Here is a 72089-nt window from a genome sequence, read left to right on the forward strand (position 1 = left end):
GAGCGAATCCCACATGCACTGCGAGAATACTGGGAACTTAATGCGGGGTCATCCTCTCCTCCCACAGTTTGGGATGCCTTTAAGGCATACATTAGAGGGCAATATATGTCAGAAATTAAGGCGGTCCAGGTAACTCAGCAGGTCACAAAAACCCAGTTGGAGGGAGAGATTGAGGAGGCAGCTGCTGCCTATGGGTCTGACCCCTCGGTCTCCAATTTCGATTGGCTTCATTCCACAAAACGGTGTCTCCACCTCCACCTCTCTGAGATTACCCGGTTGGAGGTTTTTCATTCTAAACAAAAGTTTTTTGAGCAGGGTGATAGGAATGGTAGGCTACTGGCAATGATGTCTCACCATGATACCCCTATGACCCTGGTTCCCGAATTGGTTTCTCCTACCGGGGACTCTCTTACATCCCGGGAGGACATCCTAAGGGAGTTTCGGGCCTTCTATCAGACATTATACACTTCCACGCTCCCTCCTGTTGTGGATCCGGGTGGGATGGCGCCTCTCCTAGACCCCCTGGCCTTGGGGTGGCTCTCAGATGAGGAGAGGTCCCATCTGGTCCGACCTATTACTGCGGAGGAAGTGCATGCTGTTATTAACTCGCTCGCAGCCGGGAGGTCCCCGGGCCCGGACGGTCTGCCCGTCGAGTTCTACCGATCCCACGCGGATCTCCTGGCCCCTCTACTGGCTGACCTGTATACCCAGTGTCTGGAGGGGGGAGCGCTCCCACCCTCCATGGCGGATGCCCATGTCACTTTAATTCTCAAACCCAATAAAGATCCCAAACAATGCGCCTCCTATAGACCCATTGCTCTTCTTAACACTGACTTTAAAATTTTATCTAAATTAATCACGGTTAGACTTAACCCCCTTCTGCCCTCCGTTATAGACCCTGACCAGACAGGGTTCATGGCCCAGAAATCGACGGACATCAACCTCCGCAGACTTTTCACCAATCTCCATGCCAAACATGATAATGTGGGCACTAGAACGGTTGCCTCCTTTGATATTGAGAAGGCATTCGATTCGATTGAGTGGCCTTATCTCTGGGAGGTTCTGCGGAGGATGGGGTTTCCGTTGGTTTTTATTGGGTGGCTGCAGACTATGTACAGATCCCCAAAGGCAGCCATTAGGCTGGCGGGGGATGTTTCTGCTCCCTTCCCGTTGTCCAGGGGTACCAGGCAGGGCTGCCCTCTCTCTCCAGCACTTTTCGCCATCGCTATGGAACCGGTGGCGGAAGCATTGCGGGTCTCGCCCCATATAAAGGGACTGAAAATGGCCTGGCTGGAGGAGAGGGTGGCACTGTATGCTGACGACCTCCTGCTTTTTCTGAATGACGCAGGCCCTTCTCTTAGGGGAGCGCTGCGAGTACTGACTGACTTTTCTAGGATAACTGGACTGCGGGTGAACTGGACGAAGTCCCAGTTACTGGCTATTGACCCTGAGGCAAAACGACTAGCCCCGCCAAATATCCAACTGCAATGGGTAGATGACATGGTGTATCTGGGAGTGAGGGTTTCGAGAGACGTATCCAGCTTTATCCCCCTCAATCTAGATCCGGTGGTTCAAAATGTCAAGGCTAGGTTGAAAGCCTGGGAAAACCTTCCCCTATCCCTCTTAGGCCGCGTTAACCTCATCAAAATGAAGATAATCCCTAAATTTACCTATCTATTCCGTAACTCCCCACAATGGATTCCTTCCTCATTTTTTACGAAATTGAATCGTTTGTTCTCTTCCTTCCTCTGGGGCTCCGGCCCCCATAGGTTTAAACTATCCACGCTGATGCGTCCGGTGCTGCGGGGGGGGTTGGCGTTTCCTGACTGCCAGAAATATTTTCTGGCAGCACAGTTGGTCACGGTAGTCTGGTGGATGACACCAGACCTGTCCAACACTGCGGTGGTTCTGGAGGCTGCGGTGGTCCGATCCGTGGAGGCCCTGACACACTTACCCCTGCGGGGTCCCAGGGCCCCCTGTGACCTGACACCCTCTATGCACACAACTCTAAGGGCCTGGCGGGCGGGACTGGGACTGGAGGGGTTTCCGGGGAATGCAATCTCCCCGCACACCCCTTTATGGAATAATCCTGCCTTACCCCACCTCTATTCACTACCAGACCCCAAAATTTGGGCCAGATGTGGCATAAAACTCTTATCTGACCTCACGACCGGTACGACTATACACCCCTTTAATCACCTGGTATCTCGCAATAATGTACCCCCCTCGCATCTATTCCGCTATATGCAGCTATCCCATGCTTTCAAGGCTCAAGTGGTACCCAATACCACGCAAATTGTGCAATCCGCCCTGGAAAAGATTACAAGATCTGAATGTACTAGGAAACCGACTTCGGTCCTGTATGCGCACCTTATTAGGGTCTCTTTTCCAGATCTGTCAAAGCTCCGGCAGAGATGGACTCAAGACATATCGGATCTGGATTCCGAGGACTGGGAGGACATGTGGGACTTTCCCTTCACCATCCTGGTATCCCTTCGTGACCGCCTCATACAATACAAAATTCTACACCGGGCATATATTACCCCGTATAGATTACATAAAATGAGAACCTCCCTGTCCTCGGAATGCTGGAGATGCACTGGGGATCCGGGTGACTTTATACACATCTTCTGGTCCTGCCCGGTAATTCAGCGTTACTGGTCACAGGTACTATCCATAATTCATGAAGTGGTGGGAATAGATGTAGCCCAGACCCCACGGATATGCCTTCTGGGATTGGTGGAAGGGGTGGCCCCCAGGATAGCAGACAGAACCCTGATAGGACTTCTACTCTTTTATGCCAGGAAAATGATCACCTTATGCTGGAAAAAGCAGGCCCCGCCGTCATTACAACTGTGGAAATCCCATGTTAATAAAGTCTTACCACATTACAAAGAAACGTATCATAACAGGGGTTGCCCCAAAAAATACATGAAAGTGTGGTCTAAGTGGCTGGATGATGCCTCCACAGTGACTACAGATTAACAGGTCCGGGATGTCATCCAGAGGGAAGATGGGAGTGTGGATGGGGAGGGCCCCCTGGCATTGCTCCACTTCAATGTCTTGGTTTTTTAGTGTTACCAATCCTATATGCCTAGTTCAATTATTCTGGGGCCACGTGCGGCCCGACTACAGAAATTGGTCCTAAGTTGTTATATGGAGCGGGAGCCAACCTAGCACTAAGTTAGTGATTGTTGTTGTGGATGTGCTACAGGTGTCGATTATTCTGTTAGAATCACTTGACGACCCCTGCGTGGGTCTAACCATAACAATGTGGCATGTCACTGTTTTTTTTTTTTTTTTTTGTTGAATGTTCGTTTGTCTGTCTAAAACTCAATAAAAAACATTTTCAAAAAAAAAAAAAAAAAGATTGGTGCAGATGTGTTTCTGAGAAACGCTGGATCCAAATACTGCAAAATCTCTTGACCCCCATTTCTTGTTGGTTGTACACTCAACCTGCTTGCTTGTGATAAACAAAACCTACATCATAATTCTGCACCCTCCAGTTGCAGTGAACCCACTGGGACTTCAATTCAATTCAACACTTACTACCCATAAGGGCTAAAAGGCCATCCAAGAAATTCAAGACATGACAATACCCCTTTACATATATAGTATCTCCAAAAAGTGAGTACACCCCTCACATTTCTGTAAAAAAAAATTATATCTTTTCATGTGACAACGCTGAAGAAATTACACGTTGCTACAATGTAAAGTAGTGAGTGTACAGCTTGTATAACAATTTTGCGTAAATTTGCTGTCCCCCTCAAAATAACTCAACACACAGCCATTAATGTCTGAACCGCTGGCAAGTGAAAATGTCCAATAGCCATTTTCCCTCCCCAGTGTCATGTGACTCATTAGTGTTACATGTTCTCAGGTGTGAATGGGGAGCAGGTGTGTTAAATTTGGTGTTATCACTCTCATACTCTCTCTTATTGGTCACTAGAAGTTCAAAATGGCCCCTGATGGCAAAGAACTCTCTGAGGATCTGAAAAAAAGAATTGTTGCTCTACATAAAGATGGTCTAGGCTATAAGAAGATTGCCAAGACCCTGAAACTGAGCTGCAGCATGGTGGCCAAGACCCATCAGCGGTTTAACAGGACAGGTTCCACTCAGAACAGGCCTCACCATGGTCAACCAAAGAAGTTGAGTGCACGTGCTCAGCGTCATATCCAGAGGTTGTCTTTGGCAAATAGGCGTATGAGTACTGTCAGCATTGCTGCAGAGGTTGAAGGCGTGGGGGGGGGGTCAGCCTGTCAGTGCTCAGACCATACACCGCACACTGCATCAAATGGGTCTGCATGGTTGTCGTTCCAGAAAGCCTCTTCGTAAAGATGATGCACAAGAACTGCAAACAGTTTGCTATAGACAAGCAGACTAAGTTCATGGATTACTGGAACCATGGCCTGTGGTCTGATGAGACCAAGATAAACTTATTTGATTCAGGTGTCCAAGCGTGTGTAGCTCAACCAGGTGCGGCGTACAAAGACAAGTGTGTCTTGTCTACAGTCAAGCATGGTGATGGGAGTGTCATGGTCTGGGGCTGCATGAGTGCTGCCGACACTGGGGAGCTACAGTTCATTGAGGGAACCATGAATGCCAACATGTACTGTGACATACTGAAGCAAAGCATGATCCCCTCCCTTAGGAGACTGGGCTGCAGGGCAGTATTCCAACATAATGACCCCAAACACACCTCCAAGATGACAACTGCCTTGCTAAGGAAGTTAAGGGGAAAGGTGATGGACTGGCCAAGCATGTCTCCAGACCTAAACCCTGTGCGGCATCCTCAAACTGAAGGTGGAGGAGGGCAAGGTCTCTAACATCCACCAGCTCTGTGATGTAATCATGGAGGAGTGGAAGAGGACTCCAGTGGCAACCTTTGAAGCTCTGGTGAGGGTTAGGGCAGTGCTGGCAAATAATGGTGGCCACACAAAATATTGACACTTTGGGCCCAATTTGGACATTTTCACTTAGGGGTGTACTCACTTTTGTTGCCAGCGGTTTAGACATTAATGGCTGTGTTGAGTTATTTTGAGGGGACAGCAAATTTACACCGTTATACAAACTGTACACTCACTACTTTACATTGTAGCAAAGTGTCATTTCTTCAGTGTTGTCACATGAAAAGATATAATAAAATATTTACAAAAAAAATGTGAGGGGTGTACTCACTTTTGTGAGATACTGTATGAGGAGCACTCCAGATTCATCATTTCCTTATCCAGAACTTCAAAAGGGTACCCTGCCCCCATTTCCCAACCATATTTTAGGAGCTGTGCTTGGAATTGATTGCCTTGAGGCACGGCTCATTCAAAATCTTATGCCGCGTACACACGACCAGACTTTTTGACAGCAAAGGTTGGACGGAACGAATCCTTCGGACAATTCTGTGGGCTCCATTGGGCCTTTGCCGTCTAAAAATCTGACGGTCTTTAGAAATAGAACATGTTTACAATTTTTTGCCGGAACTCCTCCGTACCTAGTTTCTATTGAGAAATCTGCTGGAGTGTATGCTAGTCTGACGGACAAAAACCAGCGCTAGGGCAGCTATTGGCTACTGGCTATGAACTTCCTTATTCTAGTCCGGTCGTACGTCATCATGTTCACATCCATCAGACTTTGGTGTGATTGTGTGCGGCCAAGTCCGTTTGTTCGGAAAGTCTGTCGGAACTCAGCTGAAAGTCCGTTGTGAAGACCGTTGGACCTAGTCCATCGAAAAGCCTGGTCGTGTGTACGCGGCATTACCGTATCACAACCAACTGACCAATACACACCTCCTTACCTGGCTGATGGGGGGGGGGGGAGAACCAAGGCATCAAACTTACTGATAAAAAAAAGGAACACATCCTTCTCTTTGCCCATAGAGCATCTTTCTCCTTCTAGTAAATCCAGGAAACAAGTTTCAAAACTGTATTATGCTGGCACTGTGCTCCAACGGCTTGTACACAATGAGTGCACCACCATTATGGAATTGCCCTACATGGAAGGACTTCTGGGACAAGGTGAAATACTGTATATTACTCCCAAACTTGCAAAGGTTCTACTGGACCAATTGTACTTTCTATCTGGAATTCTACACCCCTCTGCAAACCCAAAAGGGTAATCTACTCTTCCAAATCCAGCTAACTTTGAAATGGCCACTTTCTGATTGCCTCCGTTCTATGTTATTTAAAGACTTTGAGGAAAGACCTCTCCCCACCCTATCCTATTCTATTTTCTTTCCTTCCCCCTCCACCTGCTTAAGCTGGCCATACATGTAAACATTTCCTCCATTTAGCGTAATCACATGGATGAATCTCCCACTGCGGGCTGTCGGAATACCTGAACAGTGCCCACAATTTTCTAAATGGCTCCTTTGACAAAAGGCGATTGAAAAATGTACTTTTGTTGATCTGGGTGTTGCCAACAGGGCCACCCGTTGAGAAAATTTTGGTTGATTCATGATGAGTTTGATGTGTGTATGGCCAACTTTAGTTGTATCCTACTATTCCTTCCCCCCCTTCCTCATACCTACTTAATCTTATTACTATACATGTTCTCTCCTATCACTCTCAAGTAGAAATCTCTGAATGGAGGAGGTAGACCTTTCAATGATCTGCCTGGCCTTCATTCATAGATTGCTTTTCATTCATGGAAGCTCTTGTACAGTGCCAATGAATGGAGGAGGTGGTCAGAAAGTGCAGGCAGAGTTGGCACTCTTGATGAGTGCCCTCTGGCAGGTTCAGTGATGGTATTAACCCCTGGATCACCAGAAGTTTATCCAGCTTCTGAGGTATGAGAGGGGGTAGCAGACTTTGGATTTTCAGTATTAGCCCTTGTACACACGGTCGGACATTCCGACGGAAAATGTCTGATTGGACCGTGTTGTTGGATAATCCGACTGTGTGTGGGCTCCATCGGACTGTTTCCGTCTGAATATCCGACGGACAAAGTTTTAGAGCTGGGCTATAAAACTTTCCGACAACATGATCCGATCAGACTTTGTCTGATCATGTGTAGAGAATTCCGATCAGACAAAGTGCCACGCATGCTCAGATCAAATTCCTAGACCAAAGCTATTGGCTACTAGCCTGAACGTAGTCCCGTCGTAACGAAATAACGTCATCACGTTCCGAACGATCGGATTTTCCAACAACTTTGTCCAACCGTGTGTATGCAACACACGTTTCGGACAAAATCCGTCGGACAAAATCTGATGGATTTTGTTGTCGGAATGTCCGACCGTGTGTACAAGGGCTTACAGTCGGCACCAGCATAATGGACACTTTGGATTAAAGGTAAAGAACGTCCCTTGTGCTTATTTTTTTAAACCCTGTTTTTCCCCAAACTTAAGCTAGACTTTTGTGTCCGACTACTGCATGCACGGGAGCACACATGCATTTTTGTGCATTCATTTCAATGGAAATGAAGTTCCTGACCCTTTTCCAAAATTGCAGTGCACTGATACACGTGCACATGGGCGTCCGCAGAACTTTTTTCAGGGAGGGGCATCCTTTTAAGGTCACCCATGCTCTGACCCTTTTCGACAATGTCATTATCACATTAGCACGGTTATAGACTGCAGACATAGTACAGGTGATGGTCAGAGACTGCAGACATGGCCCAGGAGACTGTCAGAAACTGCATACATGGCTCAAGAGACTGTAAGAGGCTGCGGACATTGCACAAGAGATGACCAGAGACTGCATACATAGCCCAAGAGACTGTCAGAAACTGCATACATGTGGGGGGTGACAGAGAGAGAGGGGGGGGGGGGTGACAGAAAGAGACAGAGGTGTGACAGAAAGAGACAGAGGTGTGACAGAAAGAGACAGAGGTGTGACAGAGAGAGACAGAGGTGTGACAGAGAGAGACAGAGGTGTGACAGAGAGAGAGGGGGTGAAAAAGACAAAGGGGTGAGAGAGAGATAGAGGGGGTGACAGAGAGGGGTGATGAGGGTCATCACTCCTGATCCAATCCCTGATTCCAGGGGGGGGGGGGGCACTTGCCCCTACCTGCGGACGCCCATGCACGTGCATTAGCAGATACCTGGGGGTCCCATCAAGAATTAATGGCATCACTGCACGTCTGCTGAAAGGCAGCACATCGCACGTGCACATTGGGAGAGCGCCCGATTTTATGTGCGTTCCCTACCTGCATGAGTGTTAATCTAGCCTCAAGGTGACGACACAGCATGGTGAGTGAGGCCACCCTAGAGCTGGAAGTGTTGGGCCCCATTCACACTTTATGTAATGGGAATGCGTGTTCCCACTCATGATTTTCTTTTTTTTGGTGGCAAATTACACGCGTTACCGCACATCGCACATAGGTCAGTCCAATCATTTGTATGGGCCACTCTATGCACTTTTGTCAAGCATAATAGAAGCTCCTGTACCTTCTTGGGCGACAAGCATTACGCAATTTCTGCATGCGTGTTTTGCCACGATTTTTGTGCATGTGTGTTGTGCAGCAAAATCACACTGTGTTTGGGGTGCCTTTTTAAAGTGTAAACCTACAATTGTTTTTTTTAAATGACAAACTTATCATACTTGCCTGTTCTGCTCAGTCGTTTTGTACACCACAGCCCTGATCCTCCTTTTCTCAGGTACACCGCCGCTGCTCCTCCCCCCTGCCAAGTGCCCCATTAGAAAGCTGCTTTCTATGTGGTCATTTGTGCGGATTCGCTCTTGAGCCATGCTGTGTGTGTCTACTGACACACGCTGCGCAACTCTGCCCCACCCCCTGCTCTCTCCTTACGGGCTTTGACAGCAGAAGCCAAGGGCTCCTATTGCTATCTCTGAGGCTATGTGGAGGGAGAGAGGTTTAGATACACTTAACCACTTAAGCCCCGGACCAATCTGCAGCCAAAGGACCAAGCTGCTTTTTGGGATTCGGCACTGCGTGGGTTTAACTGACAATTACACGATGGTCGTGCGACGTGGCTCCCAAACAAAATTGGCGTCTTTTTTCCTCACAAATAGAGCTTTCTTTTGGTGGTATTTGATCACCTCTGTGGTTTTTATTTTTTGCGCTATAAACAAAAATAGAGCGACAGTTTTTAAAAAAAAATTATATTTTTTTACTTTTCGCTATAATAAATATCCCCAAAAAATCTATACAATTTTTTTTCCCCTCAGTTTAGGCCGATATGTATTCTTCTACATATTTTTGGTAAAAAAAAATCGCAATCAGCGATGATTGGTTTGCGCAAAAGTTATAGCGTTTACAAAATAGGGGATAGTTTTTATAGCATTTTTATTAATATTTATTTTTATTTTTACTAGTAATGGTGGTAATCAGCGATTTTTATTGTAACTGCGACATTACGGCGGACACATCGGACATTTTTGACACATTTTTGGGACCATTGTCATTTATACAGCAATCAGTGCTATTTAAATGCACTGATTCCTGTGTAAATGACACTGGCAGTGAAGGAGTTAACCACTAGGGGGCAGTGTAGGGTTATGTGTGACGTTATGTTTTTTTTATTGTAGGGGCGTGGCTTGGCATGTGATGTCACTGATTGTCTTTCCCTATAACAGGGAACAGACGATCGGTGACAGCCACAGTAGGAAGCATGGGGAGAGGTTTGTTTACACAGACCTCTCCTCGTTCTTCAGCTCTGTGACCCGATCGCGGGACACCAGCAGCGATCGGGTCCCGCGGCCACGGTCATGGAGCTCAGGACCAGGTTGGGAGGTTGCCGCCGGCGGTGCGCTCCCGACCCACGCACATGAACTTTAATGGCATGCCAGTCTTAGTCTGTAGGGTTCAATATTGAGTTGGCCCACCCTTTGCCGCTATAACAGCTTCAACTCTTCTGGGAAGGTTTAGAAGCATGTCTATGGGAATGTTTGACCATTCTTCCAGAAGCGCATTTGTGTGGTCAGGCATTGATGTGGATGAGAAGGCCTGGCTCGCAGTCTCCGCTCTAATTCATCCCAAAGGTGTTCTATCAGGTTGCAGTCAGGACTGTTCAGGCCAGTCAAGTTCCTCCACCCCAAACTTGCTCATCCATGTTTTTATGGACCTTCCTTTGTGCACTGGTTCAAATCATTTGGTGGAGGGGGGATTATGGTGTGGGGTTGTTTTTCATGGGTTGGGCTTGGCCCCCTAGTTCCAGTGAAGGGAAATCTGAAGGTGTCAGCATAACAAGACATTTTGGACAATTTCCTGCTCCCAACTTTGTGGGAACAGTTTGGGGATGGCCCCTTCTTGTTCCACCATGACTGCACACCAGTGCACAAAGCAAGGTCCATAAAAACATGGATGAGTGAGTTTGGGGTGGAGGAATTTGACTGGCCTGCACAGAGTCCTGACTTCAACCACATGAAGACCTTTGGGATGAATTCCAGTGGAGACTACCAGCCAGACCTTCTCATCCAAATCAGTGCCCAACCTCACAAATGCTCTTCTGGAAGAATGGTCAAACATTCCCATAGACACACTCCTAAACCTTGTGGACAGCCTTCCCAGAAGAGTTGAAGCTGTTATAGCTGCAAAGGGTGGGCCAACTCAATATTGAGCCCTACTGACCAAGACCGGGAGTTATTAAAGTTCATGTGTGTGTAAAGGCAGGCGTCCCAATACTTTCAGTCATATAGTGTATCTCGGTCAGTGGAATCTCCACTACAAGTTCTGCATCTGCCTCTTTCTAAACCTGTGTGCACTGGTCAGTTAGTTGCAGAGTATTCCCCTACATTTTGGAACAATGGTACAGCCTGTGTTGTAATCTCCCATCTGATATTTTTCTGTGAAAACTGAACTCTGGAAATATTGAAATCCTCCTAGTGTGTAACCTTCCAACCCGGACAGATCCGGGTGTCCTGAGTAGATTTGCCAAAAGCACAAATCCCAATACTTTCTGTTGTGGATTTGTATGTGATCAGTATTACACAGTGTTACATATGTGTATGTTGTGGCTTTGTATGTGATCAGTAGTATACAGTGTTACATAGGTGTCTGTTGTGGATTTGTGTGTGATCAGTAGTGCACAGTGTTACATATGTGTCTGTTGTGGATTTGTATGTGATCAGTAGTGCACAGTGTTGCATATGTGTCTGTTGTGGATTTGTGTGTGATAAGTAGTGTACAGTGTTACATATGTGTTTGTTGTGGATTTGTGTGTGATCAGTAGTGTACAGTACTACATATGTGTCTGTTGTGGATTTGTATGTGATCAGTAGTGTACAGTGTTACATATGTGTCTGTTGTAGATTTGTATGTGATCAGTAGTGTACAGTGTTACATATGTGTCTGTTGTAGATTTGTATGTGATCAGTAGTGCACAGTGTTACATATGTGTCTCTTGTGGATTTGTATGTGATCAGTAGTGTACAGTGTTACATATGTGTCTCTTGTGGATTTGTATGTGATCAGTAGTGTACAGTGTTACATATGTGTCTGTTGTGGATTTGTATGTGATCAGTAGTGTACAGTGTTACATATGTGTCTGTTGTAGATTTGTATGTGATCATTTAGTAGCAGGTTTAGGAGGTTGTCACATTGGATGACAGTGTGCTGTCTCAGTGCAGGGAGGAGGGTGTGTAGAGTACACAGTGACAGCAGTACACACCCAGACACACACACAGGGCTACCTCTGGTCTCCATGGAAACAGTAGGATGGCCCTTACACCCCGCCCATTGGTGACAACCCGGAAGTAGGACAGCCCTGTTGTTCCCTATGTGACATGTACAGGGAGGTGACTGGAGAACTCTGGGATCGGTAGACGGGAAGAAAAGGGACTGCTCCAGACAGATGGACTCAGGGACTGACAGCACACAGGGACTGAGCAGGAATAACAAGGGACTGGTAGTGGAAGCTGCAGAGGGACTAGGAGAGGAATCCATGTACTGACAGTGACCAGAGCCATTCTCTGTGCAGGTAATAGTCTGCTCCTTCCTTCTGTGTGCACGTCTATTATTACACAACTTATTATTATTATTACACAAATTATTATTATTACACAACTAATGGCTTATTATTATTATTAGATAAGTACTGGGCTCTTCTATCTCATAAACACTGCATACACTTTGTCTTCATGTCATATTTCTTCCTGCCTTGTTCTCATTTCTTAATAAGCTTTTTATGGTCTCAGCATTTTTGTTAGTTTTGTGTTACAATATCGATATTCCATGTTTGTGATTGTGTTGTGTTTATGTTGTGTATGGAGCCTGATCTTCTGCTCCACATCGGATCAACGATTCCCCACCTGCCCTGCCCTCGGGGCAAATGTCTTCTTTGTCTTGTCATTACCACTTCAGCCCCGGAAGATTTTACCCCCTTCCTGACCAGAGCACTCTGCGATTCAGCACTGCGTCGCTTTAATTGACAATTGCGCGGTCGTGCGAGGTTGCACCCAAACAAAATTGACATATTTTTCCCCCCACAAATAGAGCTTTCTTTTGGTGGTGTTTGATCATCTTTGCGGTTTTTATTTTTTGTACTAGAAAACAAAAAAGAGCGACAATTTTTTTACATTTTGCTATAATAAATATCCCCCCAAAAAAAAAAAAAAAAAAATATATATATATATATATATATATATATATATATATATATATATATATAAAAAATGTCCCCCTCAGTTTAGGCCGATACGTATTCTTCTACATATTTTTGGTTAAAAAAACATTTTTTTTATTTGATTTTATTGCATGAAATATCATTTTGAGAGCCTTATTGAGAATTTCTCTGTTCCGTATAAATGTATTGAGAATTTTTCACTATTGTTTTTTTCACATATTCTTTATTTACCACTGCTTCCTTTTTTTATATATTTTTTATATATAATAAATATCCCCCAAAAATATATATAAAAAAACTTATTTTTCCCTCAGTTTAGGCCGATCCGTATTCTTCTACATATTTTTGGTAGAAAAAAAATCGCAATAAGCATTTATTGATTGGTTTGCACAAAATTTATAGCATCTACAAAATAGGGGATAGTCTTATGGTATTTTTATTATTATTTTTTTTTTATTAGTAATGTCAGTGATCTGCAATATTTATTTTTTATTTTTATCGTGACTGTGACATTATAGCGGACACATTGGATACTTTTGACACTATTTTGGCACCATTGTCATTTTATACAGTGATCAGTGCTATAAAAATGCACTGATTACTGTGTAAATGACACTGGCAGGGAAGGGGTTAAACACTAGGGGGGAGATGAAGGGGTTTAAGTGTGTCCTAGGGAGTGATTCTAACTGTGGGGGGATGGGCTTCAAGACATATGACAGTGATCACTGTTCCCAATGACATGCTCGGTCATGACACTAGGCAGAACAGGCAAATGCCTTGTTTACAAAGGCTTCTCCCTGTTAATCCTCTCCATGACACGATCGCGGGCACCCGGCGGACATTGAGTCCACGGGATCCGCGGTCATGGGGAACGCAATGCACATGTGCCTGCAGCACCACTTCTTAAAGGGGGGCGTACCTGTACGCCCCTTTGCCCACCCATGCCATTCTGCCAACGTATATCGTTGTGCTGCGGTCGGGAAGTGGTTAAATAAAACCTTCAGTGTGTAAATCAAATATTTTACTTTCCCTGGTGCTTTGTACGCATGACTTTTTGTTTATTAATCTCACATGTTCAGCTCTTTTCCATATTCGGAGTCCGTATGATCGTACGGCATGGTCTTATGTGCCTACTTTGGAGCATGTGTACTCCTATGCTCAGTAGAGGGGTCAGTATTGTTCATGTTGGCCACAGAATGCAGTGAGTGGGATTTACTAAAACTGGTGCAACTGTGCATAGTAACTAAGGATGAGCTCAGGCATGTTCGCAAGTCCATGCGCCCGCAAGGAAGCTGGCACTCCCCAGCGGTAATCACGGGCAGTGAGACATTTCCCCTTAGCGCTGCAGAGTTTCAGCCTCCGGGCGGGCATGTGGACTTTCGAACCTTTATATATACCTGATCCTTTATATTAACCAATCAGATTTCAGGTTTTATTGTCAAAGCTTAATTGAACAAGCCTAAGTTAAAAGCTGATTGGCTACTAGGGATGAGCTCAGGCGTGTTCGCATGGTCCACGTGCAGAGCCCGCCAGGAAGTCGGGTAGCGCTGTGCTAATCACAGGCAGTGAGACGTTCCCCCGGCGCGTGGCTGCAGAGATCGGGCAATGTCTCACTGCCTGTGGTTAGCGCAGCGCTGCGCCGACTTCCTGGCGGGCTCTGCACGTGGTGTGTGCGAACACGCCTGAGCTCATCACTATTGGCTACCATGTATAGCTGCACCAGATTTTGTGCACTCCAGTTTTAGTATTGTCCTGATTTTCTTATTCCCTTCCACAGACAGGACTTTAGAAGCCAGTATGGAGTGTGACTGTTCTGTCTTGCTAAGATTTTTTTTTTTTGTTTTTTTTTTTAAAAAAGACTGTGAAGCATATTTGGTCGTTCTGTGCCCATACATGTATAGACTAGCTTCCAAGATTGTTTTGCGGAGGATGGTTGTGATAGTAGATACAGTTGTTGTGTAATTACTTCTTGGATCTTGGTAACTGCATCAGATCCCTCAGTCACCATAGTATTTCAGCTGTTTCAGGAGATGGGTGGTGAGGAGATGCCCAGACTGCTCTGCCAAACTGACCCATTTCTGTGTCTTTTGAAACAAATTGATGGTTAGGTCACCCTTCACAGAGAACACAACTAGTGTGCAGGCCATCAATGGATATCATCTAGCATTGTATGGATCACCTCTAAACTGCTTGGAGTGATCAGCACTTTCCAATAATTGTCAGTTACAAAGTGGGGGCCAGATATAAGTTAGGGGCTCTTGGAGTTTATGGTTTAGATCAGGGGTCTCCAGACTTTCTAAACAAAGGGCCATTTGACTGTCCTTCAGACTTTAGGGGTGTCAGACTGTGGCTGTTGGGAGTAGAAAAGGTCACAACTTCAGTGAAAAAAAAATTACCCATCATTGGTGTCATTGGGATGAATTGTGCCCCGTCATTGGGATGAATTGTGCCCCGTCATTGGGATGAATTGTGCCCCGTCATTGGGATGAATTGTGCCCCGTCATTGGGATGAATTGTGCCCCGTCATTGGGATGAATTGTGCCCCATCATTGGTGTCATTGGGATGAATTGTGTCCCATCTTTGGTGTCATTGGGATGAATTGTGCCCCATCATTGGTGTCATTGGGATGAATTGTGTCCCGTCATTGGTGTCATTGGGATGAATTGTGCCCCATCATTGGTGTCATTGGGATGAATTGTGTCCCGTCATTGGTGTCATTGGGATGAATTGTGCCCCGTCATTAGTGTCATTGGGATGAATTGTGTCCCGTCATTGGTGTCATTGGGATGAATTGTGCCCCGTCATTAGTGTCATTGGGATGAATTGTGCCCCATCATTAGTGTCATTGGGATGAATTGTGCCCCATCGTTGGTGTCATTGGGGTGAATTGTGCCCCATCGTTGGTGTCATTGGGGTGAATTGTGCCTCATCGTTGGTGTCATTGGGGTGAATTGTTCTCCATCGTTGGTGTCATTGGGATGAATTGTGCCCCATCGTTGGTGTCATTGGGATGAATTGTGCCCCATCGTTGGTGTCATTGGGATGAATTGTGCCCCATCATTGGTGTCATTGGAAAGGATTGCGCCCAATTGTCGGTGTCATTGGGAGGGATTGTGCCCCATCATTGATGTTATTGGAATCAATTTGCCCCATCGTTGGTGTCCTTGGGATGAATTTGCCCCATCGTTGGTGTCATTGGGAGGAATTGTGCCCCACTGTTGTATCAGTGGATGAAATCGTGCCCCGAGGGCTGGATAAAAGCAAGCAAGTTTGGAGACTCCTGGTTTAGATGATAGACTTTTAAAAAAAATTAAATTCCCCTAAGACAAACTTTTGTCTCAGTTGGAGCAAAGTGTATGGGACTTGCTGTCCCTCTGAAAAGCAATCCATGGTGGCCCGCTTTTAACCCTAAAAATGCTGACCCATTTCACTGTAGCCGTGTACATTTTACAGCAGCCCCATACACTTAGATGGGTCACATTCAGCAGGGGGTACCATCTGCTGATCGTGCCATGTGGTTTTATTTTTGCTGCGACCGTGGCATGTGTACAGCCTTGAGGGGCTGCATGTTCATATTTAGGTGGGAAGTAAAGCCATGGCTCAATCGCCTGCTTTTACCTCCCCCTGACCTTGTTTGAATAAGACCTTCCATTTTCATTTTCTAAGCTGTTTGGAAAAAAATAAAGCTAATTGGTTGCTATGTGCAATGGCAAAACATGACTCAGACACCTTTAATTCCCCTAATATGTTTTGCCAGCTGGGTATCTTCAGGTACCTACATGAAGCTGGCATATGTTTTAGCAGGAGTTGGTTTCTCTCCCCGTGATTTATGAAGTGCGGTGCATTTGAAGCACATGAGGTTGAACTGCTCCAGTGCACAACCCAGAAGCAGTACTCGGAGCTCCATGCCCATTGTTGTGGCTGACTCTATCACAAATATATATAATGCTTTAGGGAACGGGAGTCGTCTTTAATTGTCCTCTGAAGCAATGCCACCGCTGCCATACACCGTGATTTATCAGGACTCAGGAGTGCAATACAAACAGTCTATAAAAGTGTAGGATAGTTTCACATGAAATAAGACACAACCACTCCTTCTAAACTCTGACACCAAACCAACTCTGGGAAGTGGCACCCATGGAAGAAAGAGAGATGGGGGCACCATGATGGTAAGGAGGACAGGGGGGGCTATAAATAGATCCTGGCACGATCATTTGAAAGGGCAAGGTTACATTCTCTTTAAAGGTTTATATTCAGGGTTAAGTGCTGTAGTTAGGATCTAGTTAAAGGGTAACTCCACCTTCGTGGGGAAAAAATGGCCAATAAAAAATATAGTATATACAATCTTGACACAAGTTATATAGTAATTGAATGTTATTTAACCACTTCAAGATACTCCCAAAGTGAATGCTCATTTAACTACTTGCTGCCTGCCCACAGTAGGCGAGCGGCACAGGCAGGTACCTGTACATCGCCCCCTGTCTTCCGGGTTCAGGGCGCAAGCATGCTTGGATACAGCACGCGTTTGGCTGAAATCAGCTGATCGTTTGTGTCCAATAACAGACAGAGTTCATGGTTTACAAAATCGCATAACTCTGTGTGCATAGGAACAGCAATCTGGCAGTTTCTTCTCCTTGTAAAGCTAGGAGAAAAAATACGCTAGATCAGAAAGTAAAAGCAGCACATGTTACACGCATTACATGTTGTTAGCACACAGTTAAACCCTTGATTGCCCCTAGATGTTAACTCCTTCCCAGCCAGTGCCATTAGTACAGTGTACATGTACAGTATTGTCACTGATCACTGTATTGGTGTTACTACCGATGTCCGTGTCTGTTGGCACCAGATTTCCCGTCACACTATAAGTCGCTGATCACTACCATTACAGTATAGCGTCTAAAGAGCTGTAAATTCCAGTCTGTACACTTTAACTTTCACATAAACCAATTAATATACACTGGATGGGGATAGTGGTATTGTAGGATGCCCACTTGACAGGAACACCTAACTATATACACTCCTCTTCCTCCAGCACATCACTTGCTTGCAGAAACTCAGGTTCAGCTGGAACACTGTTAGGGGGATCTGACGTGGCACTCATCCAGATTCAGTAAAAGCTCCTTACAGGCAGGGACCGCGGGCCCATTGGCTGTGCAGAAAAGTCCGTGTCTAGGTACCTTCCTGTAGCTACTGATCCCAGCACAACCTCTTCAGACACTGCCAGTCTACCTGGCGGCAACTGCTCTTTTCACCAACCCTTCTGGCTAATCTTCCACAGTCTTCCCAGTCCGACTCTACAGCCATCCCAGATTGCCACTCCTCAGTCCACTCAAAGCTGTCTGTCAGTCCTCCCCAACTGTCTAACTTGCTGTCTTCTCCTTGGAGAGCTCCTGGACATGCTCTCTGGCTCCTGCTGTCCTCACACCTGCTCCTGTGCCACTGGACAGGACTCCTCCATGTCTTGCGAGAGGATCCCTCCTACACTCAGGCCCCAGCTCACCCCCTAGACTAGGGGGCTACCCTCAAGCGCTTCACACAGCCTCCTCAGCACTCCATCTCCAATCTTCCACCCAAACTCCACTGCCCCTGCTGGCCTCACCCAGAGTATTTAAGATGTTCCTCCCCCTGCCAGCCTATTTGGCCAGGGATTGGTTGGGGCCCTCATCAATACTCCAGGCAGCTCCTCTTAACCTCCCTCTCATTCTTCTGGAAGTTTCTCGTAAGTTCCAGTAAGTAGGCGGAGGCAACAGAGGTGCTGTCTGAGTCGTCCAGCCTCCCTGAGTCACTTACCCTGACCCAGATTCAAAACACACAGCCAAGCCTAAATTTACCTACACTACAAAAACTCTATTTACATTACCTAGCACTCTACACTAGAGGGTGCTACACAATGTACACAGATCATCCAGAGGGGAATGTTTTTTTTTCTCAACAAAAGTAGAGTTACTCTTTAAGCGTTAGGTATTAGGTGTCAGTGATATAGTCAGCACTTTAATATTTTCATGCTTTGGCACAGAACGCTCCACTCCCAAGAACAGTGGCGTTAAATTTGCTATCATCCCATAAATGAACTGTAGCGCAGCTAATGAAATTACTGCACAATTTCTTAGTACTGGGGACACGGCACACCTGCAGCAAGTGTACAATCACATTTAATAGATTTATACAATTTACATAAAGAGCTCTGGCTGGGCCTGTTCAATGTTTGCTTTTTTTTTGCTGCCCTGAGGTGCTGCCAGCTTCCATCTGCCCTGCTTGTTAATAAATGGGAATGCAATATAGGGGGAGATGTAATTCGTTTATTCCAGACATGTGGTCGGTGTTCTCAGCTGACAAACACATTGTCCTCCTGGCTCTTCTACCTGCGTCATCCCTCTGCACTTTCCCATTTAACCTCATCAGTGACGGAGACGCTGTGTTCAGCAGGGCCCTAATAAGATCATCAGATATACATCACACAGGAAAAGGCTACCCTTGTCTTTGCAAAGGAAAATCTCCGGCTTGCATTACCTTCTGTCTGTATGGCAGTTGCTGCAAACCAAAAAGCCAGTGTTGTTTGATGGGTAAATATTTACACCAGAATTTACCTCCACAGTAAAGAGCGTGATCGACTTCAATGCTAAACCGGCTTAAACAAAGTCTAATTTAATTTAAAAAGCAGTTCATCTGATAATCAACCAAAATCTTTTGCTGCTAAGGCACATTGAGGAGTGGGTATTTGACTTTTCTATAATAACCTAACAGCATTAAATATTTATTTTTGCCGGGTGCTCCTAATGGTCTGATTTACATGCTGAATAACGAGCTTAGATTTATTTTAATTGCAATTCTCCGATTTTTACAAAGGCCAGGAATGGTCTCCTCAATATGAGAATAGGATTGATGGCTCACTGAGGTTTTACTTTGCTCTATTAGAATAAGAGTTACATGATTTCCTATGGTTGTTTGTCAACCTTATTAAATGCACACAGACATAGGTGTGAGCAGCTCAAAGCTCAAATACACATGGGCGTGGTGTGTGTATGTATATATAGATATATATCTATCTAGATATAGATCTATCTCTCTCTCTCTAGATCTAGAGATATATATATTATATATATATATTTATTATTATTTTATATACATATATATATATATTATTATTATTTTTTATATATATACTGGGAGCATCCTCCCACTAGTCCCCAAATGCTCCGACACCGTTTTCCCATCTGGATATCACCACTTCGGTGCTATCAGGAAGGGACTTATTGAGTAACATGGAGTAGCTGCATGAGAGAAACTCCTTAGGCCGCGTACACACGGGCGGATTGTCTGCCCAACTTAGTCCGCTGAACCGTGTTTCAGCGGACAATCCGCTCGTGTGTGGGCTTCAGCTGACTTTTTCAGCGGACAGTCTGACGGACTTTGTCTTTTGGAATTTCCGTAATTTTGTCCGCTGAAACTTGGTTTTGTCCGTCCAAACTTGGTTTCAGCGGACAGTCCGCTCGTGTGTAGGCAAGTTGGACGGACTAAGTATGGCGCATGCTCAGAAAGGATTTACACGGCCGAAGGTTGCATTGCAGTGTATTGGACGTCGTTTTTCTAGTCCCGTCGTACGTGCTGTACACGTCATCGTGCAAGTTTTCAGCGGACTGTCTGTTCATCGTGTGTGGTCAAGTCCGTTCATTCAAAATTTGGACGGACTGTCTGTCGGATTGTCTGACGAACTTAGTTGGGCAGACAATCCGCCCGTGTGTACACGGCCTTATAAGAGGTCACCTCATGCATTTAACTGAATTGGTGTGGGACTCTTGAGGCATATGAGTAATCCCATATTGTTTCCATTTTGCGCTACATTGTAGTTTCTCCCACTCCACGCCGCATATTCCCCCAAATTGGGCTGAACCTGGTGTATCCCTCAACTCGTTGTACTGCCCTGACCTTATTCCATACTTTCTGCATCAAATTGTAAGTGGGGTACAGCTTATTTGATTTAGCAAACTGCAATGCAGGCCCTCTGCAACCTCCCCCCAGTGACTATACGGAGAAGCTGCGCAGTTGAGTCTGCCAAGTTCAATACCGATTCTTTATCTGGGCCTAGAACTCTGGCTATGTGTTGTAATTGCAAGGCCAGATAGTAAAGCCATGGATTTGGAAGAGGAAACGCACCTGCCTCCATGGGTCGCTGCAACTGTTCCAGTTTCACTCTGGCAGTCGAATTGTGCCAGATGAGAGACCGGAAAATTGAATTAATGATGCAAAATTGCGTCAGTGGAACAACCATCGGAGAATTGTGATGTATGTATAGGATCTGTGGCATTAGGATCATTTTGATCAAGTTTATCCTACCTACTGAGGGGTTTTCAATCGAGACCACACCTTGACCCAGTCCTGGCAATGGTTTAGCAATGGGGACAGGTTCAAGGCAATATATTCCAAAGGGTGGGGTGTGACCTGTACACCTAAATATCTGAACTCCGGAATATCCATTATGGATACTGATTGTGGGTCCAGTTTCTTATCTAACATCATAAGGGGACGACTTAGTCCAGTTAATCACTAAACCAGAGTAGTGGCCAAACCTTTGAATGACCCCCATGGCTTCCCCCAGGGAAGATGACGTGTCTCCCAGTAGGAGCATGGTGTCATCTGCATACAGCATCAGTTTTTCATGAAGCTCTCCATACCGAAAACCCCTGTATTCCTGAATTGTAGCGAATACAGGCTGCCAATGGCTCTACAGCAAGAGCAAACAAAAGAGGGGATAGAGGGCATCCCTGCCTTGTGCCTCTAAATAGGCTAAAGTATGGACTGGATGGACTTGTGTCTTTTTTCAACCTGACTAACTATGTAACTATGTATGAAGATACTCTCCCTGACTCTCTGATTGCTGCCTTCGGGGAGCTATAGAATAATTGAAGCCATTTGATACATTCCTTCCCCAGCCCAAATTTGTAGCCCATAGATATGACCATTCAATACTATCGAAGGCCTTGTGGGCGTCAAGAGAGAGCAAAGCTCTGTCCCCCATGTTATCGGACTTGGACTATATATTGATAAACAGCCTGTGTAGATTTATAGTTGTGGATTTCTGAGGCATAAATCCTGCTTGATCAGAATTAATTATGGAGGATATTACACCTTGCATATTACCTGTGCCTTGCAGTGGCTGCCTGTCCACTATCGCACCTTATTTAAGGTAGGATGTATTATGTTTAAGATTATGAGAGGCCTGGCCCCAAGCTACCTCTGCTCTCGTTTTCAGAAACTAGCTCTTGTCAGATCACTCAGATCTACCGGCAGAGATCTCCTCTACATCTCGGTGCCCAAGAAGATCCGGCGTGGTGGTCGGGCTTTCTCCCACCAGGGTGCCGTACTATGGAATAACCTCCCTGTCGAGCTCCAGGAGGCCCCCACTATTCCGGTCTTCCGCAGGTTACTAAAGACTTGGCTTTTTAAGCAGGCTTTTTATGCGTAGTCTCTCTTTTCTACCCCTCTGCCGCTCTTTGCTGTTTCCGGTCCCATGTGCTCATTAGGGTGTGTCTAGGCACATCTGGCACACCCCATGCACATGCTTGTGCACACAGATATACTTATACCCCCAACTATGCAAGCTATGCAGTCTCCAACTTACAAGCCGACCTCAATGCACTGCCCTGTTTCATTGGGTGGCTAAGTGGCAGATAAGGTTTAATGTTGATAAATGTAAAATTATGCACTTAGGGGCTAAGAATATGCATGCATCATACATACTAGGGGGGAGTACAACTGGGGGATCCATAGCGGAGAAGGATCTGGGGGTTTTGGTAGATCGTAAGCTCAATAATGACCTGCAATGCCAAGCTGCATTTTTCAAAGCGAGCAAAGTCCTTTATTGTATTGAGAGGTATGGACTCCAGAGAGAGATCATCATATGCAGTTCAGTTTTAGGCACTGGTTCTCAAAAAGGATATCGGAGAACTGGAGAAAGTGCAGAGAAGGGCAACCAAACTGATAAGAGGTATGGAGGAGCTCAGCTATGAGAAAAGATTAGAGGAACTGAATTTTTATTCTCTCTTGAGAAGAGGAAATTTTAAGGGGGGATATGATCAACATTTATGAATCCATAAGTGGTCCATATAGTGAACTTGGTGTTATGCACTTTAAGGTCATCATAGAGGACAAGGGGGCACTCTTTGTCTGGAGGGAAAGAGATTTCATCTCCAAATGCAGAAAGGTTTCTTCACAGTAAGAGCTGTGAAAATGTGGAAAAGACTCCCTCCAGAGGTGGTTCTGGCCAGCTCAGTAGATTGCTTTAAAAAAAAAAAAAGGCCCGAATTGTGTTTTTTAAAATGTACAAAATATAACGGGATACTGACATTTTATAGGTAAAGTTGATCCAGGGAATATCCGAATGCCTCTCGGGGGATCAAGAAGGATTTTTTTCTTTTCCCTTGCTGTGCAAATTAGGATCATGCTTTGTTGGTTTTTTTTTTTGCCATCCTCTGGATCAACTGTGATGAAGGATTGTGTATATGGGATTGTATGTTTTTTTAATTGGTTGAACTATATGGACTTGTGTCTTTTTTTCAACCTATGTAACTTTCTGGGATGAGAAAGAGAGACATTTAGCAGAAAGTACATACCGTAATGCAAAGGACAAACCCCTGCTGTGCCCCTTTTACATGGGCCGTGAAGAGTTATTGGTTGGATAAAAGCACAAGTTATTTTTTTTCTCCACTGCTTTTTCATAGTACTTTAATATGGTATCCAATGGGAAATGCTTTTGTTTTGGGGAAGGTGAAATGTTGGTGTAAGGATGCTTGCTTTGTATATATGATAGTACAGATCAGCATGCATTGGGTACAAGACTGTTTTCATAATGTTGTCACATTGCTTTAACAGGTAAGGCCTCTCTTCTTACTTTTCAATGGAGGACTCTCTTTCTCGTCAGAACACGGGCTTTATGCCATACCTGGTGGCTACATCTCAGATCTTGGGGGTGGCAGTATTAGCCATCACAGGGACATGGCTGTCCCGTTACAGAGGAGGCTTCTCATGGGACGGACCAGAGCAGTTCAACGTCCATCCACTTTGCATGGTGCTAGGAATGGTATTCCTATGTGGCGATGGTAAGTACACATGTTATTTAACCTATTTGAATTAATACAAATAATACTCATATGAATGTACATAGGTGTTCAGGGTGTGGTGTCATTCTCTGTTACTAGAGTTGCTTTAAAAAAAAAGAAAACAAGTAGTACAGATTACTTAGCCAGATGGTTTGTTGTAGTGGTCTTGCTTCATGATTCATCAATACATATTGATTGTACTGAACATGGGAACAGATTTTTCTAATAAATTTCAACTTTGTCCAAAATGGATCTTTCAGTTTTGGTTGGGAGCCTCTAAAGTGCACTTGTGTCCAGACTATGGGCATTTAAACTATTTACATATTTTTAACAAACCATAAAGGAGCTTTAGGACAAGCTGTCCACAATCTCTCTAGTTGCTTAAGCAAAGTACAGTGCATCTAGAAACAAGTATTTACAATGCTTCACTTTTTCCATATTTTGTTATGTTACAGCCTTCATTATTCATTATTTTCCTTAAACTTCTATTTGACAACATGAAAGAAGTTGGAAATCTTTGCAAATGTATTAAAAAATAAAAAATGAAATAAAATCACTTCAGTATTTACAGCCTTTGCTCAATACTTTGAAGCACCTTTGGCACCAATTACAGCCTCAAGTCTTTTTGAGTATGATGCTACAAGGTTGGCACACCGATTTTTGGGCAGTTACTCCCATTCTTCTTTGCAGGACCTCTCAAGCTCCATCAGGTTGGATGGGCAGCGTTGATGCAAAGCCATTTTCATATCTCTCCAGAGATGTTCGATTGGGTTTAAGTCTGGGCTCTGGCTGGGCCACTCAAGGACATTCACCGATTTTTCCCATAACCGCTCCTTTGTTATCATGGCTGTATGCTTAGGGTCGTTGTCCTGTTGGAAGATTAATTTTCGCCCCAGTCTGAGGTCCAGAGCGCTCTGGAGCAAGTTTTCATCAAGGATGTCTCTGTACATTGCTGCATTCATCTTTCCCTCAAACCTGACTAGTCTCCCAGTTCCTACCTCTGAAAAACATCCCCACAGCATGATGCTGCTACCACCGTGCTTCACTGTAAGGATGGTATTGACTAGGTGATGAGAGGGGCCTGGTTTGCTCCAGACAGGACACTTGCCATTCAGGCCAAGGAGTTCAATCTTTGTTTCATCAGACCAGAGAATATTGTTTCTCATGGTCTGAGGGTCCTTCAGATGCCTTTTGGCAAACTCCAGACGGGCTGTCATGTGCCTTTTACTGAGGAGTGGCTTTTGTCTGGCCATACATACATACATACCATACAACAGGGGTCTCAAACTGGCGGCCCTCCAGCTGTTGTGAAACTACAAGTCCCATGAGGCATTGCAAGGCTGACAGTTACAAGCATGACTCCCACAGGCAGAGGCATGATGGGATTTGTAGTTTTGCAACAGCTGGAGGGCCACCAGTTTGAGACCCCTGCCATACAGGCTTGATTGGTGGCATTCTGCAGAGAAGGTTGTTTTTCTGGAAGGGTCTCCTCTCCACAGAGAAACGCTGGAGCTCTGCCAGAGTTCCCATCAGGTTCTTGGTCACCTCCCTGAACAAGGCTCTTCTCCCTCAATAGCTCAGTTTGCCCGGGTGGCCTGCTCTAGGAACAGTCCTGGCGGTTCCAGAATTTCTCCATTTATAGATGGAGGCCACTGTGTTCATTGGGACATTCAATGCTGCAGAAATGTTTCTGCACCCTTCCCCAGATCTTTGCCTTCATACAATCCTGTCTCAGAGGTCTACAGACCATTCCTTGGACTTCATGGCTTCTTTTCAGCTCTGACATGCACTGTTAACTGTGGGACCTTTATATAGGCAGGTGCGTGTCTTTCCAAATCATGTCCAATCACCTGAATTTACCCAAGGGGGACTCCAATCAAGTTCTAGAAACATCTCAAGGATGATCAGTGGAAAGAGCATGCACCTGAAAATAATGACTTTAATCCGTTTTGGAATATGTCTGTAACATAACAAAATGTGGAAAAAGTGAAGCACTGTGAATACTTTATGGGTGCACTCTATGGGGTTTCCCACCAAAAAATGTATACTCACCTAGGTGGATGCAGCATCAATACTATGCTGCATCTGTCCCTCAATGCCTCTGCACCGAGAACTGAGCGATCAGTTCTCACCTCTTCTTTGAGCCAAGAGCCCTAACTGTCAGCCGTTAGCTCTCTTCTCTGCCCCTCCAGTGCTCACTGGAGTTCTGGGCTAAGGAGCGGGTGGGAGAAGCTGGCTCAGTCTCCCAGCAACTCACTGAGAGGCTGAGTCAGCTGCCGGTCCAGGCATGTGGGTGGATCGCTACTGTAAAGTCAGGACCGGCTGAGTGACGTCATCCAGCAGCAGACTTTAGCCCGCTGTCAGCTGAAAACGTGTCACAGGAGTGCAGAACAAACTACACTCCTGTGATCCATAGGAGCAGTATGACCAGAAAAGCCTTTTATTGTAAATGTATAAATTCTCAAAGATCTTAACAAAGAGAACTTGTATTATTACCATCACACAGTGAATTGCGTACTGTGAATGGTGGAGGAGGAGTTGAATGTCAGTGTCTCATTTGCCCATTCACAGAATGCAATGCAGCCAGTGAAAATTGTGGCACGGGGAGCTTTCCTTGCTGGGAGATGACTGTGATTACTGCTAGCAGCTATAGCTACCAGGCAATAATCACATACTAAAAAACTGACATGCTGGTTGTACACAAGTTGATCAATCAATTGTGGTACAATCACCCTGCTGCACCATCTATGGGCGGCTTTAGAAACGCCTGTTGGTTATTTCCATTGAAAGGCCAAGATTCTAGTGCAGTGATGGCGAACCTTGGCACTCCAGATGTTTTGGAACTACATTTCCCATGATGCTCATGCACTCTGCAGTGTAGCCCAGCATCATGGGAAATGTAGTTCCAAAACACCTGGGGTGCCGAGGTTCGCCATCACTGTTCTAGTGCATTAGAAAGTAATGGGGAAAGAGCAAGGATTTCAATGCCTGCGTTGTGAACATTAAAAATGTATTTCTTCATAATGCAAATAGATGTAAGAGCTTTCTTTAAAGTGCTTTTTCTGCTTTTTCAGAATATTTATATATTGTTGTGTGCACGATCAATGTGGTGGTCATCTTGCTAGCAAACAAGCAAAACAAATATGATTTGGGAGAGTTGCCCCTTAGCACTCGCTTCTTTTAGGGCTTATTTGTTTTTTAAATAAATAAATAAAAAAACGCATTGATGTGAACTTGAGGCCGGAGACCCGACTTCTGGTGTTTTTGCAGGCCAAAGTGCATTCTCGGACTCGAATAAAGCTTAAAAGGTTGTGTAAAGCTGGTATCTAGGTGTCCGAGTGTCCTGTTCCCTAGGTGTGGAACACAAGCGCGCCTCTTTATTACAATGACAGCAAAGTTATTTTTCCTGGTTACTCGGCTTGAGGTCTGAAACCTGATCAGACAGGGATGTCTCTCCGGGTGACGATATTTGGAAACTCTGAAAACTTTCCCTTAGCTGAAGGCACTCTCTGGCAAGAGGCTTTTCAGTCATTTTTAGAAGCATCTGCCTCCTGTCTTTTTGCTGATGCATGCCGGCTGCAGCACCCTCACAATTCTTGGATGCAGGTAGTATTGACAGACCCACACAGAAAGAGAAATGCACATCTCTCTACACCATACAGGCAGAGCGTTGGGATGTGGACAGGTCTAGAGCGTAGGAAAACTGATCACTCACCACGTGACATACCTCCCAACTAGCTGCTCCTTTCATGTTGGTCTACTGCACTATACAGATTGTTCTCCTCTTTTGCAAGGCTCTGATGAAGAGAGAAATTCCCCCGAAACGCGTCAGCCCACTTTGAGTATTTGCCCTTGCATGGGCATATCAAATCAAATTTTCAAACTTTTAATGTATGTATTTTGTAACCCAACTTTTTATGAAAACGTAGGAACTTTTTTATTGTTTTATATAGGCATTTGTTTACTTTGCACTTGAATTAAATTGTATTGCCTTGATCCTAGCGGTTGATCACGCGCCTTCCTCCTCATTCTTTTTTTACACTCTGAAACATGAGCGTTCGGTGCACTGTAGAATTAAAAGGATGCAGGAATAGCGTGCAAGTGTGTCATTGCATGGATTCTACCAATTAGTTGCTGACAAAGACTTGCATAATGGAAATCTGTACTAATACAAAAGCTCATTTACAAATGTTCATAGGGTTCTGATCACTTTCTTGGCTGCTTTTGCATATGTTTAGAAGAACCTGTCCGTATAGAAATATGAGAACTGCCATTGCTGAGTTTTTTTTTTAATTCAGGATCCAAGGCAGTAATATTTTCCTTGCTTCGTTACTTAATGAAGCACAAACAATGTGCATATAAGGTGTCCTGTGTAGTATATGTAGCATATTCCTTTTTTATTTATTCCTTTTTTTTTTTTTAAGAGGTCAGTAGCTCAACACGCAGTGATTGTTATTTGCGGTATGATCAGACACATGGCCTACATGACTTTTAACCACTTCAGCCCCAGAGGATTTTACCCCCTTCCTTACCAGAGCACTTTTTGCGATTTGGCACTGTGTCGCTTTAACTGACAATTGCGCGGTCGTGCGACGTTGCACCCAAACAAAATTGACTTCCTCCCCCCCCCCCCCACAAAAAGAGCTTTATTTTGGTGGTATTTGATCACCTCTGCGGTTTTTATTTTTTTATTATTTTATTTTTTTTATTATTTTTTGCACTATAAACAAAAAAAGACCGAAAATTCTGAAAAAAAACAAAATTTTTTGCTATAATAAATATCCCATCTAAAAAAATATATATATATTTTTTCCTCTGTTTAGGCCGATATGTATTCTTCTACATATTTTCGGTAAAAAAAAAAAAAAAATCGCAATTAGTGATTATTGATTGGTTTATGCAAAAGTTATAGCATCTACAAAATAGGGGATAGATTTATGGCATTTTTTTTTTTTTTTTTTTTTTACTAGTAATGGCGATCGGTGCTATAAAATTGCACTGATTACTGTGTAAATGTGACTGGCAGGGAAGGGGTTAACACCAGGGGGCGCTGCAGGGATTAATATGTTCCCTATGTGAGTCTAACTATGGGGGGAGGGGATTCGCAAGGGGAGGAGAGCAATCGGTGTTCCTTTGTACTGGGAACACACCATCGGTCTCCTCTCCACTGACAGGACGTGGATCTGTGTGTTTACATACACAGATCCACGGTCCTGCTGTGTTCCCGGGCAATCGCAGTTGCCCGGCGGACATCGCAGCCGCCGGGTACACGCACCGGGTCCTGAGCGATGACGCGGGTGCGCACGCGCCCCTTGACAGCTGGGAATCGGAGGACGTCCTATGACGCCCACCCAGGATGGAAGATCCCATCTGTGGGCGTCATATGTCTATAGGCCGGGGCTGAAGTGGTTAAAGTGACAGGTATCCTCCATACCTGCAGTTCACACCCCCTTTCAAATTAATTCTAGTGACTCTGCTTCCTTCGTAACCTTCCCCGAAGTGCTGGTTGGACATTGTGTTGGAAACCAGGGGTTCCTCCAGAGGTTGCTAGGGGTTCCTTAAGCTGTGGCTAATGAACCACCTATTTGATGATGCCTAGAGTTGAAGGTTCAGCACCACTTAGCAAAGCCAGCAGCATGACACCAAATATCCTTTTAGCTGTCTTTAGGGTGGCATTCCGAGCACCACTTTAAGCCCCTGTACACACGGTCGGAGATTTCGACAACCAAATCCGTCGGATTTTGTCAGTCTGATCTTATCCGAAACTGTTGCATACACACGGTCGGACAAAGTTGTCGAAAAATCCGATCTTTCAGAACGTGATGACGTAATTTCGTTACGATGGGACTACATTCAGGCTAGTAGCCAATAGCTTTGATGTAGGAATTTGATCTGAGCATGCGTGGCACTTGGTCCGATCAAAATTCTCTACACATGATCGGAGTATGTCCGACCGGCCCAGTTGGTCGGGAAATATTTCCAACATGTGGTAAAATTGGGTCCGACGGATATTCCGACGGAATCAGTCTGATGCATACCACACACAGTCGGATTATCCGACAAAACGGTCCGATAGGACACATTCCGACGGATTCTCCGACCGTGTGTACAAGGGCTCAGGGGGACAGTCTTACTATTGACCACCAATATAAGAGGCATTGTTCCTATTGAGTCCTGATGAATTAGTTTTAATAAGGGTTCCTCGAGAAATTAAAATAATTTTTGAGGTTCCTCTACGTTTAAAAGGTTGAGAAAGCCTGTGTTAGAATGATGGTAATCTGCAACCATATTGGGCCTTGATTGGTTTAGGGTGCTGGTTCTTCCTCTCCCAGTAGAGTACTGCTGTAGAGCATATTATTAGAAGGGCAATCATGAAAAAAACCTCAAATATTATTACTTTAATTATTGAAAAATATATACGTTATTCTCAAATGCATATCTTTAGCTGGAGGTCTGATTTGCTAAAAATTACAACTTTGTTGAACTTTTTTTATGTTGGACTACCTTTTGATTCCTAGCCTAGGATAAAGGAAATAAAATTCAAAAAATACAATTTTGATGTAGCATTCATGGACAGAAATAAATATATTATGAGGTTGGAAATGACAGGCTCACTTACTGGCTACTTTATTAGGTACACCTGTTCAATTGGTTGGTAACACAAATGGCTAATCAGCCAATCGCATGGCAGAAACTCAATGCATTCAGGCATCTAGATGTGATGAAGATGACCTGCTGAAGTTCAAACTGAACATCAGAATGGGGAAGAAAGGGGATTTAAGTGACTTTGAACGTGGCATGGTTGTTAGTGCCCGATGATGGATTGGTCTGTGTATTTAAAAAACGGCTGATCTACTGGTATTTTCTTACACAACCATCTCTAAGGTTTGCAGAGACTAGTCGGAAAAAGTGAAAATGTCCAGTAAGTGGCAGTTTTGTGGAGGAAAATGCCTTGTTGATGTCAGGAGAATGGGCAGACTGGTTTAAGCTGATAGGCAAAAGTAACTTAAATAACCACTCGTTACAACCAAGGTATGCAGAATACCATCTCTGAATGCACAACACATCGAACCTTGAAGTAAATGGGCTACAGCAGCAGAAGACTACTCTGAGTGCCACTCCTGTCAGCTCAGAACAGGAAACTGAGGCTACAATTTGCACAGGATCACCAAAATTGGACAATAGAAGATTGGAAAAACATTGACTGGTCTGATGAGTCTCAAATACAGCTGTGACATTCAGATGGTAGGGACAGAATTTGGTGTAAACAACATGAAAGCATGGATCCATCCTGCCTTGTATCAACGCTTCAGGCTGGTGGTGGTGTAATGGTGTGGGGGATATTTTCTTAAGCCCCTTAGTACCAATTGAGCATGGTTTAAACCCCATGGCCTACCTGAGTATTGTTGCTGATCATGTCCATCCCTTTTCACACTGGGGCAGTTTTTCAGGCGTTTTAGCACTAGAACTAGCGCCTATAAATAAATGAATAGAAATAGCACCAGAAAACTGCCTCCCCCGCCACCCTAGTGTGAAAGCCCGAGTGCTGCACACACTGGGGCGGTGCACTTGCAGAACATTAGAAAAAATTCTACAAGCAGCATCTTTGGGGTGGTTTAGGAGCACTGCTCCTTGCCCATTGGAATGAAGGAGGTTAAAAGCACCCCGTTACGGCCCAAATTGCGGTGCCAAAGCGCTGCTAAAACGAGCTGCGCTTTACTGCTAACGCTCGGGTGGCTGCAGTGTGAAAGCGGCCTTTATGACTACAGTGTACCCATCTTCTGATGGCTCCTTCCAGCAGGATAACGCACAATGTCACAAAGCTCATCTCACCACTGGTTTCTTGAACATGACAATGAGGTCACTGTACTCCAATGGCCTCCACAGTCACCGGATCTCATCCAATAGAGCACCTTTGGGATGTGGTGGAACAGAAGATTTAGATCGTGGATATACAACTGACAAATCTGCAGCAACTGCATGATGCCATCATGTCACTATGGACCAAAATCTCTGAGGAATGTTTCCAACACCTTGTTGAATCCTTGCCACCAAGAATGAAGGCAGTTTTGAAGGCAAAAGGGGGTCCAACCCGGTACTAGCAAGGTGTACCTAATAAAGTGGCCGGAGAGTGTATAGAGGTTCTAATACAGTGCAATGTGATTTACAACGTCGATGTAGAGTTCGAAGTGTTTCCATCTAAGATGAATCCTATCTGCTGCCCCATCAGTTGTAATTTGAATAATATAGGTAGGTTGCCTAAATATAGTAAACAGTTGCAGCAAACCGCCTGCTGCAACTTCTGCAGAAGAGCCCCAAGGGCAAGTAAAAGAAGAAATAAAAGCCATGTGATTCCAAGATATTAGATAACAGTTCTAAGATCGTATCTAGGATTTATCTGACCGTTTTCTTTCCAACTTGGCTCTTCTACAATATGATTAGAAGAAAACTACACAGTGGGGCATGAGACCAAACATACTGAAAAATAGATGTAGGGTTTACAAACGCTTGAAAATCTTTGTCTGGTCAGCTGAAAGTTATTTTAAACTTGGAAAAGTAAAGGTCTGACCTCAGTGCCAGCACAATGTGTTTGGTATTAGCTGTGTGAGCTTTGTAAAATGAAGTCTCATTTTTATTTTAGTTAGAAATTACAAACATTATAATTATCTACTCTGTGCAGTGGTTTTGCATAAAGCAGCCCAGATCCTCCTCTTCTCGGGTCCTTCTTCAGTGCTCCTGGCCCCTCCCTCGTGACGGGTGCCCCCACAGCAGGGTCAATTTGGTTTTGTTGCAGGTTAGCTGGTAATTGAGCTGGGAAATCTAGTTTGCTTTTGATGTGTGTTGCCCTTTCATGTGCTTCTTGCTGCTAAGACTAGTTACATATTTCCCAACGTTCTGAGATGTAAACGAGGGACACCTATTAGCAAAAGTTTGTAGCACATATGGGATGCTCCCCCTCCCCCCCCCCTTTTTAAAAGAGAATTATATAAAAAAAATAGATTGGTTAAACCCAAAAGTGCATTTTTACCACTACTATTCCTTTTATATTGGCTTTTGAAATTTACAAAAGCAGAAATTTAGAAATTGAATGAAAGGTTTAGCACTGGAAAACACTTTTTGATAAATAGTAACTTTTATATACCGCTATATATATCAGACCAGAACGAGGGACAGGGGGACTTTGTTCTAAATGAAGGGCAGTCCCTCAAAATCAGGGCCAGTTAGGAGCGATTTAGTTATAGGTTGGGACAGTTGCCATTTGTTTGGTTGTAACAAGGCTTTCTGGTAGCTCATGCGCTTGGGCATGTTATTTTTTGAAGGATCTTGCCGGCAGCACGTTGTACAAATTGCATTCCCATGTGCCCCAACACTGTTGCTTTACTGACCAATTCTCCCTGTGGAGGTGGACAGAAGAAAGGGATACTAAAGGCATAAGTTGGCTAGTATCCAATGCCGAATCATACATAAAGGTCAATGATAAAGTTAGCGAATGAATGCAATCAATAGATTGAGTGTCAGATCCCTGCTTAGTAGGTCGATGAGTCAACAAAAGCCTGGGAAATGAATGCAGTGAGGAGCATGGATTGAAGGGCAGATCCTACCAGGGAGTAGATATAAAGAAATTACTTGTGATGTTTATCATTAGAGTTCTTTAAGGATGGAGCATCTTCTATAGCAGGGATATGCAATTAGTGGACCTCCAGCTGTTGCAAAACTACAAGTCCCATCATGCCTCTGCCTCTGGGTGTCATGCTTGTGGCTGTTAGAGTCTTGCTATGCCTCATGGGACTTGTAGTTCTGCAACAGCTGGAGGTCCACTAATTGTATATCCCTGTTCTATAGGGATGATCAGGGCTTTAAGGCACTGGTGGGTTGATTGCAGGAGGAGAAGTTCATTTTGTGGCAAAATCCTCTGCAAAAGGATAGAGCGTCAGAAACCGTTCTAGGGGTAAGGAATCCAATTTTTGTACATGATCAAATAGTGGATAATGAGGAAAGACTTTGGTGAAATAATATAGTGCTTACACTGCAATATACAGCCCCAGAATAAGTATCCATCATAAGGCTTCCTATGGCAAGCACTCATTGCTCAACGCAATAATGTGACCGTGCTGACCAATGAGGATTTGTCTTCTGGAAAAGTGTGTCAGAAGAAAGAAACACTTCTCATTGGTTAGTGTGGTCATGTGGGGCACTACAGCTGCTATGTGTAGCGGGGTCTGGAGGGTGCTCAGTATATTTGGTATTTGTTTTTAATGCCTATAATGAGGGTTGTGTTATGAGCCCTAGAGAAGAAACCCTGAGTGCTGAAGGTTTTATTTTTTTGCTGTTAGAACTACACTTTTTTCATATTTACAGAAACAGCGACCAAATATGTACTATTTGACTAAAGCTGCAAACACACACCATACAACTTTTGTTGTTAGTTTTCCATTTAGATTTACCTTCAACTATGTAGTGCAAGGGCCTGCCTGATTGCATACAAATTGAAAGTGTTTAGGTTTGACCTCATATTATATCGTTTTGGTAAATCTAAAGAAAAATGTATAGTGTGTATCCAGCTTTACTGAGGCAAAATTGGTGAACAATAAAAACTTCTCTCCAAACTTTTCATCTACACCCTGTTATTTCCCATTGGGCAAAGCCATCTTGCCTCTCCCATATCACAGCGAGGCCCCTTTCACACATGGGCACCTCCGTTGGACGGAATCTGCTTGCTCGTTGGGGGGGATCGCTCCGCTGATCCCCACTGAGAAGGTAGATGACGGGTCCGTCTCGGCTCACTGTTCAGAGTGGAGACAGACTGAGTTCCGTTCTCCTCTATGGGGAAATCGGGTGAAAGTGGGCCGCCTGTCCATGTTCATCCGATCTGATCCACCAGATGGATGGAAAATAGGACCACCATAAGTTCTGCATTTTCCAGACAGGATCAGATGGCAGCGGATGTCCATGGACATGTCACTGCTGACATCTGCTCCATAAAGGTGAATGGAGGGTCCGATCAGGACCTGATCGGACAGCCTGTGTGAAAGGGGCCTTAGGATAAAACCAGGTTGTCAATCAATGCCCGCACATCAATGACACCTCTGTCCCATTGTGGTAAATCACAAGACAGTAGCCCTTTGCTATCAGTGCAGGTCATTAGACATAGATCAGCAGCCAGGGGTGGGTAATGCTTAGAGATGGGGATGAAGGCTTTAGTTACGGACTTTTGATTAAAAAATAAAAATAAAAAATTCAGTATTTTCTTATCTTTAACAACGCTGTTTAAGTCATAGTAGTTTAAGCGGAACTGTGGTAATTACCGACTAATATAAATGATGTGCCTCTTTCATTGCCACAGCTTTATTGGTGTATCGAGTGTTTAGACATGAAACAAAGAGAGCAACGAAGATACTGCACGGGGCATTACATATCCTGGCACTGATCATCTCGCTTGTGGGTGAGTATAAGATGTTACTATTTCATCTGCTACTTGCTAGAACTCTCTTGTAGTTACTGGCAGTTATAGAAAACTGCAAATCTCTGCAATGTAGAGGGCATAAGACTGGCCATAGATGAGTCAAAAAACGAACCTTCCTTTGAGCGACAAATAAAAATGTCACAAACGATTGTGCCATCATTTGTTTTGTGTAGCATGTTGGATCAGGCACTTTTAATTGTTGCACGAAAATCGCATGTCCCAACTGACAAAGTAATGATGTGAAAAACAAACGACCTGACAATCGACAAGAAATTTTGTTCGGTTTTCAACTCATCTATGGCCTGTTTAACACCCTACCAGTCTTTTGCTGTGGTTAGCTTAGCAGTAAGAGTAATGATCTGTGATGTATACATAGGTTGAAAAAAAGACACAAGTCCATCTAGATCCGTGATGGTGAACCTTGGCACCCCAGATGTTTTGGAACTACATTTCCCATGATGCTCAGGCACTCTGCAGTGTAGTTGAGCATCATGGGAAATGTAGTTCCAAAACATCTGGGGTGTCAATGTTTTTATTTATTTATTATGGTTGAACTAGATCAGTGATGGCCACTGATCTAGTTCAACCATAATAAATAAATAAAATAAAAAATATCATACAATCCCATATACCCAATCCTATACCCACAGTTGATCAAGAGGAAGGCGAAAAACCCCCCAGAAAAGCATACCCTTCCAGTTTTCCCCTGATAATACATCTGTATTTTATTAGTCTCGCCTTGCCTACAGGGTGAGGATGCCAATAATTCTTCCCACCAGGAATCGCCATGGCAGGAAAGTTTAAAAACAGCCAGGAACACATTTACTTTGTATATCAGATGTTTGCTATAGCTATTTAATGTTATGGGAAGAAGATAAGAACACTTGTAATGATAGTCCTAAAAATGTGAACACACAGCTCACTGGAGATGTATATCCCTGACACATATTATACTCTAGTGCAAATTATTTTTTAGTGCAATTTTGCAAACTAGTGTGTACACATAACTACAAGGGGCTTAGGATATGAGAACTGTGCTTTATTCATTCACAAATCATTGTCTGTTACTTGGCAGGATGGGGTTCCTGCTGGTGCTTACAAGCAGTGTTGCCAACCGCCAGTAAATAATGGGCACTCTTCTCTTGCCAGTAAATGGTAGTGAGAGGAAAAGGTTGCCGGTAAAAAAATATGACTGTGACGATCGGCTCGGAACTGCTCATGCGCAGCTTCGGTTCAGAGCCAGCGGAGACAATCCAAGTGCCTGCTACAATGTGTTTGGGTGGAATGGTGGCGGTGGTGCCTGAACGTGTTGTGTGATGTCACGGTGCAAGGGAGCGGAGTGGAGCTGCCAGAGCCTCGTGTGCGGGTCTGCGGGACAGGAGCAAGGCAAGCCAGGAGTGGGACTGTCAGTGCTGTTTGGACTCAAGTGACCCCCTGGCGTGGAGAGGCACTGTCACTGTGACTCAGGAGGGGATGTGTCATATCGGTGAGGTGTCATCATCTGTGCTGCTGCCCACTGCTGTCAGTGTCACTGTGAGGCTGCATTCACACCTGAGCGTAGCTTTTCAAGCGTTTTTTGCAGCGTTTTTTACTGCGATTCGCTGCGTTTTTTACCGCGAATTTGTGCAGGGCAAAAGGTCACCAATGTTAAATGAAGAAAAACGCCCAAATCAGCCCGATTTGCGCGACAAAAAAGGGTCCGGAACTTGTTTGAGCTTCAGGCGTAGGGCTTCAGGCAACTTGGAGTGGAGATGTGAACCATCTCCATTGAGAATAATGGATTTTTTCCCCTCCAGCGTTTTGTAGCTTCAGGCGTCAAGCTACAAAACGCTCAGGTGTGAATGGGGTCTGAGAGTCAATTTCATGTGTGTGCCGCACATAAGACGTCCACTCAGAACCAGAGCCGCACTGCTCCTCCGTCATTTGACGGTGGGCGGCAAGTGGTTAAGGCCTGGTTGCGGCCCTTTGCTAGCATTTATCCGGCCCTTGGGAAACTATTCCTCCCAGTGATATGAGGCACTATTCCTCCCACTGATACCAACAGCGGGGCATAATTCCTGCCACTGACACTAAGACCCCTTTCACACTGGGGTGCTTTGCAGGTGCTACAGCGCTGAAAATAGTACCTGCAGCAGCGCTTTATGGAGGTTTTAGCCCTTTCTCTCAAATAGCGCCACAAAATTGACAGTAAATTGACGCTAAAAATAGCAGCGTTTTACCGCCGGTGCACCCACCACCCCAGTGTGAAAGTGGCTTTATGATGAGGCACTATTCCTCCCACTAATTACAATGCTGACGCAACATTCCTCCCATTGATACTAACGATATTCCTCCCCCCCGATACCAACGATGGGGTACTATTCCTCCCCCCCGATACCAACGATGGGGTTCTATTCCTCCCCCCCCCGATACCAACGATGGGGTTCTATTCCTCCCCCCGATACCAACGATGGGGTTCTATTCCCCCGATACCAACGATGGGGTTCTATTCCTCCCCCCGATACCAACGATGGGGTTCTATTCCTCCCCCCCGATACCAATGATGGGGTTCTATTCCTCCCCCCCCGATACCAACGATGGGGTTCTATTCCTCCCCCCCCCGATACCAACTATGGGGTTCTATTCCTCCCCCCCCGATACCAACGATGGGGTTCTATTCCTCCCCCCCGATACCAACGATGGGGTTCTATTCCTCCCCCCCCCCGATACCAACGATGGGGTTCTATTCCTCCCCCCCCCCCCCCCGATACCAACGATGGGGTTCTATTCCTCCCCCCCCCCCCCGATACCAACGATGGGGTTCTATTCCTCCCCCCCGATACCAACGATGGGGTTCTATTCCCCCCCCCCCCCCGATACCAACGATGGGGTTCTATTCCTCCCCCCCCCGATACCAACGATGGGGTTCTTTTCCTCCCCCCCGATACCAACGATGGGGTTCTATTCCTCCCCCTGATACCAACGATGTTTATTCTCACTGATGCTGGGCCCAGGACATTTTCTACCCCCACTGACTACAATCCGGCCCCCCTGTTGTCTGAAGAACAGTAATACTGGCCTTTTTGGAGACCCCTGCTCTAATGGAAGGACTGATAACAATGTGGCCTAACTAAGAGCAACCCGTCAGTTATGCAGGTGGGTATGGGCAGTTTTCTTTGTTGCATTTTCTTTGGCAGCAGTAAATACCCCTTATGTTTTTGTCCAAGAACTATAAATTGTTACCTAGAAATGGTGGTCACTAAGAATTGTTATAGGGAAACTTTTAGACACTGAGCAGAAAGCAAAGCTAAGGAGTCAATGGGGGCTATTTACTAAAAGTGGGTCCACAATTTGGTGCAGCGCAGCATAGAAACCAATCAGCTTCCAGGTTCTATTGCAGGCGTCGGTGGTAAAGCGTCGCTATTTTTAGTGGCGCTTTACCGTCGTTTTAGTGGCGGTAGCTGCGCTTTACCTTCGTTTTAGCGGCGGTATGCGGCTATTAGCGGGGCGGTTTTAACCCCCGCTATCGGCCGAAAAAGGGTTAAAACCGCCCGCAACACTGCCGCGGCGCTTTGCCGGTGGTATAGCCGCGCTGCCCCATTGATTTCAATGGGTAGGAGCGGTGAATACACCGCTCCAAAGATGCGGCTAGCAGGACTTTTTTCATCGTCCTGCCAGCGCACCGCTCCAGTGTGAAAGCCCTCCGGCTTTCACACTGGAGTGAAAGGGGCTGTTTTTTTTCAGGTGCTACACAGGCGTGATTTTTAGCGTTGTAGCGCCTGAAAACCGCCTCGGTGTGAAAGGGGCCTAATTGAACAAGCTGATGTTAGAAGCTGATTGGCCACCATGCACATCTGCACCAGATTCTGAGTGCTCCAGTTTTAGCAAATCTCCCCCTAATAGCGCAATGCATGTGGAGGCAGAGGGAAATGTAAACTTAACCGATTGGCACTTGTGTTCATTTATTGCTCTTTTTCAGGGATCATTGCTGTGTTTCAGTTCCACCATAAGAAAAAAATCCCAGACATGTACAGCATGCACAGCTGGTTAGGCATTGCTACCTTCAGCTTCTACATTCTGCAGGTAAGATAGCAGAAGCAGTTCTCTTCTCTTCTCTTCTCTGCAAAACATGATCCCATCTTTACAGCTTCACTAATTCTGAATGTGTGTATACACTACAGTGTCAGCAAGTCAGAAGCCACCTTTCACTGGTCCGGGATAGCCATAAACTCATACCTCCCAACTTTATGAGATGGGAATGAGGGGCACCTATCAGCAAAAGTATGCAGGCATAGGACACACCCCCTACCACGCCCCCTTAAAGGAGAATTGTACACAAAAAAACAAGATTAGTTAAACTCACAAGTGATTTTTTTTCCACTGCTATTCCTTTATATTAGATTTTGGAATTTACAAATGCAGCAATTTAGAAATCAGATGAAAGGTTTAGCACTGAAAACACTTTTGATAGATAAAAAGTGCATTTTATATAGATCAGACCAAACTGAGGGACATAGGGACATTATTCCAAATCGGGGACAGTCCCTCTAAATCGGGGACAGTTGGGAGCTATGATAAACTGGTAGATCACAAAGCCATTTAGCCCAAACTACACACAGCTGTATGAGGCTTAATGAACATCATCAGTGCGGTGCACGTAAACAATGGCATCTATGGAGAGGGGCTTATGCAGGGTACACACTATGGGGAAAAAACGTAAAAGAGTTTGAGAGGAGCTTGCTGCACTAACTATGCAATGTTAGTACAGCGATCTCCATGCTGAGCTAACAGGGGACTGGCTGCAATCACTGATTGAAAAGCCGGTCGGCAACTGTTTTTCCAGCATACCCGTTCAACAGTAGCCAGGCATTTGGCCAGCTTCAGTTGCACAGGCTGCTGTACACATGGACCGAATGCCAGCTGGTTTCTGTTGAACCGCCTGACGTTCGGCCTGTGTGTACCAGGCTTTAGGGTAGCAATGAGAAAATGTGCTTGATGCCGTTTCATACAAATGCTGTGAGATGTAAATGCTTAAAAAAATGACAGAGGAAATGAGGAGAAAAATGAGAAGGAATCTGATGAATTCAAAACGGAGAGATCAACACTATTCATTTTCTGCAAAGTAGATGTCCTGTTTGACTTGCTGCTTTCTTGTATCTACTGGCTGGTGCAACTAATCAGCAACTCTAATTTTGTCTTCATAGACTGCTTATTTATGATGACCACTGTTCTTGAAAATCGAGAGGGAAGATGAGCCTGTATTATTGGGAATTGTGTAATTACATTTCCATAGCTCCCAACTGTCCCCGATTCAGAGCAATGCCCCTCTGTCCCTCATTCCTCCTCATTTGTCCCTCATTTTGGTCTGATCTATATAGATGTATCTATCAAAAAAGTGTTTTCCAGCGCTAACCCTTTCATCGGATTCATCAATTGCTGCATTTGTAAATTCCAAAAGCCAATATAAAAGAATATTAGTGGTAAAAAAAGCACTTGTGGATTTAATCAATCTTGTTTTTTTGTACAATTCTCCTTTAAGGGGGCGTGGTGAGGAGTGTGTCCTATGCCTGCATACTTTTACTGATAGGGGTGTCTAATTCCCATCTCAAAAAGTTGGGAGGTATGCATTTCTGTGGCCCTTAGACTGCTGCCTGTACCGGCTGACCTTGCTACTCATGATCTATGTGATGAGTATTGATTAACCCTGCCATATTCCTTTTTTCTTTTTTTCTTTTTTTAGTGGCTACTTGGCTTTATCGTGTTCTTCGTTCCTGGAATGGCCTTTGCATACAAAACTTTCTGTAAGCCTCTACACATATTCTTTGGGATGGGACTTCTGGTGACTTCAATTGCTACATGCCTGCTTGGCCTTACAGAGAAAGTGCTCTTCTCAATCCCGTGAGTATATTTCACCTTTGTAGATCAGAACATGGCATGTTGGTGCTGGTCCCAGGGGGGCTCACATGTCGTGTATTTAGTGCCAAATTGCTTTACTTATGCATTGCCCTGGTCTCCAGCTTATGTGCATAGTCTTTATCAACTGTCTGCATTCATTCAATGCAACCAGTCATGTTTTCATCTAGAAGTGAAAATGAAAAGCTGAATAATAAAACCTTGAATCTGGTGATCCAATACAGAGAGTTGTTCTAGGAGACTCAATAAATAAGGCCTGCAGAGCATTTCAGTTCACGTCTGGGATTCTCTGTGACTGCCTGCAGAGTAACTGATTCTGCCAAGATGTTCTTCCCATGGTGGATGCAATCGGTGGAATAGAAATTGATTTTGTAAACGTGTGAAAGAAAAGACATTACTATGGTTACCGTCTCGTTTTCTGTACAAATGATCTGGTAAGGGTTGCTGGTTCTCATCATAGATGATGTCTGCTCCTCTTATACATATAGTGGATGGAGCTCCATAGACTGTTGTATAATGGCTTTTTTATTATGGGGATTCTGGTTGTTTGAAGTGTGAATTCTGTGATATCTGTAAGTAAAACATTTGTGTGTTTTCAGACGGTACACATTTTGGTTATATGACAATATAACCAGTAATTTTTTTAAAAGCTGTTTAAATTCTTACATGAGGATCATTATTTTTATTCAAATAAAAAAGCTCCTCCTGGTGGTCACCTATGTACAGTAAAACCTTGGTTTGAGACCGTTTTGCAAGACGAGCAAAATTTTTTAAATAAATTTTGACTTGATATATAAGTAGCGTCCTGTCACAACTGAGTATAAAAAAAGAAGAGAGGGACCTCTAAGTGTAGCGATATGGTTACATTTAATGAAGGTACAACATTTTAGCAACATATGCTACACTTAGAGGCACCTCTCTTCTCTTTTATACTCTGGAGCTCCTGCTGGATTTTGCTTCTAATTCCCTTGTGGAGGCTTCCATTTGTGGATGGACATTTTATGGTTACATTGCTATAATCTTGAATCTTAATGGACTATAAACTGAAGGAGTTATGAATAAATGGTTGTGGAACAAATCATTTGAGTTTACATTGTTTCTTATGGGGAAATTCGCTTTGGATTACAAGCATGGTTCTGGAACAAATTATGCTCGCAATCCAAGGTTTTACTGTATCAGCAAATGTGATCCGCATTTAAAGAAAACCTACCATGAGAGGATGCCACCATAGACCTCATCCTCATTGCCTGAAACCATGCTGACCTTCTGACTTCAGTACTTTCTAAATCACTGACCCAGAACTGTGCAGATCAGGGCGGTGCACTTCGCTCAATTCTCCTGTGACTCAAGTTTACTGAATTCAGGGGCAAATAGCATTTCAAGATGAGGTCAGCCCCTGGATTTCTCTTATGACAGGTGATCTTTAAAACTGAAGTTTAGGTGTCAATTTTGACATCGTTGCATTGGTCCAGCTTGGATCGATGTATATGCCATACCTATGGGATCCTGTGGAAGCTGGATATCGGTGTAGTAGGCATCACTACATCGATCTCCTCTAACTTCTACGTCCTGTGCCATTCAGGGAAAACGTTTGTATTTCCTTAAGCAATACTAAGCGCTTTGTAGATTGACGAAGTGGAGATGCTGGGTAGTGAGGTTACAATCTCCACCTCATCCAATCGGAGAACAATGTGCATTCATTGAGAGTAGGGATGAGCCGAACACCACCCGGTTCGGTTCGCACCAGAACCTTCGAACGGACCAAAAATTCGTACAAACTTTAGAACCCAATAAAGGCTATGGGACTCGAACGTTCAAAATCAAAAGTGCTAATTCTAAAGGCTAATATGCAAGCTATGCAACAGACAACACCAGCAATAAGGGGTATCTTCAGGTGTATACTGTGCTGGAGGCACACAACACCCACTTTAACTCCTGCAGATGCCCTGCACGCCGGAACACACTACACAAGGCCGCCGTGCTGGCGGCCTTATATAGTGTGGGGCATGTACTAAACACCCTGAGCTATAATTGGCCACAGGCAGTTATGGCTCTCTTCGCTGCCGGCACTGTGATTGGCCAAGCATGCGGGGTCACAGTGCATGCTTGGCCAATCATGATCCAACAATACACTGCGATGGCGTAGTGCATTGTGGGCCGTTCGTACCACATGAATTTGGTATGAACGGTCCACAAAGTTCTGAATTTGCCGAACAGGCGATGTTCGAGTAGAAAATGCTTTCGAGTCGAACACCGAACTCACCCCTAATTGAGAAAATACAACTTGTTCTCTGAATGGTGCCTGTGCCAAGTGAGCGACCACCCCTTGTACAGTAAGCAGTAGGACAACTGCTCAGCATAGGACTGGAAGTCAGTGGCAATTACTGTAGTAGCAGTGCCTTTTATAATGATTTACAGGTTCCACAGTTATGACAATACATATATAAACTTGAATGGATGACTGCACTCTAATAAAAGAAAAGAGCTTATTTTTTTTCAGAGAGCAAGAGAAGGGAGACTGCTAAAATGTTACATGCTGTGTAGCACTTAATTTGTCATGGATCAACCTGGAGCAGTTGGTCAAAGCTGGACCAGTGGAATGATGTAATCGCCATTTTCAACTTCCTCTTTCATTCCCTGCAAAGCATAATGGACTACTATGCATCGCATAGTAGCCCATTATGTGTCACTTACCTGACACAGGAGCCAGCGATGTCACCGCTGTCCCCTGTAGTCTGGCGCATCCATCTTCTCGGTGAGGTCTCGCAGCTCCGCCGCTGTCATTCGGCGGAGCCGCGATGACGTTACTCCCGCGCATGCGCAGGGGAGCCGACACGCACGGCAGCTCCATTGTTGGAAATGCCGCGCTCAGTGCGCCTGCGCGCCGCTGTCTACGGCACATGCTGTAGGTCAAAGTGGTTTGTAAGGGTTTACAACCACTTTAACAACTGAGAAGATAACCATTCAAAGAGATAATACAGCAGTGTGAAAAAAAAACATGCTGTTTCATATTAAACCTTCATTTTCATAGCATAGTATGTAGAAAGACCATTCTACAACATATAATTGGTAAATGAATGTCGCCAGGAAAATTGGTTTGTAGAGTCGATTTGGATGTTTTTTTGTTTGTGTACTTACCGTCTTGAGGGCAAAGTATAGCCAAAGCTATTTTGCCGGTAGTTCTCTTGTGGGTCACAGAACTACAGTTTGTTCTGCACCCCTGTGACCTGTTTTCAGCCAACAGTGGGCTAAAATCCATTGTCGGCTGACGTCACTCAGCCAGTCCAAGCTCAGGAAAGATCTTTACAGTACCAGGCATCTGGCTCAGCCTCTCAATGAGCCCGCCACTCTCCTCCACTCCACAGCCCAGCGCTCCAGTGAGCACTGGAGACACATAGGAGAGAGCCGGTACCAGTGAAGACAGAACTGAGCGATCAGTGATCTTTGAGTGCTCAGTATTCAAAGTGGTGGGGAACAGATGCATTATAGAATTATTTTTATTTTATTTTTTTGGAACACAAACATGTCTTATAATATAATAAAATAATCATGTACAACATGCATTTGTATTTCCTGCTCCTGGAATTCTTGGTTTGACATGTGTATTTTAGAAATGTATAAATTACTTTTTGAAACAAGTCTATTGATCTCCTTCTGACAAAGAGAGCTTGTAAATAACCTTCTGATGACGAGGTCCAAATTCCAACCAAACAAAAAGGCTGGATGAAAGCTGCCCTGAAGTCTGTGCAGAAACCAGCTCTTCCAGGAGTGCCAGGAGTTCCAGAAGTGCCGGTCTTCTGCCCCTGTGTGATCAGTGCTTCCTCCCATTAATCCCAATGTCAGTACAAGGCACAGTAGTAGCATGACTGTCAGAAGGAGAAAGCACTGAGCACAGAAGATCGACGCTCAGATCAACACTTCCACAAGTGCTGGTTTCTGAACAGACTTCACCTGGTCAGAAAGGCAGAATGAGGCAAGTCTTTAGTTTTTAAAATAAAGACATTTTAATTGAAGTCGATCTCGATGTTTTAGCACCATCTTCTGAACTAGAACCTTAAAATAAGTGTGCGGCATGCAAGTGTTCATGATGTATGATCGGTTATTGTTTGGGGAGCTATTAATCACCCATTATTATTTTTTCAGAGATCAATACTCTCAACTGCCACCAGAAGGTGTTCTTATCAATGTATTAGGATTGCTGCTTGTAGCATTTGGGATGGTGATTGTCTACATCCTTACACGGGAGGAGTGGAGGCGACCGACATTACCGGAAGAACAAGCTCTCTCCATTGACTTCAAAACTCTGACAGAAGGGGGGGAGAGCCCAACAGAACCCTGACCACACCCATGTCCTGCTATAGTAGTCATTGTTAATGGTGATTCTTCTATGTATGGAGGTTCTTTTCTGTGTGGTTACAATCAATACATAATTTCCACATCCCCAATATAAATCTAGGCAGTTAAAATAAACACCTTAACCCCACAGATGAAGTGGAATCTAAAAGTCTCACTATCTCTGCTGTCCATAGCAACCAGACATTTCATCCTTTTAACCTGCACTACAGACATGAAGAGGTGCCAGGCGGTTATGGGTAGAGGTTCCCCTTTCACCTTCATACATGAAGCCACCTGCTGTTCTTTTTTAAGGCTTCTTTTAATAACCGTGTGCAAAAAGCAAGTATGCCCTATTGGATTTCTCTGCTACATGTGGACATGCTCTGCCTAATTTATTTTATAACCGAATAAAGTCCGGGACATGAATGCCTTTCATAACACTGCCAAAGAGGCCTTTAAAATTCACCTAAATGATTTTCATGGATTTAGGTGAAGTTGTGGATTGTAGACATCTTTGTTTCCAGTGTAGGCAAGATATTTGAATGTTTCTCTCTAGCCAAATAAGCATTACATGCAAGTTTAAAGGGTTTGTGCACCTATTTGTCTAAGTCTATGCCAGACCCTCTATTAGAGCCTGGTATAGCACACGGTGTAAAGCATTTTTTTTAAAACAGTCTAAGTACTGATCAGCTGTCTGCAGGTCGGTCACGTGACTCACGGCAGCTTTCCACCACTGATGGATTGCTTCTATGGGAGGGGACATGATCTCCCTCTGACGTCAGTTGGGAAGATCATGCTCGGCTCCATCCGCAGAAGCCCTGTCTCGTAGCTGTAAAGCGGGCGCGAGTCACGTGACCGGCCTTAAGACAGCTGAAAATACATTGTGGTATGCCAGCGTCTAATGGAGATGCTGGCAGTGACAATTGTAGTTTTTTTTTTTTTTTTTCTAATAGCGGTGGGGGGCGGGGCTGAGCAGAGACAGAGAGGGAGCTGACAGGGAGGAAGGAGGGGGGTGAGAGGAGAGCAGGGCAGCGTATGACGGAGGGGCGCATTTTGACCACGGTGATCAGGGAAGAGCAGCCCTGGTTATCGTGGTCTGTTTAGAGAGGCCATACAGGAAGTGTCAGATTCGGGGTTTATTGTTTTTTTTATTTTTTTTATTTACAGTTTAGAGGGGGGCAGATTAAACAGCACAGTGCTTGTGTTGTGTAATCTGCTTTAAGGGACCAGGATATAAAAATAATTTTGGGGTTAAGAAACGCTTTAAGTAGGTAGATGTAGTTTGTGATTTGTGGCTGTTAGTGATATAAAGGGTCTTTCTGAAGAGAGAGCACGCCACCTGTTACTGTGAGCTGTTTGTAGTCAGAGCTTGGATCCTCCACACAGTCATATACGGTACTTGTTCTCCCCAAAATTTGAAAGGGCCCTAAATACGATGCCAGAAACTTGGATGAATACATTGTATAGTGCCCATGCGTTCTAGCTCTATCAATATTCAGTGCTAGGGTAATCAGGCCTCTAATGACAATCTTCAAATGCCTTAAGGTGCACCTGTCATCCTGCTCAGAAAAGCACATATTAAAGAGAAACTCTACTTCAAGTAACTTTGGCAGTCTGTTTTTTAATTGTTGTGCTGTTTGCAAAGAACTGTTTTTTTTTTCATCATATTTCACCTGTCGGTGTAGAACGGTTCTTACTAGATAGACTAGGACAAGTCATAGTAAGTCATTTTTGATATTTATACTCCTTCTGTTCCAATGCAGGGGGTCTCAAGCTTTTCCAGTATGAGGGCTACATCATATATTTTACAATTATTGGTGAGCCAAAAAAAAAAGGTTTTATAAATTAATGAATAAAATGTAAATGTATGAACTTAATATCAAAAGCCCCCCTTTCTCATCAGAGTCCCTCTTACAATGTTTCCCCATAAATCTGGGTCCCCATCAGGGTTTCACCCTTGCATCAGGGTCCCCCCATCAGAAGCAGTGACCATCGATTCCTCAGCTTCTGAATTGAGTCTGAGGACATGCCACTCACCCAAGCTGTAGCCAGATGTGGCCCGCAGGCCGTAGTTTGGAGACTCCTGGTCGAAGGCAAATGTGGCCAATTAAAGGTTAGAAAATATAAAAGTGAAACTCCAGGCAAACCACAATACACAGTTGAAATATAGATCTGTTTATTATTATATCTTCCATTTTTATTTAGCTAATTATGATTTACATCTCTTATACACAGGTCCTGGATCTGTTCACTGCTAATTGCAGAGGTAACGGCATACCTCCCAACTTTTTGAGATGGGAATGAGGGACACCTACTAGAAAAAGTATGCAGGCACAGGACACACCCTCCTTCCACACCTCCTTAAAAGGAGAATTATACAAAAAAAAGATTTGGTAAACTCACAAGTGCTTTTTTTTTTACAACTACTAGTCCTTTATATTGGCTTTTGACATTTACAAATGGAGCCATTTAAAAATTGGATGAAAGGTTTAGCACTGGAAACCTCTTTTTAAAGATAAAACGTGCATTTTATATACAACTATATATATCAGATCAAAATGAGGGACACATGAGGAAAAAAGAGGGACTTTGTTCCAAATCGGGGACAGTCCCTCGAAATCAGGGACAGTTGGGAGCTATGGGTAATGGTGAGTAGGCTTGAAAGACAACATAGAAAGCTGCATTGCAGAAGCAGGAAATAAGCATATCACTTACCAAGGTGTGCCAGATATAAGTACATTTATACCACTGGCTGTATAGAATTACAATTCTTTTGGCATATATGTATTTACAATGTATTTAACTGTTTGCACGGCGTTCTACTTTAATAGAAATCTTTGCCAGCAATAGCAGCCTCCATATTCCTCTCGGCACAGGTTATCCCTTCCAGCAGCATATCTCACCTATGGAATTCTGTCCCTCCTCTCCAATGTCACATTTCTCTGTAAATCATGTTCTAGAGTCCTGCAGCTGCTTAGAATATATATATTTATATTAGTACTGACCGGAATTCTTAATGTTGTAAAACAGGTGACCTGCTAAAGCTAAGCTATCTAATGTAAATTTGTGATAATGAGATAATGAGAGGTAGAGGAGTTATCATGCAGGAGACCACATAGCCATTCAGTAGAATCGGTGGTGACCAGTGGAAATCTGCAGCCTTTATTACTGAGCTGACTTCAGTGGTGAGTTGTTTCTATTCTTAAGTCCTTTCTTTGTGCCATTTATATACTGTATTTTGTGACAAATATATAGTCTTTTTTTTTTTTGTCGTACTGCAGAACAGCTGTTAGTGGTCTTTGTGATGTGTTTTATGCTCAGGTTTGTAGGATGGGACTAAAAGTTGGAGTACCATCTGCCATGCCAAATTATTATTTTTATTTTTTGTTACACTAAAAAAAAAAATGCTAAATTTGTATGTCCAAATGCACAACTGTAATTTCCTGTGTTTACAAGAGAATGTGATATTCTATATTACAGGATATATTTGTTTTAATGTTTTGATCTATTTTTTGAAGAGTATTAAAATTGTCAGTTTCTCTGAAAAAAATGTGTGACCTGATAAAACATTTTTCTATATCCATGTGTGAATGTGGGAAAGAATGCAGCAGAAATGAAATGGTCAGGCATGTTTAGTATTGTGTTTTATACAGTAAAAATAGTTTAAAATTGGAAAAGAAGAAGAGGGGGTGCATCATTTAAGTGCAATCTTTGGTAATGATTAAATAAGAATAAATGTACTCGCTTTATGTGAATCAAGTTTAGCATGTAAAGTTGGTCATCTGTAAGGTTCAGAGATCGGCAAGGCAAGCTGCTGGTGGATGCAACGGTTACACTTAGGTGGCGCGCCTCCTCTTCTTCTATTCCAATTTATAAACATTAGGCTATCTCGAGACCTGATCCAGGGGAGAAGCAGCCATCACCCATCTTGACCTCGTTCCATGCGGACGAAGTAGCACCATAGTTTTAATTTATACTTTATGCACACTGCAGCATGTATAATTATATAGTTTGTGAGATTGAAAAAAGACAAGTCCAACCTCTGTGTGATTATATGTCAGTATTACATTGTATATCCATGTATGCTGTGGTCGTTCAGGTGCTTATCTAATCGTTTTTTTAAATTATTGATGATCCCACTGAAACCACTGCCTGTGGCTGAGAATTCCACATCCTTACCGCTCATAAAGTAAAGAACCCTCTATGCAGTTTAAGGTTAAACTGATTTTCTTCTAATTTTAGTGAATAGCCGCGTGTCATTTTAAATTCCCTTTCGCTGCAAAGTTTTATCCCTATTGTGGGGTCACCAGTACGGTATTTGTACATTGAAATCCAGAGAGAATAAGTTCAGTGCTTGTAATCTTTCCTTATAACTAATGTCCTCCGGACCCTTTAATAGTTTTATTGTCCTTCTTTGAACTCTCTCCAGTCCCAGCACATCCTTCCTAAGGACTGGTGCCCAGAACTTGACAGCATACTCCAAGTACGACCCGACCAGAGTCTTGTAGAGCGGGAGAATTATCGCTTTATCCCTTGAATTAATCCCCTTTTTTAATACATGCCAATATTCTGTTTGCTTTGCTTGCAGCAGCTTGGCATTGCATGCCATTGCTGAGCCTATCATCTACTAGGACCCCCATGCCCTTTTCCATCCTAGATTCCCCCAGAGGTTCTCCCCCCAGTGAGTAGATTGCATAAATATTTGCCACCCAAATGCATTATTTTAAATTTTTCTGCATTAAACCTCACTTGCCATGTAGTTGCCCACCCCATTAATTTGTTCAGATGTTCTTGCAAGGTTTCCACATCCTGCGGAGAAGTTATTGCCCTGCTTAGCATCGTCCGCAAATACAGAGATTGAGCTGTTTATCTCATCCTCCAGGTCAATTATGAATAAATTAAATAGGACTGGTCCCAGGACAGAACCCTGGGGGACCCCACTTTCTACCCCCGACCATTCTGAGTACTCCCAATTTATCACTACCCTCTGAATTTGACCCTGTGGCCAGTTTTTAATCCATGTACTCACCCTATGGTCCATGCCAAAGGACCTTACCTTTTTACAGTAAAGGTTTATGGGGAACTGTTTCAAATGCTTTTGCAAAATCTAGATACACCACGTCTACGGTCCTTCCTTTATCTAGATCAGGGATCCTCAAACTACGGCCCTCCAGCTGTTGCAAATCTATACATCCCATGAGGCATTGTAAAACGCTGACATTCACAGACATGACTAGGCACGATGGGAATTGTAGTTCCTAAACAACTGGAGGGCCATAGTTTGAAGGCCCCTGATCTAGATGGCAGCTCACCTCCTTATAGAAGGTTAATAGATTGTTTTGGCAAGAACGATTCTTCATGAATCCATGCTGATTACTGCCAATGATACCGTTGTCATTACTAAAATCTTGCATATAGTCCCTTATCATTTGATAAGGGGCTATAGCTTGCATAAAATTGATGTTAGGCTAACTGGTCTGTAATTCCCAGGGATGTATCTTGGCCCTTTTTTAAATATTGGTGCTACATTGGCTTTTCTCCAATCAGTTGGTACCATTCCAGTGAGTAGACTGTTCGTAAAAAATTAAGAACAATGGTCTGGCAATTACTTGACTGAGTTCCCTCAGGTACAAGCCATCTGGTCCCGGTGACTTATTAATGTTACATTTTCAAGTCTATTTCTAATTCTGTCCTCTGTTAGCCATGGAGGTGCTTCTTGTGACATGTCATGAGGATAAACATTGCAGTTTTGGTTACTGAAGCAATTCAATACCTCTTGTCATCTCTCCGTCTTTGGTAACCAGATTCCCTTCATCATTCTTTATGGGACGAATATGATCTGACCTCCCTTTCTTACTATTTATGTACTTAAAGAATATCTTGGGATTTTTTTTTTTTTTACTCTCCTCCACTATGTGCCTTTTGTCTTCTATCTTAGCCACCCTGATTGCACCCTTACATTTCTTGTTGCATTCTTTGTAAAGTTGGAATGCTGATGGTGATCCTTCAGCCTTGTAATTTTTTTTTTAAGGCCTTCTCCTTTGCTTTTATATGCATTCTTACATTGGAGTTAAGCCACCCAAGACTTTTATTAGCTCTTTTAAATGTATTTCCAATTGGGATGCACTGGCTAATACCCTTATTTAACGTGCTCTTAAAGCATACCTATTTTTCCTCCGTGTTCTTTGTTCCCATTTAGTATCTTCTAGCAAGGATCGTAGGGAAGTTGGTTCTTTTGACATTCAGTGCCTTTGTATTCCCCTTGTGTTTGCTATTTATGTGATTTTTACTGAAACGAGTTGACCTGTGAGCGTTGTTTCCTAAATTGCCCCATATTTCCACATCCGTGATCAGGTCTGTATTGTTGGTAATAAGTAGGTCTAGTAACGCTTTTTTTCTAGTTGGTGCATTTACCATCTGACCCATGAAATTGTCCTGCAATGCATGGTTTCTTCCACCCAGTCTATGTCTGGATAATTAAAATCCCCCATTATAATGACACTTCCCATCCTTTCTGCTAATCCAAATTGTGATAGGGGGTTCTGCCTCCTCCTTCCTTTGGTTAGGGGGCCTATAGAATACTCCCAAGTATTACTTTCCCCTGAGTTTTTGCCCTTTGTAGCTCTACCCATAAGGTTTTCCACCTCCTCCCTTTCTCCTTTAGTGATGTTGTCTCTTTCACTTGTACATCATTTTTGATATACAGGCATACCCCCTCCCCTTTTTTACCCTCACTATAGGGAATACCCTTGAATGGTTGCCAGCAAATCAGGAGAGCTGTTGAACCAAGTCTCTGAAATTCCTACAAAATCAAAATCCTCCTCATACAACAGTAGCTCTAGTTCTCCCATGTTGTCCGCTAGACTCCTGGCATTGGTGAACATGCCATTAGGTTTAGACCGGTCGCATACTCACTCCTTATTGGGTGTTCTGAGGTTGAAAATAAGACTTGTTACGGTACTTACCTCGGGTTGAGGTGCTTTAGTCATCTTACCACTAATGCCCCCAATACTACCCTCTGAAATTTGTTCCACGCTGACTATCACTACCTCTGGACCCTCCCATCGCCTAGTTTAAAAGCCCCTCTAACTTTTCAGCCATCTTCACTCCCAGCAGATCTGCACCCTTCTCATTTAGGTGCAATCAGCCCTTCTACAGAGCTGGTAACTGACTGAGAAGTCTGCCCAGTTCTCCAGGAACCCAACACCCTCCTTTCTACACCATTATAGGCATTTGATTATCTGCAGGGGGAGTGGCATTCTTCCCAGTGACCATCAAAAGACTGAGCATTCTTTCTATTGAATACCAGTGTTATGGGGCTCTTATAATGCTATTCATCAGTATAAGGGGACCTTTCTCACTGACTAGAGGTTGAAGAAAGCATTTGCAGACCACTAATGTAAGAGGGGGTTCCTTCACATTGAAGTGGGCATTTCCCTATTGACTGCCCATGTGACAACTTATAGTTCACTGTCTGCCTTAATTTTCTGGCTTATTATACATTATTTTTAAATGTAATTATAAACACTGGAAACTATTTTCTAATATAGAGCAGCCCTGGGTGTCCAATGCATTATAAACTCCACATTTCCTATTCTTTAACGGTTTCACCACCAGAGAAATTTTTGCACATTTTAGGCTAGATTAGCCAAAACATATTTTCTGAAAGAAAAAAACCCCGTTGACAGTTTTTATGTTGCATGATATTAGTACAGCTCAAACCTATATTTTCACTAAAAATACACTCAAGTTCATTTTTAGGTATAGAAACAAAACATTGTCCACTTTTTTTGGGTAAGGTTACCAACCCATGAAAGTGATCGGGGAACTTCACCTAAAGTGCAATGTCAAGGTTTCCTCTATACAGGCTTGTGCGGTGTCTTTTATGGTAGATGGGATGGTCTTTGTGCCACTTCTAATCTAGCTGGAAAAGCATCATTCAGAATATAATGTTGATGCATTGATTGGTGTGCCATGACTTGACACGTCTGACAATGCCCTCCTTACTGCCAAAACAATGCACAGTTATGCCAAGTTTCCTTAACTAAGCCCCATGTTTTGCAGCTCAGTTTGCTCTCCTCCATTGCTGGAGTAGCATGCTTGCATTTCTTTGGAAGTGCAAACTTGTGAAAATCTGTATAGAAATAAAAAACCCACCCACGACAATTATTGGCTGCTCAGTCACAAAGTACTGATTTGGGAGGAAGGTTTGTGTACCACTTATTCATTTTTCCTCAAGGTTCTAGCATTCGATTTGGAAACTTGGGAAGGTACTCCAGAGTTAGTTTACTGATAAAGTTGAGATACAAAGCTAAATACTGGTCAAACTTTTTGTAAAGTCATCTATAAGCCGAAAATTCAGGACATAATGACACTGAGTTGACTTATACTTTTGCTTCCCTTTTTCCCTGTAGACTGCCCCTACACCTAATGCTTGTTAAACAATTCCATAGCTAGAAAATGGGGTGGATTTTTGTGGTAAGCTTTGTACACACAGCCTCAGCTTTTATATGACTTGCATGCAAACCCTCACCAAGATTTGAGCACCTTTTCTGAAGCATTTTAATGTATTCCTTTGGCCCCAGTTTGATGAAACAGAGATCTTACAGAGACACTGTCACTTTGCCTATACAGGACCTTCCAATACCTCCACCTTCCTTACCACAAGGTTCTTCAGTGGGCTTATGGGTATGAGGGTCATGTGACCTTCCTCAGTAGGACAGCGCCTGGCCTTGCCTGAACACCTTTTCAAATTGGGGTCAGGGGGCACAGTTACATTATCCATCCAAGTAGGCTCCAACAGCTGAGCTTACACACGTTGGACTTTTACAGCATGTTGGTTAATGAGCATGGATTGGTGAACTGATAGGGGAAGAAATGCCATCACTTAAGAGCTAACAGGCTCTTGGAAATATACTATTTATTAAAAGCCTGTTAACAGCTTGTTTGATTATGCCTCAGTGTTCTAAGACAGTCCTCAAGTACCCCCAACGGGCCATGTTTGCAGGTTTTCCTTTATCTTGCACAGGTGCTCTAAATCTGAGTCAATGGCTTGGTATTTTAAACAGCTATTTTATCTACGAAAAATGCCCAAAACATGGCCTGTTGGGGGTACTTGAGGACTGAGGTTGAGAACCACTGTTCTAAGAGGTTGAATGCCGTCTCTTGAGCTCTGCTGATGAAAACTACCTATATATTTTTTTGCAAATCCTTTGTCAACATTCTTAGTACTTTGTGGAATCTTTTTTTTCTTTAATCAAGATATTAAGCTGCTTGAGCTGGTCTCTGAACAGCAGGTACTTGGATCACCCAATCCTAGGCACTGCCTTGGACGATGTACCTGGATCCCACAGGACTGAAAATTGCAGGCCTGACTGTAATGTAACTTATGGGCACTGAGTGACTTTGCTTGCAGTGGTCCTCAGACTAGTGTACTAGTTTGTTAGCCACAGAGTGCTTTACAGATTCAGAGCCATGTGACAACCTCTGATGTGACCTTGTCTCTGGAGACTCACTTTGTGAGTAAACACAAGGACAGGGTGAAGCCCTACTAAAAGGTGACCTCCAGGCACTGGACTCTGTCTTTGGAAGTTTTCCAGACCTGTGGGTACTACATCAGTTGGCCACAGATCGCTCTCTAGAGACACTCCAGTATCTCCATATATAGATGATATCTTGGCAAGTGGAATCTCCACTAAAACTTCTGCATTGGGCTCTTTCCAGACCTCCTATATGACTTGTCAGTTGCAGAATACTACCCAAACTTTTGGAACAATGGTACAGCCTATGTTGTAATATGGCTTCTGATATTTTTCTGCGAAAATTTACCTCAGGAAAAATTGAAGTCATCCTAGTATGCTACCTTTGACGCTTACAGGTCTGTGTGTCCAAAGTAGATTTGCCAAAAGCACACTCATTTAGAGCAGAAGTACTACCTCCAGTATACTTAAGCCCTGCTCATAACTTGCATGGTCTGTTGCACTTTAAGTTTTTTTCTTTAGACATTCAACTCTACAATGGCATCTCCCAGTGCGTTTACTGTGGCCGTTAGTGCCAGAGTTTCTGCGCCCAAATCTTTTAACGCAAAGTAATATTACAATACAGTCTTCCATCCAGGCCTAGAGTGGTGTGATCCTGTCTCTTTCACTCATTTTATGAGCAGAGTTTCAATGCAGAAACATCAGGAATTGCCTCACAGCTGACGTAATACAATAAGTCTGTGAGATATCACTCCCAACATAGAGCACCATCCACACTGCTCAGCCTGTTTCTTACCCTCATGGAGGAAGAGACTTGAGCGGCTGCTCCTATTTATGTGCATGTGTATTCTCTGTCCTGATCCACTGCCTACAGCAATGTTTTTACCTCTAGCTGCCTATGCTTCACCCCACTCTGGTTTGTGAGCGAGGCCTTACCTCTAAGTGGGCCAAGTTATTTAGTGTAATACCTCACAGAAGCATGTATGCGTCTTAAAAGGAGTTTAGAGGACAGTGCTGTTACTGTAGGTGACCTTGTCCATGGTTGCCCTTGTACTTCTGGGGATGATTCGAAAGGGTACCCAGATGGAACCAACATCTGTAGTCAAAAATCCTTAGACCCCCCCCCCCCCCCAATAGGTTTGTCCTCTTCACTAACTTTTCTGATTTCAGTACCTGAGCCTGGTAACTGGACAAAGTCAGATGTGTAGATTAAATAGACCTGGTAACTTTAGCAGTTTGTTCTTGAATAGTGAATCGGTTTGCTTGCAGATGTTCGGAGCTTTATGCTACCTCTCTTAATCAGAACAAAGCCTATTGGCACTTCACCTATAGGTATGCCTGAGGCTCCTATCATTTCTGGCTCCCGCTTCAGAATCTTCACAGCCTACAGGCAGTCTCCGGGTTACAAATATGAGGTTCTGTAGGTTTGTTCTCAAGTTGAATTTGTATGCAAGTCAGAACAGGTACATTTTTTGAGTGTAGCTCCAGCCAAAAATAAAATTATATTTTTTTGGATAGCACAGGGAAGGTTTAACACCCCTGTAACATTTGTTTTTCGCTTTCTGTCCCTATGACAATTGGATTTTGACAATTTTGGGTTGTCATGGAAACAGGGATTGGCGATAAAGCTTCAGTGGAGACACCTTTTCTTATGATAACTTTACAGGAATGAATTTGCCTTTCTAGGGGTAGATTTCCTCTTGCTTCCTGTTGCCGTCTGTTTGTAAGTAGTATGTAAGACAGATATTATGTGTATAAAAAAAAATCAATAAAAAAAAAAAAAATCTCGTGCTTCATATAAGTAAAGACTGCTGCACTTTTTTCACTACTTGGATACAAGGAGATAATGAAAAAATGTGAAAAAAATAGCAGCAGCTCAAAGAAAAATCTGAGAATTATTCCAAACACAGTGTCTCAACATGTGATTCTTGTTAAAGAATCTTGTGAAAATAATAATCATAAAATTCAATAAACAAGTGCCCATATGTATCTAATTTGTATCAATGGCATTCCACCAATTCAATGTGCTGTACACCGTTCCCAGTGATAACATAATACATGAATCCATATGAAGATTAAATTGGCCTCTTACCAGAAGGTGATGATCTCTAAATTATAGGAGATCATTGCTCGCATGAGGAAAATAGATGCCCAATGTCTAGCCACGTCCTCTGTATGTCTCCCGACCTCTGCGATGGATGGATCAGACAGTCCCCGGCTCAGCATCCGCACACCAGGTAATAACATAAATGATGTTGATGCAAGAATCGCTCCCACTGTACCTTTGTATTCCTTTTTGTGGATGGTGTTAGTCTCTGTGTATACCAGGGGCCCTCCAGCTGTTGCAGAACTCCCATCATGCCTCTGGGAGTAACTAACTGCCAGCCTTGCAATGCCTCATGGTTGCCTACTCCTGGTGTATACATTATGCCAGCAGAACTCAACCTCTGGTTTCTGGATACCTGCCTCAGATCTTCCAATATTAGATTAATGGTTCTCTATAATGTGATGGTTCTTGTCTCAATTACAACTTCCTTTATTTAATGCTTTCGCTTCTAGAGCTTTTTTTTGTGCACACATTTCAAAAATAATTTTAGGCCTAAAGATTAGTAAAACCCCAAACCATGATATATTTTCTGAAAGCAGAGACCCTGGAGAGTACAATGGCAGTAGTTCCATTTCGACATTAATGTAAGTTTATCAAGCACAAAATTTCAGTTAAAAATACAGTAAAGTTAATTCTGGGGCACACATGTAATACATTAACTAATTTTTTTGGTATAAATATAAAAAAAAAAAAAAAAAAAAAAAAAAAAAAAAGGTTCCGCCAGGTAAATAGATACCCAACATGTCAAGTTTTACATTTCTGCACACCCCCAAAACAATAAAGATCTTTAGAGATCTCTAAAGATCTTTAGTACAAGCTTTAAAGGACCTGTAGGGGTTTTTACACGTATGACTAATGGCCCTAGGACACATCCTGTGTGTGTGTGTGTGTGGCATTATATTCATGTCTTTTTTTTTTTTTGTGTGTACAGTTTTTAAAGTGCTTGGGTGTAGCTTTTTTTTACTTTTTATTATATTAAACTTAATTTATATCACACATACACTATATTGTCAAAAGTATTGGAACACTTGCCTTTTACATGAACTTTAATGGCATCCCTGGCTAAAGCCTCGTACACGTGCTGCGATTGTTGGTCAACTGAGCGTCTGATTTTTGTCAAAAGGTAGTGTGCCAGGATCTTGTCTTGCATACTAATGTTACACAATTGTCATGCCACAAACACAGTGACATATGAGGAATTTCCACCCTTTGGGCCCCTTCTGCTAATTTAGTGTTAGGTGGGCATTGGTTCCGAGCATGCGCGTTTGTACTTTTGACTTTTGTGGGACGTATTTGTGTACTGACCATACAAAAATCTGACATCAAACCGTTGTCCGCTGAAAATTAACTAGCCTGTCATCCAACATTTGTTGGCGGAAAATTAGACAATTGTCAAAAGAAGCATACTAAGGTAAGATTTTAGGACAACAGTCTGGCAACAGACAATCCCCTGCCAACATTCGAACCATGTGTATGAGGCTTTAGTCTGTAGGGTTCAATATAGAGTTGGCCCACCCTTTTCAGCTATAACTCTTCTGGGAAGGTTGTCCACAAGGTTTAGGAGTGTGTCAATGGGAATGTTTGACCATTCTTCCAGAAGTGCATTTGTGAGGTCAGGCACTGATATTGGATGAGAAGTCTCCTCTCTAATTCATCCCAAAGGTCTTTGATCAGGTTGAGGTCAAGACTCCTCTGTGCAGGCCAATCAACTTCCTCCACCTCAATCTCATTCATTCATGTCTTTATGGACCTTGCTTTGTGCACTGGTCCAAATCATTTGGTGGAGGGGGGATTATGGTGTGGAGTTGTTTTTCAGGGGTTGGGCTTGGCCCCTTACTTTCAGTGAAAAGAACTGTTACGGTGTCAGCATACCAGGACATTTTGGACAAAGGGATCAAGCCCAACCCCTGAAAAACAACCCCACACCATAATCCCCCCTCCACCAAATGATTTGGACCAGTGCACAAGTCAAGGTCCATAAAGATATGGATGAGCGAGTTTGGGGTGGAAGAACTTGACTGACCTGCACAGAGTCCTGACCTCAACCCGATAGCAAACCTTTGAGATGAATTAGTGCGAAGACTGTGAGCCAGGCTTTTGCGTCCAACAGTGCCTGACCTCACAGATGCGCTTCTGGAAGAATGGTCAAACATGCCCATAGACATAATCCTAAACCTTGTAGACAGCCTTCCCAGAAGAGTTAAAGCGGTTATACAGGGGATATAAAAATAAAAAAAAAGTATACACACCCCTGTTAAAATGTCATATTTCTGTGATGTAAAAAAATAAGACAAATAATTTCAGCACTTATTTTACCTTTTAATGTGACTTATAAACTGTACAGTTCGATTGAAAAACAAACTGAAATTGTATGCGGGGGGGGGGGGGGGCGTAAAACTAAAAATGTGATTGCACACCCTCTTATAACTGGAGATGTAGCTGTGTTCAGAATTAAGCAATCGCATTCAAACTCATGTTAAATAGGAGTCGGCACACACCTGCCATCATTTAAAGTGCCTCCGATTATAAACCAAAATAAAGGTCAGCCTGCTAAAACAGTTCAGCTGTTCTGGTAGGTCTTTCCTGACATTTTCTTAGTGCCATCCTACATCAAAAGCCATGGTCTGCAGATAGCTTCCAAAGCATCCGAGGGATCACATTGTTAAAGGGTATCAGCCAGGAGAAGGGTACAAAAGAATTTAAGGCATTAGATGTACCATGGAACACAGCAAAGACAGTCATCATCAAGTGGAGAGACTATGACACAGCAGTTACATTGCAAAGAACTGGACGTCCCTCCAAAATTGATGAAAAGACAAGAAGAAAACTTGTCAGGGAGGCTGCTAAGAAGCCTACAGCAACATTGAAGGAGCTGCAGGAATATCTGGCAAGTACTGGCTGTGTGGTACATGTGACAACAATTCTTCATATGTCTGGGCTCTGGGGTAGAGTGGCAAGATGGGATAAAGAATGATGTGGTCCAAGGCACCAAAAGTAATTGGCCTCCATCCCAAATTCTAGACAAAGAAAAAGCAAAGTGCTCAGCGGGACTTTAAATGAGGCCAATCCCTGTATAAAGTAAACATGTAGGATATAAAACAGTGTTACTTTTATGGGTTCCAACAAAAAAAAAAAGGGGGAATTTGAGTGAGAGGTGTATACCAAAAGCAGTCTTGGCAAAGAACATGTTATTATACCATGTGAAATCACGTATAACATATTGAATATCACAAAAATGCATTTACAGAATCGCATACACGCAGGGTATGCTGAAAACTGCATATAAATATTGACACCATGGTAATAAGCATAACAAAGTAAAAACAAGTCCTGCACAACGTGGGCCACTGGAAGGGCTGAATGATTTTAAAAAATCTAGGGCAGTGATGGTGAACCTTGGCACCCCAGATGTTTTAGAACTACATTTCCCATGATGCTCATCCACTCTGCAGTGTAGTTGAGCATCATGGGAAATGTAGTTCCAAAACATCTGGGGTGCCAAGGTTCACCATCACTGGTCTAGAGTAAAACAAAATAAGAGACATAAAATCATCTCTATGGATCTATACATATGTATGTAAGCCTGACACGTTTCGTTATAAAGAAACATAACCATATGGTATAATATTGTAAATGAGTAATAGGAATAAATAATGTGTAAGGTATAGGATGGACATCTCTGTAGGTACTCACGGCAGCTGCATAGATGTGAATAGAGGATCAGAGCCGTTAAATGGGTCTGGCATGGGAGCCGAGGTAGAGACACGTGGGCAAGCAGGGAGCACTGTAGATTCACCAGGGTAAGTGTGCTATTGTGGGTGATGGTGAGCCAAAACTTCTGTGGATTGAGATCAGTAATATATATTGAATGTATAGTATTGTATTGATGGAGTGTCAGGCTTACATAGCTGCATAATGTCCATACAGATGATTTTATGCCTCTTATTTTGTTTTACTCAGACTTTTTAAAGTTATTCATGTATGCGATTCTGTAAATGCATTTTTGTGATATTCAATATGTTACACATGATTTCACATGGTATAATAAAATGTTCTTTACCAAGACTGCTTTTGGTATACATCTCTCACTCAAATTCCCCCTTTTTTTTTTTTGGAACCCATAAAAGTAACACTGTTTTATATCCTACATGTTTACTTTACACAGTGATTGGCCTCATTTAAAGTCCCGCTGACCACTTTCCCTTTTCTGAGTGGCAAGATGGAGGCCTTTTCTTAAGAAAAACATCCAAGCCCGGCTGAATTTTGCAAAAACACATCTGAATTCTCCCAAAAGCATGTGGGAAAATGTGTTATGGTCTGATGAAACCAAGCTAGAACTTTTTGGCCCTAATTCCAAAATATATGTTTGGCGCGAAAACAACATTGCACATCACCAAAAGAACCTCATACCCACAGTGAAGCATGGTGATGGCGGCATCATGCTTTGGGGCGGTTTTTCCTCAGCTGGAACAGGAGTCTTGGTCAATGTAGAGGGAATTATGAACAGTTCCAAATACCAGTCCATATTGGCACAAAACCTTCAGGCTTCTGCTAGAAAGCTGAACATGAAGAGGAACGTCATCTTTTAGCATGACAACGACCCAAAGCATACATCCAAATCAACAAAGGAATGACTTCACCAGAAGAAGATTAAAGTTTTGGAATGGCTCAGCCAGAGCTCAGACCTGAATCTGATTGAAAAATCTGTGGGGTGATCTGAAGAGATGCCCTCGTAATCTGACAGATTTAGAGTGTTTTTGCAAAGAAGAGTGGGCAAATATTGCCAAGTCAAGATGTGCCATGCTGATAGACTCATACCCAAAAAGACTGAGTGCTGTAATAGGATCAAAAGGTGCTTCAACAAAGTATTAGTGTAAGGGTGTGTACACTTATGCAACCAGATTTTTTTATTTTTACTTCCTTCCACCTAAAAGATTTCAGTTTGTCAACTGAGTTGTACAGTTTATAGGTCACATTAAAAAGGTGGGAAATAATTTCAGAACTTTTCCCATCACAGAAACCTGACATTTTAACAGGGGTGTGTAGACTTTTTATAGCCACTGTAGCTGCAAAGGATGGCCTAATTCAATATTAACCTCTTCCCACCCGCCGTCAAATGACGGCTGGGCGGTGGCGGCTCTTGCTCTGGGTAGACGTCATACGACGGCCCTCCAGAACAACAGCTCTCGCACGCCCATGCCGTGTTTCTAGGACATGGCGCGACCCTGATCTGTGTAAAGAGCTGTGGCTCTTTAAGCATGTGATCGGCTGTGTCCCATCACAGCTGGTCACATGTAAACATGGAGATTCGGCACTCCACACCTCAGACAGAGGTGTCCTTTTATGCAGCAGTGAAATCTATTCACTGCTTCATTCTCCGGCATTCACATAGGAGATCTTTCTCCTCTGTGTGCCACTATATGAAGCGGAGTAGATCGTTTCACCCTTGGAGGTGTGAAGCGATCTACAAACGCTTCTAACACTGGAGAATGGCCCCTAATACTGGAATCTCGTGAGACTTTACGAGATTACAGTACTAGAAATTCACAGATACACAGAGATGTCAATATATTAAGCAGTGATAAATTATCACAGCTCAATACACTGACACGCGGTGTGATTAATGTTAGTGAAATAAAGCGTCCCCCTACATAATATATACATGTATACACACACAGACATTATATATACATGTATATACACACACATTATATATATATACACATTATATGTATATATATGTATACACATACATATGACAGGGGGACATGGTTACAGTGTTGGGGGGTCTGAACGAGGCATAAGGAAGTTAATTATCTTCCTCTTTCCTCCTCAGATCCCCCACATTCCCTCTTCACTACCCCGGTTCTCCACCTCTGAGTTGGTGAATCGGGGCGTGTGAATTCTGACACAGATCACAAGTGAAGCGCTGAGATCGCAGCTTCATAAAGTGACCGTTACTGTGTCAGTCTATGAGGATTCTCCATGTGCGGAGATAATCGGCGGGAGAACAAGTTCAAACATATCTCCCCCCGATTATCTCTGGTTTATATACTGTTTATGGGCTGTGATCAGCGGCGATCCTCTGGATCTCCACTGATCATTGCTTCATAAACGGACACCAGAGTGTGAGGAAATCTAGGGATTGTAATCAGGGCACTGATCATCAGTGCTCCGATTACAATTAAGTGCCAAACAGTGTCAGCAATCAGTACCCACAATTGGCACAATCTGTGCCAGCAATCAGTGGCCATCAGTGATGCCAGTCATTGCTGGCTATCACTGCTGCCCCATCAGTGCCCCCTCATCAGTGCCCATCAGTGAAGGAAAAAAATGACTTAGTTTCTGTCAGTAAAAAAAAAAAAAAAAAACACAGGAGTGATTAAATACCACCAAAAGAAAGCTCTATTTGTGTGAAGAAAATGATAAAAAAATTTCACACGTTTACAGTGTAGCATGACCGCGCAATTGTCATTCAAAGTGTGACAGCGCTGAAAAATTGCCTGGGCAGGAAGGGGGTTGTAAGTGCCCAGTATTGAGGTGGTTAAACAGAATAAGACTGGGATGCCATTAAATTTCATGTGCGTGAAAAGGCAGGCATCCTAATACTTTTGACAATATAATATATATAGTTGTGCTCATAAGTTTACACACGATGGCAGAATTTATAATTTCTTGGCCATTTTTTCAGAGAATATGAATGATAACACAAAAACATTTCTTTCACTCATGGTTAGTGTTTGGCTGAAGCCATTTATTATCAATCAACTGTGTTTACGCTTTTTAAATCGTGCAGTTCATGCCACACAACCCAAGAATTTACAGCAACTGGAGGCGTTTTGCCAAGAAGAATGGGCAGCTTTACCATCTGAGAAGTTAAAGAGCCTCATCCACAAAAGACTTTAAGCTGTCATTGATGTTAAAGGGGGCAATACACGGTATTAAGAACTGGGGTACGTAAACTTTTTATCAGGGTCGTTTGGATAGTTTTTGTTGACATTATGATTTAAAAACAGTAAACACAGTTGATTTATTATCATAAATGGCTTCAGCCAAACACTAATTATTCATATTCTCAAAAAAAAAAAATGGCCAAGAAATCAAATTCTGCCAGGGTATGTAAACTTATGAGCACAACTGTATATATATGTGTGTGTGTGTGTATATGTGTATGTATATATATATATATATATATAATATTTTTTTTAGGAAGGGTTCTAAAAGACCACTGATGTCCCACCTATCTTCCAGTGAAATGCAGACAAGAGGAACAGGTCTTAATTTTTCCATGTCGCTTCCAAATTCATTCTAGCTCGGGGAGATCATCGAATGAGTATTGGCTGGTCTCGCTCTCCTCCAGCCAGTGACACTTGCCACGCAGGTCCTGGGCCCAAAGAACAGACAACGGAGGCTAGGAAGCATGGCGGGGCGAGAAGGGGGATCACAGAAAGCAATCGGGTGGCTTTACAGCCGCCAGGTTGCTTTTATTATATAGCAGTTGGCTGCAGCTGTCATGAGTGTGTGTATAACCACTTGCTGCAACCACTGCAAGATATTCCCCAGTGGCAGTAAAAAGGGTTAAAGGATAAAGTTCACCTTTGAAACAAGTTACACCTTTATTTAGGGTGGAATATGTTCCAGCTTCTGCCTCCTATACCCCCCTAACTGCGACAGTGTCTGGGGATCCTCTACCTGTACCCCGTCAGAATTTAAAAAGAGTGTGGCCGTGTCATTCATTCACAGAGTTCTGTGAAAGAATGAACTACATTGACTGTCAGCTTCTGCCTGCCGAAGGCTTGTAGCTCTCAGTGAGCTGTGAGGGCGCTGGTGAGCATCCTCATAGTTCATTGATTTTTTTTTTCCTGCCATTCGGTAACTGTTTGCCCATATCAGTTGTAGGGGCAGACAGTTTACTAAGCATTTGCAGGATCCTGGCATTGCACCCACGATCTACTGATCGTAGGTTCAATGCTTTACAGGCTGTAGAGTAAAAAATAAATGCAACATTTTTACCTGCAAAAATATGTGCAGTTATTATTTTCTGTAAAAGGCAAGCTAAGAAATTAAAAGGAAATATCCATTTTGTTAGTTCTGTATTTCAATGTACTGGATGATCAGAGAGAGCACCTTACTGTCATACAGCGAGAGAATGTCACCAGCACACCGTTCATCTCCAGAATGGCTCCAAAGCTTTAGTCAGAGATCACATTATTACAGCAGAAGCAACGTTTTGTAGCCTCGCATGACCCTTTTTTATCAAGGGGATCCTACGAGGCTCTGAAATTTTGCTTCTGCTAAAATAATGTTGATTAAAGCTTTGGATACTTTCCTGGAGATCCATGGTGTACTGGTGATGTTCTCTTGCTATGACTGTCTTTGGTTCCAGACGATTATCGCTGCAGCACCTGCTAATACATACAGCCATTTCTTCAGGAAGGTATGCATTAGAATAACTGGTAACCTGTTTAGATCCAATGAGGGGCTTTTGGATAGTTACTAGATGAAACTCCCTCATCTCCATAACAGTCTGATTCTATCTATACAGTATCTCACAAACGTGAGTACACATCTCAGATTTTTGTAAATATTTTATTCTTTTTCATGTGACAACACTGAAGAAATGACACTTTGCTACAATGTAAAGTAGTGAGTGTACAGCTTGTATAAGGGCCGGTTCACACTGCAGGCGAGGCGACTCCGACTTGCCTCGCCGCGACCTGCCGCGGCCTCAGCGGCGACTTGCAAATGACTTCTGTATAGAAGTCAATGCAAGTTGCCCCGAGGTCGCCCAAAAGTAGTACAGGAACCTTTTTTCTGAGTCGGAGCGACTCGAGTCGCTCCTCTCAGAACGGTTCCATTGTCCAGAACGGGGGCGACTTGCGAGAGCGAGGCGAGTCGTGTCGCCTCGCATCGCCCGCTGTGTGAACTGGCCCTAACTGTGTCAATTTGCTGTCCCCTCAAAATAACTCAAATTATTGTCAAATTTGGTGTTATCGCTCCAACTCTCTCATACTGGTCACTGAAAGTTCAACATGGCACCTCATGACAAGAACTCTCTGAGGATCTGAAACAGAATTGTTGCTCTACATAAAGATGGCCTAGGCTATAAGAAGATTACCAAGACCATGAAACTGAGCTGCAACAGGGTGGCCAAGACCCTACAGCGGTTTAACAGGACAGGTTCCACTCAGAACAGGCCTCTCCATGGTCAACCAAAGAAGTTGAATGCACATGCTCAGCATCATATCCAGAGGTTGTCTTTGGGAAATAGACGTATGAGTGCTGCCAGCATTGCTGCAGAGGTTGAAGGAGTGGGGGGCAGCCTGTCAGTGCTCAGACTATACGCCGCACACTGCATCAAATTGGTCTGCATGGCTGTGCCAGAAGGAAGCCTCTTCTAAAGATGATGCACAAGAAAGCCTGCAAACAGTTTGCTGAAGACAAGCAGACTAAACACATGGATTACTGGAAACATGTCCTGTGTCTGAGACCAAGATAAACTTATTTGGTGCAGATGGTGTCAAGTGTGTGTGTGGAAGCAACCAGGTGAGTACAAAGACAAGTGTGTCTTGCCTACAGTCAATCATGGTGGTGGGAGTGTCATGGTCTGGGGCTGCATAAATGCTACCAGCACTGGGGAGCTACAGTTCATTGAGGGAAACATGAATGCCAACATGTACTGTGACATACTGAATCAGAGCATGATCCCCCTCCCCTTTGGAGACTGAGCTATAGGGCAGTATTCCAACATGTTAATGACCCCAAACACACCTCCATGACGACCATTGCCTTGCTAAAGAAGCTGAGGGTAAAGGTGATGGACTGGCCAAGCATGTCTCCAGACCTAAACCCTATTGAGCATCTGTGGGGCATCCTCAAACAGAAGGTGGAGGAACGCAAGATCTCTAAAATCCACCAGTGATGTCGTCATGGAAGAGGACTTCATTGGCAACCTGCAAAGCTCTGATGAATTCCATGCCCAAGAGGGTTAAAGCAGTGGTGGAAAATAATGGTGGCCACACAAAATATTGACACGTTGGGCCCAATTTGGACATTTTCACTTAGGGGTGACTTTTGTTTCCAGCGGTTTCCAGCGGTTTAGACATTAATGGCTGTGTAAATTTGCTGTTCCCTCAAAATAACTCAACACACAGTTATACAAGCTGTACACTCACTACTTTACATTGTAGCAAAGTGTCATTTCTTCAGTGTTGTCACATGAAAAGATAGAATAAAATATTTACAAAAATGTGAGGGGTGTACGCACTTTTTTGAGATACTGTATATATTTTCAGACTGCTTGTATTGTGACCATCACACCTTTGGGTGGGGTGGGGGGTTCCGCTCAGGCTGCGGAGCTGAACTATAAACTTTACGTGTGTACCCAGTCTTAGTGTGCGTGTGAGTGTCTCCACTTCATACTTAAAAAGGGACTTGGTTTTTGGATGTCCCTCATATCTAAATGACTATATCCCGGTGTCCCTCAATGAACAGTAAAGAAAATATGTTTTCTGTACTTACCGTAAAATCTTTTTCTTGGATTTTACTGTGTGTTGTGGTTCCTCCATACTGTTTTCTCACAAACAGAGGCATGGTTGTTATAGGTGAGGTCTTAGTGGGGCTGGCTTTCAGCATTGTTCTTCTGCTTGCCTGTGTCCACCTCCTGAAGGCTGCTCCATCTAACACACACGTCTATGATTTATTCCTGTGTCCCTCAAAAGGACTTTTTATGGTAAGAATAACATTTCTTTTGCTGCTGTCTGGGGCTCTGTTATAATATCACCAGACAGGAAGTGATGGTAAATCTCGCCATCACCAGACAGGAAGTGAGGGGAAATCTTTAACGGTAACATAGAAACAAATGTTTTCTTTAGATGAAGGTTAGAATCCCCTTTTATTGTTGTCTTGGTCCTAGTTGCATATTCTTTCTCACTGTCTCTGGTAAAAAAGTGTTGTCATGATAGAAAGTGAGGGGAATCCTAAGAGAGCCCCAAAAAAAGCAGTGAAAAAAACTAAACATTGGTTGTAATCCCTCCCACTCCATCTAAAGTACACATTTGTAGCTAGACATACAGTCTCGTGGGAATTATCTGAGCGGTGGCCCCTCTTAGGAGCAGCATCTACTCCATTTTTATGTTTGGAGGAGTGGTGCAAACATATGCTTGCACCACTCCTTGTTAATTCCCCCTCCGCCTTAGGCCTCATATAGTGAAGAAATCTACACCTAAAGCTGCATTTTTCCTCATGTGTTTGGCGTTCATTTATTCAATTGGCCAGAGTACCAATTTATTCTGGCCATTAATGCACAAACGTACCTAAACAAGCTTGCGTTAATGCATGTTTGGAGCTTTTCCCACCCTAATGCTCCTCTCTCCTCAATGTGCTAGTGATGTGTTTCTTTTTCTGCCTCACCTAGAATAATATAGGGGGGCAAAAAACAAAAACTAACCTTAAACACCTGTAAAAGCAGCATTTTTGATGTCCCGTGTGCATGAGGCCGTACCTTAATTTGCTATGCTGAAACCAAAGGCCACTGTACAGGTACACCTGCAATAATACAGACAGCAATGGTTTGACCTAGTACACCTAACAAGTTGGCTTGTATAAAAAGAGCCATTAATGTGGTTTTTACTACAGGTAAGCCTATAATAAGGCTTACCTGTAGCTATCCTGGATATCTCCTAAACCTGCACGGTATAGGAGATATCCCTGTATCAGCATGTGCTGACGTCATCAGCACATGCGCACTGAAGCAATGGCTTGTTTGTGCTGTTGCTTCAGTTAGTGTGCCTTTACCGGCGGCTTCCACGCAGGTGACATCTAAGATACCCTGAAGTAACTCCAGGAGCAATGTCACCGGCCAAAGCTGTTTACTGGGAACTGCTGCGGGGGCTTTGAACTAAGGCGAGTATTTCATAATGAGCTAGTATGCTAAGCATACTAGCTCATTAAGCCTTTGTCTTGCAGGGTTTTTTTTGTTTTGTTTTTTGTGGGTTTACAACCACTTTAGTTATACTTGGATAAAGGAAACTTGGCAAGCTCAACAACCTTAAAGTTATTTGACATTTAAGTTGTGATTACAAAATTGCTGTTTTCACATCTAAATAATTCAACTGCAGAGCCAACCTCTGAGGTCATGTAAAAACAACAGCTGGAGCACAACTTGTTAGCTATACTGGGTTTGTAAAAAGAAACAGCCAAAATATAAAGGGGTAACTCTACTTTAGTAAATTTACAAAAAGTATATAAGTGTCACAAAAGGCATTATGTAGGTTCTGTTTCATTCTGTAGTCAGCTATGATTTTCTAAAACTGACAAAACATCTAATGTCTCTTCCTTGCAGCAATTCAGTAACCTGTATGCATACAGAATGCCAGGGCCGTCTTTAATTTAGATTGGACCCTGGGCAAAATTTTTCTTGCCCCCCCCCCCCCCCCCCCCATGCAATTTCCCTCTTCTCCTACTCTGAGACATACAATAAATAGCAGCTAGAATTAAAATCAGTTTTCTGTATCAGATCAGGCAGCAATTGCGATTGGTTGCCAGCAGTTACAGCATTTCATTACTGCTTACTGACTAGTTGCTAGAGGTTACAGCACATCACCTCCTCACAGCAAGGGAGAATGATATACATAGGAATGCCGCCTTTATTTACACATCAGTGCCGCTAGCCGCAGCTATTTACTTAGTATTGTCGCCACTATTTACAGGCGAATGCCGGTTATTTACATGTAAACACAGGGTCTACTTGTGAGTCATCTGTACACAACAATAGGGCAGAGCTGGGCAGCATTAGTACCAGCACTTCACACTGAGATAACGGCACACAGCACAGGAAAAAAACTTCAAGGGACAAGGGAATGTAAACCTGGATATTTGGCAAGTATGAGGCAGCTGTTTTGGGCCCCACAACAATGATAGGGCCCAGGGCAGCTGCCCCTTTTGCCCTGCCTTAAAGACGGCCCTGCAGAATGCCCTCAGAAATGGAATTACCGCTCATAGGATATGCTTACTGCTTTTCCAGTTTCCTTATGTAACACTAGGACCAATCATGTGACTTTAAATATGCAGAACACCCAATTAGCACTCAGGAAGGAAGATGTTATTAGGTGCAACATTTAACCAACCACCTTAAAGTAGAATGAGGACCAAACATCTTTTTTTTTTTTTTTGGACAGAGTAAAAGAGGGTTATAACCTTTGCCAGATTTTTTTTGTTTTTTTTCCATTCGTCTCCCATGGCCAAAATAAGGAAAGGTAATTCTTGGTTATCATGATGGTCACCAAATTGGAAGATTTCACCTTCATTCCTGTTGTGGTGACAACTCAAATGTGGGATTTTCTTTCACTTTCAATCTGAGTGATAATGGTAAACAAGACAAATAGGGTGAAGCTCTCGGGGGGGGGGGGGGGGGGCAGACAGCAAATAAAATCTGCCAGGGGTTCGAATCCCTCTAAACTCCATCCAAAACGAAAAAAAAAAGTTTTAACCTTTAGTAATACTTTTTGTTGTTTTTAGTGCTGAAGTCCAGGACTGATATCTAACAGCAGAGGACTCCCAGCACTGGGGATTTAGTAAAACTGGTGCACACAGAATCTGGTGCAGCTGTCCATGGTAGCCAATCAGCTTCTAACTTGAGTTTGTTCAATTAAGCTCCTTTCACCCTGGCGGAAGTCCACCAGCAGATCTGCCCCCTCTCTCTGCTGATCCCTGCTGGGCAGGCGGATGACTAATGTGGAGCAGACACGGACACAGCCCACTGTTGTGGCTGTGGAATGGAAACTGACCGCCTGTCCGATCGATGGATGGGGAACGGATCCCCATCTGTCTGTTCTTGGCAGACAGGATCGGATGCTGTTGGATGTCAGCAGACACATGTCCCCATGATATCCAGCAGTCCACAGAGCTCTTGAATTTAAAAGGGGATTAATTCCAGAAATAAAATGAGAATTCTCCTGCTCTACCAGACTCTGATCCGGCCGCACCTGGAGTATTCTGTCCAGTTCTGGGCTTCAGTCCTCAGGAAGGATGTGCTGTAAATGGAACTAGTACAAAGAAGGGCAACAAAGCTAATAAAGGGTCTGGAGGATATTAGTTATGAGGAAAGGTTGTGAGCACTGAACTTATTCTCTCTGGAGAAGAGACGCTTGAGAGGGGATATGATTTCAATATACAAATACCGTACTGGTGACCCCACAATAGGGATAAGACTTTTTTGCGGAAGGGAGTTTAACAAGACATGTGGCCACTCATTAAAATTAGAAGAAAAGAGGTTTAACCTTAAACTACGTAGAGGGTTCTTTACTGTAAGAGCGGCAAGGATGTGCAATTCCCTTCCACAGGCTGTGGTCTCAGCAGGAGGCATCGATAGTTTCAAGAAACTATTAGATAAGCACCTGGACCTCAACTTACAGGGATATACAACTTAATACTGACATATAATCACACAGATAGGTTGGACTTCATGGACTTGTGTCTTTTTTCAACCTCAACTACTATGTAACTACGAATCGTCCAATCAGGTCTGCCTGAAAAACGGAGGTGGACCCGATTGGTCCATCAGTGTTGAAAGGGGCCAAAAACCTGTAAGCCGATTGGTTACTATGCAGAGCGCCATCAGATTCTGTGTGCACCAGTTTTAGTAAATCTCCCCCACTGCGTGTTGCCGATATGTAAAAGTGGACCCCCTGCTCAGTGAAGGGTGTCCTCTATTACAGACCAGGGAATGGATGCAGCAGCCGGTATCTGAACTTCCACTAATGAGCAGTAATTCTGCACTTGCAGTTGTGTAGTTGCATAAACAACAGCATCATTAAAACTCTTATAATGAAAAGATAACGGTGTCGAGAGGCAATTGCGACATAGGAAACCCATGTAATACAATTGTGAAGCAACTTGTGTTTTAGGTTTAATGTCCCTTTAATATATAAACACCATACTTTGCATAGCTTTGTCCATTGACCGTGACCCAAAGAACAAGTCCTCTGCTCACATCTGTTCTAAAAACATCTCACAGGCACCGTATAGAAACACAGTCACAGCTCCATCTAAGATCCCAAGCATATCATACAGCTACTATGTTCATACATTAATAATCTTTAACATCATCATCATCATCATCATCCCCATTCTCCACAAGACACGGCATCAGACACACAGATGGCTGTTTTGATTCCAAGTGTTATTAACCATTTATA

At 43.5% G+C, this 72089-nt stretch overlaps 1 protein-coding gene across 1 annotated transcript; it reads left to right on the forward strand.

Annotated features, from left to right (window-relative positions):
* Positions 1-11635: 11635 nt before the first annotated feature.
* On the forward strand, positions 11636-46910 carry CYB561 (cytochrome b561). Its single transcript, XM_077460124.1, has 6 exons — positions 11636-11873; positions 23389-23615; positions 34960-35058; positions 39038-39141; positions 40799-40956; positions 45115-46910. Exons 2-6 carry the CDS (start codon positions 23414-23416, stop codon positions 45308-45310), a joined length of 759 nt encoding a protein of 252 aa, XP_077316250.1. The 5' UTR covers positions 11636-11873; positions 23389-23413; the 3' UTR covers positions 45311-46910.
* Positions 46911-72089: the final 25179 nt, after the last annotated feature.

This window comes from Lithobates pipiens, unplaced genomic scaffold (genome assembly GCF_037356315.1).
Source record: "Lithobates pipiens isolate NorthernLeopardFrog02 unplaced genomic scaffold, aLitPip1_a1.2 Scaffold_28, whole genome shotgun sequence".
Lineage (NCBI taxonomy): Eukaryota > Metazoa > Chordata > Amphibia > Anura > Ranidae > Lithobates > Lithobates pipiens.

Excerpts from the sequence above, each read along its gene's own strand:
- CYB561 (XM_077460124.1), top strand. The coding sequence starts at position 23,414 with ATGGAGGACTCTCTTTCTCGTCAGAACACGGGCTTTATGCCATACCTG. Across the intron at positions 35,059-39,037 it reads ACTGATCATCTCGCTTGTGG|GGATCATTGCTGTGTTTCAG; the intron begins GTGAGTATAAGA and ends GCTCTTTTTCAG. Across the intron at positions 40,957-45,114 it reads AAAGTGCTCTTCTCAATCCC|AGATCAATACTCTCAACTGC; the intron begins GTGAGTATATTT and ends TTATTTTTTCAG.